Genomic DNA, 72,089 nt, shown 5'->3' with positions numbered 1-72,089 from the left:
AACAGGTCTGCAAGGGCATTCACTGGCTTGTCTTTCAAGAAAAGTATGTCAGAGTGTTTTTCACCATTTTAGGATGTTAGCAGTGCATCATAATAAAGTGAGGAAATTAGTGAGAAGGTTGTATTATGCAAAAAGTCCAGCACTTAAACTAAAACAGTTAAACAGTGCTCTTTTGCATGGAACTGAATTAGATGTCAAAAACATTTGTGATGAAATTGAGTTTAGTTACTTTGGTGAAAAAGAGGTCAGTGCAGAAATTGATACAGTAACAGAAGGTAATGTAGAAGAGAATGTAGAGATTTTAAGTACAGAAAAATTTGAAAATTTAATTACAAAGTTTAAGGTCAATTCAAGTGAAAGGCCTAATTTTTCTTGTGCTTGTTGTCGACGAACTCATTATAAGCATCAGACTAGATTAGTTGAGTTATATGTAAAAAGCGAAAAGATAAATAATAATGAGTGGAAGGATTTTGCAACTTATTTGTTGGTTGAAAATTGTTTTGATTTGGGCTCTGATCAACACATTTGTAAATTTTGCTATAATAAATTAAATGAAAACAGAATGCCTGCTAGAGCTGTTCATAATATTCTGGAGTTGGTAGACATTCCTTCTGAATTGATGGATTTAAATACCTATGAGTCTATTCTGATTCAATGTGTACATCCTTTTCAGGCTATTGTTCGCATGGAGCCTAAGACAGGGAAATTGCCTCCTTCAGATTTACAGAGAGGATTAAAAGGAAGAGTTGTTTATTTGCCTATAGATTTTAAGAAAAATATTGATACAATTGGTGTCGAAAAAGTAGAAGAGGAACCTCTGGTTATTCTAGTTAATGGTGTTCCGACAAAAAGTAAGAAAATCTGGCAAGAATTAGTGGATGTTAGGAAAGTCAAGAAGGCAACGTTGTATTTGGTAAAAAAATAATCAGTACTATAGAAATGTGTATGTGGGAGAAGAAGAAACAACTGTAGAAGAGGACACTGATGTCTCTGCTGGGCAAATAGAAAAAGTTGATGTCTCTAGAAGTAAAGAAATTTATGAACATTATAGTGTTCATCCATTGCATTCCAAAGAAGTAATGGGGAATGCTATTGACTTATTTCAGATGAAAAAAGCCGAAGGAAGTCCCATTAGTGTATGGGAAGAAAGTTTGGAAGCTCGTTGTTTTCCACAGGTATTTCGAACAGGTGAAGGTGGACGATATGACGACGACCTGTTCAAATTCCTGCATCTGAATACCGGACTTCAAGATTATATGCAGAAGATCCAAGGTTTCGTCAATGCATTCCATATTTGTTCCATCTACTGTTTGAGAGTGACTTGTCTGGACTTTCCTATGCAGTAAACCATATACTGAAAAGGGGAACACTCTTACAAAATGTTTCGGCAAGGGATTTTATGGATAAAGTGAAACTGCAAGACAGTGTTTTGGAATCTCAGCTAATTAATCTCATGGCATGTCGGCGTGGTACTAACAAGTATTGGTACCGTCGTCATGGGGAATTGAAATGTATGCTAAGAAACTTAGGAACTCCTACATGGTTCCTCACTCTTAGCTGTGCTGAGTATGCTTGGGAAGACTTACTTGAATTTCTACGAGAGGCAAATAAAAACATTGAAAATATTGAATACAAGACACCTGTAGAACTGTGCTCTTTGGATCCAGTTAATGTATGCAGGTATTTTAATCATAGGTTTGAAGCTATGATGTCTTTTATTACAAACAAACAAAATCCTCCGCTTGGAGCAGTGTTGGATTTCTTTTGGAGAAAGGAGTATCAAGCAAGAGGTGCTCCTCATATACATATGCTGCTATGGATAAAAGATGCACCAAAATTTGGAACAGATTCCGATGAGAAAGTGATGAGTTTCATTGAGCTGTATTCTACATGTGCTGTTCCGAAAAGTACAGAAGAAAACAATTTAAGACATCAAGTTTTACGCTTTCAAAGCCATCGTTGTAGGAAATACTGTCGTCGAAAATACAAATCTAAGGACAAGTTGTACACGAAATGACGTGTTGCATTTCCACATCCAGTAACATCGAAAGGAAGAGTCAACAATTTTATGTCTTCTCTGCGACATACTGTGACAAGAAAATCACCCAAAAATACATACAACCTAAGAAGAAATGAGGAATCCAAATTCATAAATGACTACAACCCAGTCATTTTGTCCATGTGGAATGCTAACATGGATATTCAATATGGCTGACAACTCTATTGCTGTGGCTCGATATGTGACGTCTTACATCACAAAGTCAGAAAAGACGGAACTGAAGGAAATGTGGGAGGAAATTTCACATGAAAAGAGTCTAAGCAAGAAATTATACAGTTACAGTCTAAAGATGTTGTCGCATCGAGAAATTGGAGCATATGAATGTTCTGATCGGTCTGGCTTTTTTTCTTTTCTGGTGCAACCAATGCAGGTGACTTCTTGACGTTGTTAGGCTCAACACTCAAAGATATAGGAGGTTCCCCTGTTGTATCTATCAGGGAAGGGGATCTTACATCAGAGAAAGATTTTAAGTCCCTGTAAGAGACGTAGCAGGCTAGGATCGCTGGAAAAAAGATTATTGGGGAGGTCTTAGTACGATGGTGGAATTATTACATAAACCCATCAGTGATTTAATTGCAGAAAAGAGCAGGCAGCTAAAGTAAAACAACTAGTAGATACAAAGAGAGAATATCAGTAGAAAATGTCTTATTTTCCTCCTTATAGGGTTACAATCTAAAACATGATAAAAAAACTATTTTAAAAATCACCAACAGTGGTAATGCAGTAAATATAGGTACAGTCACAAAACAGTCGACGCGGCGTTTCGGTGCTATTCAGTCTTGACACCTTCTTCAGGACATTAAAAACATTTGACTTCGTATCTACAAATTAAATAACAGTATTTTAGTATTTATTTTTGTACATTATTCATGCTTATTTCCAAAAACCTTGCTCTTTTCTATGTTGCCTAAAACTTTATCGATAGTATTTTGCCTCTTGAGTTAAATTCATTCTAAAGAAATGCTTTAGTAGCGAACTCATTAAGAAAACATCATTTAGTTACAACCAACAATGTCCAGGATTACTCATTACATCATATCCCAGTTCTACAATTTTTCTGTAATCAATTGATTCTACCCAGCATCTTTTCAGATCAACTCTCGTTTTTGTATGCGCTCTAACTGAATGTACCTGTATTTTGCATAGGAGAGCCTTTCAATTGCTTTCCAGGTATCTGTACACTTCTTTGGTCAGTACAGTATTTTTTTGAGCTATATCAAAAAACAACGGAACATTCTTGTTTCCGTCTTATGTTCTTACTGTCTCCCTAGTGGTGCTTATCATCGAGTAAATCTTTATTTACCTTAAGAATTGAATATATTCTCCTCTCAGTGCACGGAGGGGCCACCGTTTGATAATGGAAGAGGCTTCTTTAAATAAAATGACCTATATGTATAAAAATCACATCCATCCGATAGTTAGTCCGTGATGTTTTGTTGAAACTCACGGTTTTGTAAATATTGCTGTCTTTACACATTACTCACCCAACTTTTCAGGTGGGTCTCTAGGTATGGTACATTGATGATAAATAGTCATTCGGTTCTTTTCATGCTTTAGAACAGGATATCTATAGGTGTAAATGAAAAAGCGGGGAGCTAGTTTCACAATCTATCTTTGATATAAATTAAAAGCACTAGTATACTCTCCTATGCGGTCTCTATCTGCAATGTCGTCTAATAGATAGATATGGATTCTATTTCTATCATTTTCAACAACCGTTGGGTTTAGATGATGGTTACTTTATATATCTCTCTATATTTGGCTAAGTGCCTTTAACAGGGTAATCTACTGCAATACATAACAAGGCTCAGCATACGGGATATCATATTGCTATTTTCCTTGGGTGGTAGTCACTCGTTTTAAAACTTCCTCCTACACGTTAGTTTCTTTCCCGGTAATCTAGGTTGAAGTGTCTTACTTCAACTTGATATCTATACAAAGGTCAAAGCCCCATCTTATCGACTAAGTGCTTAACGGTTATCTAGGGGATACAAATACCCTCCCTGCGTAATGCCGTCTTGGCAGATGGCCCCTCGCTTACCTTTGGGTTAGATTTCGGCCTCCCTGCTCCTCCGTGCTCCCGGTTTTGGAAATATTTTGCCGTATGTGATAGCCTCGCGAGGTCGGCGTTTTTATGCTGCCTCTTCCCCTAGTGACCCGGAAGTGATCGGTCACGGTGGTTCAATAATCAGCGGGGGGAATATTTTTAATCCTAATCCCCACTTGTATTCGTGATTTACATATCTTAGTCAATAGCGGGAATGTAAATGGGAATTTTTTCTTCCGACACGTCTGAACATAGACGACGTGTGAATGTACCCGGAAGTGAAAATACCGCGATCTGCAGTCACGATGAATTTGATAGGATTAAATCGCAACATGGCTGTATATGGAATACTATGTTTTATATTAACAGCGTGCTGTTCATATTTATGCATGGAAATAACTCAAACCTATGTGAATCAATTCTTTCACCATCGTTGATTTTTCGCGGTGGCCATCTTTGATTGGGAGAATTCGTATATGTATTCGTTCGGGGTAGGGGATATATCTCTATATTTACATAAGTATATATTACGGTTGATGTAGTGGTAACAACTACGCCATAAACCTCCTTTAACAATTTTTCAGTGATTATCAATCAGTTTAGACATTGTTAATACAACATTGTTTTCAATTCGTATTATACAGATAATAGTTCAAGATACAATCTCACCACGATCTATATACATTAATTCTCTGTTAACAATAAATCATAACCTTTACTTTTACCCTATCCAAAGATGAAATTCATCTAATATCATTTTTTTGGGGTTATATTTTCTATATCCTGTTGCAGCGATGGGTCCTATATCTAATTCTCACCATTACATCTGTAGATTATTCATGGGCTCATGATGTCTAGTGAGATTTTTATAGGATTAATCTTTCCCATTCCTCTCTATTGTTCAAACCAGTGCGAAAGGTGTTAGATAAAGACATGTAATATTGCTCTCTTTTCTTTCTCTTGCTGTTCATGTTACCGCCTCTCATACTATGGGACATTGCCTCAACACCGCACCATTTTAAATCGTCCAGTTTATGATTATGTGCTAGCCAGTGTTCCACTAATGGAGCAGTTTTTTTCTGAGTCCTAATAGCAGACTTATGCTCTGTGATTCTTGTTTTTAGTTCTCTTGAGGTTTCACCTATGTAGGCTTTATTGCAAGGGCACTTAATCATATAGATCAGATCTTTGGTTTTGCAATTTATAAAGCTTTTTATCTTGTGTGTTACACCATTATAGGAGATTGTATTACCCTTTATCTGTGAGGCGCAGTTCCGGCACATATTACAGGCAAAGTTCCCCGTAGGGAGGGGTGTTTTGTTGATTGTACCTTGCGTGTTTCGGGTATTCTCCTTGAAGGTATGAACCAAGCAATTTTTTATAGTTCTATTCCTCCGGAAACTGAACATTGGTTTTGGAATATTCATTCCTTCCCTGTCATTGAGTAACGACCAATTGCGATTTATAATATTTTTTATTTTGTTACTCGCAGCACTGAAGTTAGTTACAAAAATCTATTTATCCTTCGTTGTGTCATTTTTTTCTTAATTTTTGTCAAAGAGTGCATCTCTATTGTAATATTTTGCGCGCTTATACGCTTTTCTCAGTAAATTTTTAGGATATCCGCGGTGTCTAAGTTTGTCGGAAAGCACGTTTGCATGTTTATTAAAATCTTTCATATTAGAGCAGTTACGTCTAATCCGTAAGTATTGGCCAAAAGGTATATTATCTTTTTGGCTTTTCGGGTGGTTGCTCTTATAGTGTAACAAAGTGTTACGATCAGTTGGTTTAGTATAGAGGTCTACACCTAGGACTGCGTTATCTACTCTAATTTTGATATCTAAAAATTCAATTGTTTCCTTGTTGTAATTCGAGGTGAATTTCAGGTTTTTATCACCTAAATTTAACCAAAGTATAAATTCTGTTAATAGATCAAGGGTGCCAGTCCAAATAAAGAAAATGTCGTCGATATACCTCGACCAACATGTAATGTTTTCACTGAATGGTGCTATATCGTTAAATATGTGCTTCTCCTCGAAAGCTGCAACATTTAAACACGCCAGACTTGGGGCACATGTTGCCCCCATGCTGGTCCCTTTTATCTGTTTAAAAAAACTATTCTTGAATAAAAAAATGTTGTTTTTTAAAATAATCTCTGCGCAATCCACAATGAACGTTGCATGTTGGCTTAGATCTTCCTCTCCTGTTCTGAGGAGGCCCTCTAACATCTTTATAGTATCATCCTGTGGGATGTTTGTATAGAGGGCCTCTATATCCAGGGTCACTAACCATTGTTTGGTGATATCATACGGTAAACCCTCTATGTTTTCAATCATGCATGTAGTGTCCTTTATGTACGCTTTCTGACTAATTACAATAGGTTGCAGGAACTTGTCTATGTATTTACTCAGCGGTTCAGTGATGGAATCAATAGATGACACAATCGGCCGCATGGGAGGGTCAACAATACTCTTGTGGACTTTCGGAAGCCCATATAGGGCAGGGATAATAGGTGTCTCATTTTTTAAAAATGTATATTCGTCTGGACATATTATCTCATCTTCTTTGGCGAAGTTGAGAAGCGTGTTTACTTTCAAGATCAAAGCACTCCACTCTCGTCTACTGGATGGACGATAATGCTCATCATTGTTTAGAAGAAGCATCATTCGTTTATCATAATCTTCAGTTTTCATTAAGACAATACTGCCTCCTTTGTCTCCAGGTTTGATGGTAAGCTGATCATTGTTTTCTAAATTTTTTAGTGCGGCTCTTTCATCAGAACTTAGGTTGTTAGTGCATATCATAGGGTGCGTTAATAGTGCTGCAATGTTGCTTTCTACCACCTTTTCAAATAGATCTACTTGTTTATTGACCATACCAACATTAGGGGTCCATACAGATTTAGGTTTTAGGCCTGATTTATTTGTGGGTCCTTCTCTTGGGGGTGTATCCCTAAAAAAATCTTGCAATCTTATTTTTCTAAAAAATCCCTGTAGGTCTCTTTCTAGGTTGTATTTGTTTACTCTGGTGCTAATGGCAAACCCTAAGCCTTTTTCTAGAACATCTTTCTCTGTTTTATTGATAGTAATATCAGAGAGATTTATAATTGCCGCTTTGAGGTTCAATCCCACTTGGGTTGACTCCTCGTATAATATCTCCTCTGTTGTTGAGGTTGAGGGTAGAATTTCCCTCTCCCATTGCCTCGGTTGCCACGGTTCCCTCTCCCCCGCTGTCCTAAAAAAGATAACGATTCTCTATTTGGGGTTGAGGTTGATTCTCCTACTTTATCTTTCTCTCCTGAATTTTCCTGTTCTGAATCAGTGCTTGTATAGGAAGAGTCTGTGAAGGTCACTCGTTTTTTGGGGTATGTACGCCTGGGTTGTTGCCATTGATTTCTATTGGAGAAAGTCTCTCTGGGGCGATCAAAGAAATCTTTCTGCGTGTAGGGATAAATTACCTCAGTGTTATAATTAGAAACGTCCTTATTGAATTTGTTCGTTTTTTTACCAAACAGATAGTCCCTGTATCCAGAGACGTCTTTTTGAATTTCCTCTAATTTCTTCTTTGCGTCATCGTATACTGAACTATCTAGTTTGGCTTCAAGTTCTGCTATTTCCTTTCTCTCTATTATTAAGATGGAGTTGGACGTTTCTATTATTAACAACATCCAATCCCTGCTGCACCTATTTGCAATCAGGGTCCAATTTTCAATAAATTTTTCATGTCGTATAAAGACACCAGGTTCGTTTTTAATCTGTAGGCCACTGGGGATTATACCTTTCTTTAGATAATCAATTAAAAAGTCTGCATGCAATTCTGTGCGGACTAATTTCTTTTTATTGTTCCATAATTCACGCCATTTATCTTCATCATTATTGGCACTTACAATGGAAGTAAAACATTTTGAAGTGCCATTTACAATTTTAATAAACTCTTCCTCAGAGAAACCATAAGTTTTTAAAGTGTCCATTTTTAATTAGGTCCACTATAGAGGTCAATGCCTTGAATGAATTTATTAGGTCAAATACCTCCCAGCTAACAAGCTGTACAATTAAGACTCAAAGATATAGGAGGTTCCCCTGTTGTATCTATCAGGGAAGGGGATCTTACATCAGAGAAAGATTTTAAGTCCCTGTAAGAGACGTAGCAGGCTAGGATCGCTGGAAAAAAGATTATTGGGAAGGTCTTAGTACAATGGTTGAATTATTACATAAACCCATCAGTGATTTAATTGCAGAAAAGAGCAGGCAGCTAAAGTAAAACAACTAGTAGATACAAAGAGAGAATATCAGTAGAAAATGTATTATTTTCCTCCCTATAGGGTTACAATCTAAAACATGATAAAAAAACAATTTTAAAAACCACCAACAGTGGTAATGCAGTAAATATAGGTACAGTCACAAAACAGTCGACGCCGCGTTTCGGTGCTATTCAGTCTTGACACCTTCTTCAGGACATTAAAAACATTTGACTTTGTATCTACAAATTAAATAACAGTATTTTAGTATTTATTTTTGTACATTATTCATGCTTATTTCGAAAAACCTTGCTCTTTTCTATGTTGCCTAAAACTTTATCGATAGTATTTTGCCTCTTGAGTTAAATTCATTCTAAAGAAATGCTTTAGTAGCGAACTCATTAAGAAAACATCATTTAGTTACAACCAACAATGTCCAGGATTACTCATTACATCATATCCCAGTTCTAAAATTTTTCTGTAATCAATTGATTCTACCCAGCATCTTTTCAGATCAACTCTCATTTTTGTATGCGCCCTAACTGAATGTACCTGTATTTTGCGTAGGAGAGCCTTTCAATTGCTTTCCAGGTATCTGTACACTTCTTTGGTCAGTACAGTATTTTTTTGAGCTATATCAAAAAACAACGGAACATTCTTGTTTCAGTCTTATGTTCTTACTGGCTCCCTAGTGGTGCTTATCATCGAGTAAATCTTTATTTACCTTAAGAATTGAATATATTCTACTCTCAGTGCACAGAGGGGCCACCGTTTGATAATGGAAGAGGCTTCTTTAAATAAAATGACCTATATGTATAAAAATCACATGCATCCGATAGTTAGTCCGTGATGTTTTGTTGACACTCACGGTTTTGTAAATATTGCTGTCTTTACACATTACTCACCCAACTTTTCAGGTGGGTCTCTAGGTATGGTACATTGATGATAAATAGTCATTCGGTTCTTTTCATGCTTTAGAACAGGATATCTATAGGTGTAAATGAAAAAGCGGGGAGCTAGTTTCACAATCTATCTTTGATATAAATTAAAAGCACTAGTATACTCTCCCATGCGGTCTCTATCTGCAATGTCGTCTAATAGATAGATATGGATTCTATTTCTATCATTTTCAACAACCGTTGGGTTTAGATGATGGTTACTTTATATATCTCTCTATATTTGGCTAAGTGCCTTTAACAGGGTAATCTACTGCAATACATAACAAAGCCTCAGCATACGGGATATCATATTGCTATTTTCCTTGGGTGGTAGTCACTCGTTTTAAAACTTCCTCCTACACGTTAGTTTCTTTCCCGGTAATCTAGGTTGAAGTGTCTTACTTCAACTTGATATCTATACAAAGGTCAAAGCCCCATCTTATCGACTAAGTGCTTAACGGTTATCTAGGGGATACAAATACCCTCCCTGTGTAAAGCCGTCTTGGCAGATGGCCCCTCGCTTACCTTTGGGTTAGATTTCGGCCTCCCTGCTCCTCCGTGCTCCCGGTTTTGGAAATATTTTGCCGTATGTGATAGCCTCGCGGGGTCGGCGTTTTTATGCTGCCTCTTCCCCTAGTGACCCGGAAGTGATCGGTCACGGTGGTTCAATAATCAGCGGGGGGAATATTTTTAATCCTAATCCCCACTTGTATTCGTGATTTACATATCTTAGTCAATAGCGGGAATGTAAATGGGAATTTTTTCTTCCGACACGTCTGAACATAGACGACGTGTGAATGTACCCGGAAGTGAAAATACCGCGATCTGCGGTCACGATGAATTTGATAGGATTAAATCGCAACATGGCTGTATATGGAATACTATGTTTTATATTAACAGCGTGCTGTTCATATTTATGCATGGAAATAACTCAAACCTATGTGAATCAATTCTTTCACCATCGTTGATTTTTCGCGGTGGCCATCTTTGATTGGGAGAATTCGTATATGTATTCGTTCGGGGTAGGGGATATATCTCTATATTTACATAAGTATATATTACGGTTGATGTAGTGGTATCAACTACGCCATAAACCTCCTTTAACAATTTTTCAGTGATTATCAATCAGTTTAGACATTGTTAATACAACATTGTTTTCAATTCGTATTATACAGATAATAGTTCAAGATACAATCTCACCACGATCTATATACATTAATTCTCTGTTAACAATAAATCATAACCTTTACTTTTACCCTATCCAAAGATGAAATTCATCTAATATCATTTTTTTGGGGTTATATTTTCTATATCCTGTTGCAGCGATGGGTCCTATATCTAATTCTCACCATTACATCTGTAGATTATTCATGGGCTCATGATGTCTAGTGAGATTTTTATAGGATTAATCTTTCCCATTCCTCTCTATTGTTCAAACCAGTGCGAAAGGTGTTAGATAAAGACATGTAATATTGCTCTCTTTTCTTTCTCTTGCTGTTCATGTTACCGCCTCTCATACTATGGGACATTGCCTCAACACCGCACCATTTTAAATCGTCCAGTTTATGATTATGTGCTAGCCAGTGTTCCACTAATGGAGCAGTTTTTTTCTGAGTCCTAATAGCAGACTTATGCTCTGTGATTCTTGTTTTTAGTTCTCTTGAGGTTTCACCTATGTAGGCTTTATTGCAAGGGCACTTAATCATATAGATCAGATCTTTGGTTTTGCAATTTATAAAGCTTTTTATCTTGTGTGTTACACCATTATAGGAGATTGTATTACCCTTTATCTGTGAGGCGCAGTTCCGGCACATATTACAGGCAAAGTTCCCCGTAGGGAGGGGTGTTTTGTTGATTGTACCTTGCGTGTTTCGGGTATTCTCCTTGAAGGTATGAACCAAGCAATTTTTTATAGTTCTATTCCTCCGGAAACTGAACATTGGTTTTGGAATATTCATTCCTTCCCTGTCATTGAGTAACGACCAATTGCGATTTATAATATTTTTTATTTTGTTACTCGCAGCACTGAAGTTAGTTACAAAAATCTATTTATCCTTCGTTCTGTCATTTTTTTCTTTATTTTTGTCAAAGAGTGCATCTCTATTGTAATATTTTGCGCGCTTATACGCTTTTCTCAGTAAATTTTTAGGATATCCGCGGTGTCTAAGTTTGTCGGAAAGCACGTTTGCATGTTTATTAAAATCTTTCATATTAGAGCAGTTACGTCTAATCCGTAAGTATTGGCCAAAAGGTATATTATCTTTTTGGCTTTTCGGGTGGTTGCTCTTATAGTGTAACAAAGTGTTACGATCAGTTGGTTTAGTATAGAGGTCTACACCTAGGACTGCGTTATCTACTCTAATTTTGATATCTAAAAATTCAATTGTTTCCTTGTTGTAATTCGAGGTGAATTTCAGGTTTTTATCACCTAAATTTAACCAAAGTATAAATTCTGTTAATAGATCAAGGGTGCCAGTCCAAATAAAGAAAATGTCGTCGATATACCTCGACCAACATGTAATGTTTTCACTGAATGGTGCTATATCGTTAAATATGTGCTTCTCCTCGAAAGCTGCAACATTTAAACACGCCAGACTTGGGGCACATGTTGCCCCCATGCTGGTCCCTTTTATCTGTTTAAAAAAACTATTCTTGAATAAAAAAATGTTGTTTTTTAAAATAATCTCTGCGCAATCCACAATGAACGTTGCATGTTGGCTTAGATCTTCCTCTCCTGTTCTGAGGAGGCCCTCTAACATCTTTATAGTATCATCCTGTGGGATGTTTGTATAGAGGGCCTCTATATCCAGGGTCACTAACCATTGTTTGGTGATATCATACGGTAAACCCTCTATGTTTTCAATCATGCATGTAGTGTCCTTTATGTACGCTTTCTGACTAATTACAATAGGTTGCAGGAACTTGTCTATGTATTTACTCAGCGGTTCAGTGATGGAATCAATAGATGACACAATCGGCCGCATGGGAGGGTCAACAATACTCTTGTGGACTTTCGGAAGCCCATATAGGGCAGGGATAATAGGTGTCTAATTTTTTTTAAATGTATATTCGTCTGGACATATTATCTCATCTTCTTTGGCGAAGTTGAGAAGCGTGTTTACTTTCAAGATCAAAGCACTCCACTCTCGTCTACTGGATGGACGATAATGCTCATCATTGTTTAGAAGAAGCATCATTCGTTTATCATAATCTTCAGTTTTCATTAAGACAATACTGCCTCCTTTGTCTCCAGGTTTGATGGTAAGCTGATCATTGTTTTCTAAATTTTTTAGTGCGGCTCTTTCATCAGAACTTAGGTTGTTAGTGCATATCATAGGGTGCGTTAATAGTGCTGCAATGTTGCTTTCTACCACCTTTTCAAATAGATCTACTTGTTTATTGACCATACCAACATTAGGGGTCTATACAGATTTAGGTTTTAGGCCTGATTTATTTGTGGGTCCTTCTCTTGGGGGTTTATCCCTAAAAAAATCTTGCAATCTTATTTTTCTAAAAAATCGCTGTAGGTCTCTTTCTAGGTTGTATTTGTTTACTCTGGTGCTAATGGCAAACCCTAAGCCTTTTTCTAGAACATCTTTCTCTGTTTTATTGATAGTAATATCAGAGAGATTTATAATTGCCGCTTTGAGGTTCAATCCCACTTGGGTTGACTCCTCGTATAATATCTCCTCTGTTGTTGAGGTTGAGGGTAGAATTTCCCTCTCCCATTGCCTCGGTTGCCACAGTTCCCACTCCCCCGCTGTCCTAAAAAAGATAACCATTCTCTATTTGGGGTTGAGGTTGATACTCCTACTTTATCTTTCTCTCCTGAATTTTCCTGTTCTGAATCAGTGCTTGTATAGGAAGAGTCTGTGAAGGTCACTCGTTTTTTGGGGTATGTACGCCTGGGTTGTTGCCATTGATTTCTATTGGAGAAAGTCTCTCTGGGGCGATCAAAGAAATCTTTCTGCGTGTAGGGATAAATTACCTCAGTGTTATAATTAGAAACGTCCTTATTGAATTTGTTCGTTTTTTTACCAAACAGATAGTCCCTGTATCCAGAGACGTCTTTTTGAATTTCCTCTAATTTCTTCTTTGCGTCATCGTATACTGAACTATCTAGTTTGGCTTCAAGTTCTGCTATTTCCTTTCTCTCTATTATTAAGATGGAGTTGGCCGTTTCTATTATTAACAACATCCAGTCCCTGCTGCACCTATTTGCAATCAGGGTCCAATTTTCAATAAATTTTTCATGTCGTATAAAGACACCAGGTTCGTTTTTAATCTGTAGGCCACTGGGGATTATACCTTTCTTTAGATAATCAATTAAAAAGTCCGCATGCAATTCTGTGCGGACTAATTTCTTTTTATTGTTCCATAATTCACGCCATTTATCTTCATCATTATTGGCACTTACAATGGAAGTAAAAAATTTTGAAGTGCCATTTACAATTTTAATAAACTCTTCCTCAGAGAAACCATAAGTTTTTAAAGTGTCCATTTTTAATTAGGTCCACTATAGAGGTCAATGCCTTGAATGAATTTATTAGGTCAAATACCTCCCAGCTAACAAGCTGTACAATTAAGACTCAAAGATATAGGAGGTTCCCCTGTTGTATCTATCAGGGAAGGGGATCTTACATCAGAGAAAGATTTTAAGTCCCTGTAAGAGACGTAGCAGGCTAGGATCGCTGGAAAAAAGATTACTGGGAAGGTCTTAGTACAATGGTGGAATTATTACATAAACCCATCAGTGATTTAATTGCAGAAAAGAGCAGGCAGCTAAAGTAAAACAACTAGTAGATACAAAGAGAGAATATCAGTAGAAAATTTATTATTTTCCTCCCTATAGGGTTACAATCTAAAACATGATAAAAAAACAATTTTAAAAACCACCAACAGTGGTAATGCAGTAAATATAGGTACAGTCACAAAACAGTCGACGCGGCGTTTCGGTGCTATTCAGTCTTGACACCTTCTTCAGGACATTAAAAACATTTGACTTTGTATCTACAAATTAAATAACAGTATTTTAGTATTTATTTTTGTACATTATTCATGCTTATTTCCAAAAACCTTGCTCTTTTCTATGTTGCCTAAAACTTTATCGATAGTATTTTGCCTCTTGAGTTAAATTCATTCTAAAGAAATGCTTTAGTAGCGAACTCATTAAGAAAACATCATTTAGTTACAACCAACAATGTCCAGGATTACTCATTACATCATATCCCAGTTCTACAATTTTTCTGTAATCAATTGATTCTACCCAGCATCTTTTCAGATCAACTCTCATTTTTGTATGCGCTCTAACTGAATGTACCTGTATTTTGCGTAGGAGAGCCTTTCAATTGCTTTCCAGGTATCTGTACACTTCTTTGGTCAGTACAGTATTTTTTTGAGCTATATCAAAAAACAACGGAACATTCTTGTTTCAGTCTTATGTTCTTACTGGCTCCCTAGTGGTGCTTATCATCGAGTAAATCTTTATTTACCTTAAGAATTGAATATATTCTCCTCTCAGTGCACGGAGGGGCCACCGTTTGATAATGGAAGAGGCTTCTTTAAATAAAATGACCTATATGTATAAAAATCACATACATCCGATAGTTAGTCCGTGATGTTTTGTTGAAACTCACGGTTTTGTAAATATTGCTGTCTTTACACATTACTCACCCAACTTTTCAGGTGGGTCTCTAGGTATGGTACATTGATGATAAATAGTCATTCGGTTCTTTTCATGCTTTAGAACAGGATATCTATAGGTGTAAATGAAAAAGCGGGGAGCTAGTTTCACAATATATCTTTGATATAAATTAAAAGCACTAGTATACTCTCCTATGCGGTCTCTATCTGCAATGTCGTCTAATAGATAGATATGGATTCTATTTCTATCATTTTCAACAACCGTTGGGTTTAGATGATGGTTACTTTATATATCTCTCTATATTTGGCTAAGTGCCTTTAACAGGGTAATCTACTGTAATACATATGAAAGCCTCAGCATACGGGATATCATATTGCTATTTTCCTTGGGTGGTAGTCACTCGTTTTAAAACTTCCTCCTACACGTTAGTTTCTTTCCCGGTAATCTAGGTTGAAGTGTCTTACTTCAACTTGATATCTATACAAAGGTCAAAGCCCCATCTTATCGACTAAGTGCTTAACGGTTATCTAGGGGATACAAATACCCTCCCTGCGTAATGCCGTCTTGGCAGATGGCCCCTCGCTTACCTTTGGGTTAGATTTCGGCCTCCCTGCTCCTCCGTGCTCCCGGTTTTGGAAATATTTTGCCGTATGTGATAGCCTCGCGGGGTCGGCGTTTTTATGCTGCCTCTTCCCCTAGTGACCCGGAAGTGATCGGTCACGGTGGTTCAATAATCAGCGGGGGGAATATTTTTAATCCTAATCTCCACTTGTATTCGTGATTTACATATCTTAGTCAATAGCGGGAATGTAAATGGGAATTTTTTCTTCCGACACGTCTGAACATAGACGACGTGTGAATGTACCCGGAAGTGAAAATACCGCGATCTGCAGTCACGATGAATTTGATAGGATTAAATCGCAACATGGCTGTATATGGAATACTATGTTTTATATTAACAGCGTGCTGTTCATATTTATGCATGGAAATAACTCAAACCTATGTGAATCAATTCTTTCACCATCGTTGATTTTTCGCGGTGGCCATCTTTGATTGGGAGAATTCGTATATGTATTCGTTCCGGGTAGGGGATATATCTCTATATTTACATAAGTATATATTACGGTTGATGTAGTGGTAACAACTACGCCATAAACCTCCTTTAACAATTTTTCAGTGATTATCAATCAGTTTAGACATTGTTAATACAACATTGTTTTCAATTCGTATTATACAGATAATAGTTCAAGATACAATCTCACCACGATCTATATACATTAATTCTCTGTTAACAATAAATCATAACCTTTACTTTTACCCTATCCAACGATGAAATTCATCTAATATCATTTTTTTGGGGTTATATTTTCTATATCCTGTTGCAGCGATGGGTCCTATATCTAATTCTCACCATTACATCTGTAAATTATTCATGGGCTCATGATGTCTAGTGAGATTTTTATAGGATTAATCTTTCCCATTCCTCTCTATTGTTCAAACCAGTGCGAAAGGTGTTAGATAAAGACATGTAAAATTGCTCTCTTTTCTTTCTCTTGCTGTTCATGTTACCGCCTCTCATACTATGGGACATTGCCTCAACACCGCACCATTTTAAATCGTCCAGTTTATGATTATGTGCTAGCCAGTGTTCCACTAATGGAGCAGTTTTTTTCTGAGTCCTAATAGCAGACTTATGCTCTGTGATTCTTGTTTTTAGTTCTCTTGAGGTTTCACCTATGTAGGCTTTATTGCAAGGGCACTTAATCATATAGATCAGATCTTTGGTTTTGCAATTTATAAAGCTTTTTATCTTGTGTGTTACACCATTATAGGAGATTGTATTACCCTTTATCTGTGAGGCGCAGTTCCGGCACATATTACAGGCAAAGTTCCCCGTAGGGAGGGGTGTTTTGTTGATTGTACCTTGCGTGTTTCGGGTATTCTCCTTGAAGGTATGAACCAAGCAATTTTTTATAGTTCTATTCCTCCGGAAACTGAACATTGGTTTTGGAATATTCATTCCTTCCCTGTCATTGAGTAACGACCAATTGCGATTTATAATATTTTTTATTTTGTTACTCGCAGCACTGAAGTTAGTTACAAAAATCTATTTATCCTTCGTTCTGTCGTTTTTTTCTTTATTTTTGTCAAAGAGTGCATCTCTATTGTAATATTTTGCGCGCTTATACGCTTTTCTCAGTAAATTTTTAGGATATCCGCGGTGTCTAAGTTTGTCGGAAAGCACGTCTGCATGTTTATTAAAATCTTTCATATTAGAGCAGTTACGTCTAATCCGTAAGTATTGGCCAAAAGGTACATTATCTTTTTGGCTTTTCGGGTGGTTGCTCTTATAGTGTAACAAAGTGTTACTATCAGTTGGTTTAGTATAGAGGTCTACACCTAGGACTGCGTTATCTACTCTAATTTTGATATCTAAAAATTCAATTGTTTCCTTGTTGTAATTCGAGGTGAATTTCAGGTTTTTATCACCTAAATTTAACCAAAGTATAAATTCTGTTAATAGATCAAGGGTGCCAGTCCAAATAAAGAAAATGTCGTCGATATACCTCGACCAACATGTAATGTTTTCACTGAATGGTGCTATATCGTTAAATATGTGCTTCTCCTCGAAAGCTGCAACATTTAAACACGCCAGACTTGGGGCACATGTTGCCCCCATGCTGGTCCCTTTTATCTGTTTAAAAAAAACTATTCTTGAATAAAAAAATGTTGTTTTTTAAAATAATCTCTGCGCAATCCACAATGAACGTTGCATGTTGGCTTAGATCTTCCTCTCCTGTTCTGAGGAGGCCCTCTAACATCTTTATAGTATCATCCTGTGGGATGTTTGTATAGAGGGCCTCTATATCCAGGGTCACTAACCATTGTTTGGTGATATCATACGGTAAACCCTCTATGTTTTCAATCATGCATGTAGTGTCCTTTATGTACGCTTTCTGACTGATTACAATAGGTTGCAGGAACTTGTCTATGTATTTACTCAGCGGTTCAGTGATGGAATCAATAGATGACACAATCGGCCGCATGGGAGGGTCAACAATACTCTTGTGGACTTTCGGAAGCCCATATAGGGCAGGGATAATAGGTGTCTCATGTATTCGTCTGGACATATTATCTCATCTTCTTTGGCGAAGTTGAGAAGCGTGTTTACTTTCAAGATCAAAGCACTCCACTCTCGTCTACTGGATGGACGATAATGCTCATCATTGTTTAGAAGAAGCATCATTCGTTTATCATAATCTTCAGTTTTCATTAAGACAATACTGTCTCCTTTGTCTCCAGGTTTGATGGTAAGCTGATCATTGTTTTCTAAATTTTTTAGTGCGGCTCTTTCATCAGAACTTAGGTTGTTAGTGCATATCATAGGGTGCGTTAATAGTGCTGCAATGTTGCTTTCTACCACCTTTTCAAATAGATCTACTTGTTTATTGACCATACCAACATTAGGGGTCCATACAGATTTAGGTTTTAGGCCTGATTTATTTGTGGGTCCTTCTCTTGGGGGTTTATCCCTAAAAAAATCTTGCAATCTTATTTTTCTAAAAAATCCCTGTAGGTCTCTTTCTAGGTTGTATTTGTTTACTCTGCTGCTAATGGCAAACCCTAAGCCTTTTTCTAGAACATCTTTCTCTGTTTTATTGATAGTAATATCAGAGAGATTTATAATTGCCGCTTTGAGGTTCAATCCCACTTGGGTTGACTCCTCGTATAATATCTCCTCTGTTGTTGAGGTTGAGGGTAGAATTTCCCTCTCCCATTGCCTCGGTTGCCACGGTTCCCTCTCCCCCGCTGTCCTAAAAAAGATAACGATTCTCTATTTGGGGTTGAGGTTGATTCTCCTACTTTATCTTTCTCTCCTGAATTTTCCTGTTCTGAATCAGTGCTTGTATAGGAAGAGTCTGTGAAGGTCACTCGTTTTTTGGGGTATGTACGCCTGGGTTGTTGCCATTGATTTCTATTGGAGAAAGTCTCTCTGGGGCGATCAAAGAAATCTTTCTGCGTGTAGGGATAAATTACCTCAGTGTTATAATTAGAAACGTCCTTATTGAATTTGTTCATTTTTTTACCAAACAGATAGTCCCTGTATCCAGAGACGTCTTTTTGAATTTCCTCTAATTTCTTCTTTGCGTCATCGTATACTGAACTATCTAGTTTGGCTTCAAGTTCTGCTATTTCCTTTCTCTCTATTATTAAGATGGAGTTGGCCGTTTCTATTATTAACAACATCCAATCCCTGCTGCACCTATTTGCAATCAGGGTCCAATTTTCAATACATTTTTCATGTCGTATAAAGACACCAGGTTCGTTTTTAATCTGTAGGCCACTGGGGATTATACCTTTCTTTAGATAATCAATTAAAAAGTCCGCATGCAATTCTGTGCGGACTAATTTCTTTTTATTGTTCCATAATTCACGCCATTTATCTTCATCATTATTGGCACTTACAATGGAAGTAAAAAAATTTGAAGTGCCATTTACAATTTTAATAAACTCTTCCTCAGAGAAACCATAAGTTTTTAAAGTGTCCATTTTTAATTAGGTCCACTATAGAGGTCAATGCCTTGAATGAATTTATTAGGTCAAATACCTCCCAGCTAACAAGCTGTACAATTAAGACTCAAAGATATAGGAGGTTCCCCTGTTGTATCTATCAGGGAAGGGGATCTTACATCAGAGAAAGATTTTAAGTCCCTGTAAGAGACGTAGCAGGCTAGGATCGCTGGAAAAAAGATTATTGGGAAGGTCTTAGTACAATGGTGGAATTATTACATAAACCCATCAGTGATTTAATTGCAGAAAAGAGCAGGCAGCTAAAGTAAAACAACTGGTAGATACAAAGAGAGAATATCAGTAGAAAATTTATTATTTTCCTCCCTATAGGGTTACAATCTAAAACATGATAAAAAAACAATTTTAAAAACCACCAACAGTGGTAATGCAGTAAATATAGGTACAGTCACAAAACAGTCGATGCGGCGTTTCGGTGCTATTCAGTCTTGACACCTTCTTCAGGACATTAAAAACATTTGACTTCGTATCTACAAATTAAATAACAGTATTTTAGTATTTATTTTTGTACATTATTCATGCTTATTTCCAAAAACCTTGCTCTTTTCTATGTTGCCTAAAACTTTATCGATAGTATTTTGCCTCTTGAGTTAAATTCATTCTAAAGAAATGCTTTAGTAGCGAACTCATTAAGAAAACATCATTTAGTTACAACCAACAATGTCCAGGATTACTCATTACATCATATCCCAGTTCTACAATTTTTCTGTAATCAATTGATTCTACCCAGCATCTTTTCAGATCAACTCTCATTTTTGAATGTACCTGTATTTTGCGTAGGAGAGCCTTTCAATTGCTTTCCAGGTATCTGTACACTTCTTTGGTCAGTACAGTATTTTTTTGAGCTATATCAAAAAACAACGGAACATTCTTGTTTCAGTCTTATGTTCTTACTGGCTCCCTAGTGGTGCTTATCATCGAGTAAATCTTTATTTACCTTAAGAATTGAATATATTCTCCTCTCAGTGCACGGAGGGGCCACCGTTTGATAATGGAAGAGGCTTCTTTAAATAAAGGCTCTCCTACGCAAAATACAGGTACATTCAGTTAGAGCGCATACAAAAATGAGAGTTGATCTGAAAAGATGCTGGGTAGAATCAATTGATTACAGAAAAATTGTAGAACTGGGATATGATGTAATGAGTAATCCTGGACATTGTTGGTTGTAACTAAATGATGTTTTCTTAATGAGTTCGCTACTAAAGCATTTCTTTAGAATGAATGAATTTAACTCAAGAGGCAAAATACTATCGATAAAGTTTTAGGCAACATAGAAAAGAGCAAGGTTTTTGGAAATAAGCATGAATAATGTACAAAAATAAATACTAAAATACTGTTATTTAATTTGTAGATACGAAGTCAAATGTTTTTAATGTCCTGAAGAAGGTGTCAAGACGGAATAGCACCGAAACGCCGCGTCGACTGTTTTGTGACTGTACCTATATTTACTGCATTACCACTGTTGGTGGTTTTTAAAATAGTTTTTTTATCATGTTTCAGATTGTAACCCTATAGGGAGGAAAATAATAAATTTTCTACTGATATTCTCTCTTTGTATCTACTAGTTGTTTTACTTTAGCTGCCTGCTCTTTTCTGCAATTAAATCACTGATGGGTTTATGTAATAATTCCACCATTGTACTAAGACCTCCCCAATAATCTTTTTTCCAGCGATCCTAGCCTGCTACGTCTCTTACAGGGACTTAAAATCTTTCTCTGATGTTAGGCTCAACAATGCACGTTTTTTCAATGATGTTCTCTCTTGCCTTAGTATCTCAGCCTGACTCTAACTCTTGTGCCACTGAGATGTTACTGATGCTGATGAGGATGTAGGCGGTACCACTGCAATGCTGGGGACAGGGCTATTTTGTGTACTAGAGAAAATGTCTCCCTCTTGTTCACCTTCCACCACAATCCTATCTTCCACTTCTTCATCACCACCAACAGCAATGGGTTCAGTTTTTTGGCCGCTAAGGGGCGCCTCCCACTGGATCAAGTGGTGTTTTTTCAGATGGGTTGTTTGGCCTCTGGTACCATAGTTTGTACCAAGCTTATCCCGACTAACACCTTGTCCGTATAGCAACTTTCTCCTCCTTTCTGCTAGCCGAAAAGAAGTCCCAAACTGGGAATGTGATCTGTCTGGCACTTTTGGAGGTGGCACTAGCAATGTCGGATGAACTGGAAGGTGGGCATGGAGTTTGACTCTCTGCAGTACCTACTTCTACCGAGTTGGTTGGGCTGGATGTACGTCACTGCCGGGCCTTTCGCAAATGCAAATATGGAAGCTGCTGGTGGTGTTGGTGTTATCTGTGTTTGTGGTATACATGCCACATCCCTCCCAGCAATTTGGGATGGAGTAATTTCGGTCTCCAAGTGGGCGGGACTAATGTCCATAAAGACTAGCTCGTCGTCATCCTCCTCTTCTACATCTACCTCTATAATGCTAGGGCTTTCTGGAACCTTCCTTTTCCCTAGCCTTATCTAGTGGCATATCTAACTCTTAGACAGAGGTGGTGGCTTCCTAGTGGAATCTAGATCATCAGAAAGGATGCTTGCAGGAGAACTCGATGGACTAACCATCCTTTTCCTTGCCGGGGATCTGAAAGACAATGAATCTTCTGAAAGAGTGGATTGCTCTTCTTCCTATGCAGGAAGCTCTATCTCCTGAGCTGCCCCTACTTCAGGAGGAACAACTACTATTGGGGGCGGTGGTTGCGGCTGTTGTTGCGGCTGTTGTTGTCCACTTATCTGACTTTCCTGCGTTGATTGGGTACTACTTTGCGATAACGATGAGTCAATTTCAACATCACTGCTCATCGGCGTTGTCGTGATTAGACAGGCTGCCTCTGCGACAGACTTGGGCTTGGGCCCAGGTTTAAGGGATGGGTCCCCTGATGCGGGGGTGCTGTTCCCAGCTTTCTCCCCAACACCTCTGCTGCAGGCACAGATTTTTAGTTTCCCAAAAAACATCTTGGGCGGCTCACCAGTCTAAGTAAGTGGCAGTTCCTTCTTCTCACTGGCAACTTTCTTGGTACTGGGGGACCTGGTACCTTTCTTTGGGGACATCTTCTTCAGCAGCATGCAATGGCACAAGTTGAAGAGATTTCTGTCTGTGGTCACGCAGCAGGACTTCTGTCTGGCACTTCAATGGGTGATGATGACACCTCCTCCTCAGTCTTTTGTGCACCTAAAAGAAAAGAAGTCAGAAGAACATCAGTGAAACGTTTCATTTGTTGTGGTTCAATTACTACTAGTACAAACAAACAAATATAATATATAACTTAGTGCGTGATCACACTGGTTAGTGTTATTATAAATAATATTACATTTTATTAACTCAGTTATTAAAAAACACAACAACAGTGTATCTATTTGTGAGACTTTGGCAACAAGGGCTTCCATGGTGTACTGTGTACACTCAGAAAGGATAGGAAAGAAAAACAAAAACTAAAATACAAATGTAATGGAACCTGTTTGGCATTGTGCATCACGTGGGATGCAGCATTCAGGGAGCTGCAGCTGGCAATGGGGATGGAACCAGTAAGCCAAGAGGAACAAAGGAAAGACATGCAGGCCTATGGCAGAAGCAGCACACTAACTACCACCACAAAATGGCCACCAGTCCCTCACAGTCACAACAAGCAGGTTTCCTGGAAAACAATAAACTCAAGCAGGCCTATATGGCCAGACAAAGTAGGCAGGCTAAACAACATAGCTTTAATGCAACAATGCAAACATGAAAATCCACAGGGCTAGAAAAAAGTTTGCAAGTTACACAACAACCACACCACACACATCCAACAAAGGCCTTTATTTAACACACAGAGAAAAGTTAAATACCCCCAAAAAACACATTTCACAATTCAATCCAATGCCATCCATGACCTAAATTATGCTTAAATTTGACAGACAGCACAAAAACAGTTGCTTCATGTACCCATAATGAGTAGCTCCGGGCCTATTGGTTGGAACAAGCATTGGCTGACTAGGCCACTGTTGTATGGCGTTTTAGATTCCGAATGGAGGATACTGAAATTCCACTAACTTACCAGGAGCATGCGCTCTGGTTTAAAGGTGCCCTAAAACATATAAATCACATTACCAGGCTCGGACCACTAGGTAGACCAGGAGCAACATGGCCGGTTTAGCGAGCTATACTCCACATCCTGAAATAAATGAAATGACAGATGTGGAACTACGAGCTCAACTCAAAGAGCTAATCAAAATCTATAGACAATTGGTTCACTATGTCATGCAGACTTTCACAGTCCAACTAGCAATACTGATTCCACAACATCCCCCCACCAGGGGAACACAAATAAAATTACACCACAGACTCTACATTCGGTTGTTGGTAAATTACCCGCAAAACAGGAACAAATTCCATTCTGGATAGCTCAAAATATTACTCACATTGAGGCAGTATTTCCTAATACTACACCTCATGAGAAACACAGAATGTTAACAATCTGTTTACCAATGGGGATCGCACCACATCTGGAGGACTACGACACTTGGGGTACTGTCTTTGCTGCAATTTACACTAAAACACATTGTGTTCCGTCTATGGCGGTAATACCAGACCTCTTGAAACAAATTCAAAATGAATACGGGGCAGAGCCTGCTTTAAATCCAGGTATAAAATTACTGAAAGATTTCAAACAGGTCTCAACAATAATATTAGCTAATATTGAAGGTGAAGTAGCATCTGTGGCGATCCGCTAAGAATTAAGGTTGTGATGTATTCCTATAGGTTCTGTATCGATCCCCCTATTCCTGACCCTATTCTGGTTAACAAGTTAACTAGCAGCCATCCCATGATGCAGAAACCGTTACCTGATTACGCCAGACCACGGCACAGGAGCGCGTTATCTGATTAGGTCATAACGCTTGCCATCTAATTAGGCAAAAGCAATATTCCTCCAGCCCCTGATAAGGCATACGGAGTTCTCAAAACAAATCAAACCTATGACAACCTGGGAAAAACCCTGCGGCCATTGTTTTGATTTCACCGAGAACTTCAGTAAAAGAATGTGCTAACGACCAGCTCGTATGACATCCTTATTGACGTATCTATGCCCATCCTTACGTCAATCTCGGCACCTTACAGGTATAAATATTACCGATATTGCCTTAAGCAAACACACGCGGTGGTGACGAGATCGGAGCAGTGAGACTTGCCGAAGCCCAGCAGAGAGCGAAGCCCACTGGCGCTGCCCCGCTGAGAACGAGACGCTGCTTTCTCCTGCCGAGAAATCCAGCTCCGGCGCTTCCGAGCAGCCCTCGCAGGCAGCTTGGAATATCGAGACCTCAGACGAGAGATACTATCCCTCAACCATCCTAGATCTCAGGTACAGAGCTGAATAACCCCTTGCAGAGAATTCTTGAGTCAGTCACTTGGCACAACAAACTTAACTTAAACTGCTACTTTCTATCCCCGCCCACGTATTAGGCTTAGGTCAGGTACACTGGGGTAGGCGTAGTTAGAAGCACCAGTTGAGTACTATTAGTTAAATGTATATGTGTATGTATATATTCTGTCCATTTTAAATAACGTATGGCTTAGAAACCATATCAATGTTTTTACAGTATTATTTTATAATTCTGCTTTTATTGTATGCACTTTACTTAACCATAAGTATTGCGATAATATCGATCCATTTCTCTTGTACGAGAAAAGAGACTGATCAATAAACAACATCTTTTATTGAACACGCCCGTCTCTTCCTTTTCTCTACAAACTGGTGAAACTAAGAATGCACGTACTGACTGAGTAAAATAAGTTGTCTTTTGTTTTCACACGACTCTAGAGATACACTCTTGATTAGGGGAGAGCAAAGTTGTCATGTTCTATGGTTGTCAGAAACTAAATCCCTTCTTGTCTATCCAGGGAGGTTCAACTCCTCCTTGCCTATTCGAGAAAGTTTCTAGTGAACTCTGAGCTAGCTGGCAAACCCAAAACTTTAAGTCTAATATCGACAGTAGAAGACCTAGTTAACGTCTGGTCTAGGTCTATACTATTGGAGGTATTATTCCAATGCGCAGAGCCTATTGGGATAATAGGAACTACACTACAAGGTAATTTGATGTAACTGAACAACCACAAGAACTGGTCAGAATAATTAAAAAATCCTATGAAGAATTAGGCAGAGACAGTTGGGGTGGGAAACCAGTGAAACCCCAACTGTCTGAAAGTCCTGGAAAGGTCTTTACTAAAACTACTCCTACTCCTATTAAAAAGAAATGGGAGAACACTAAACAAACTTCTAAAGAGAAGCATTCTCAATCCAGAGGAAGGTCTCCTCAAAAGGAGACCTCTGAAAGGAGGTATAACCTCAGGAATAGGTATAATTTGAGAAAACCTGATAGATAGCAAGATACTGATACACGTTCCTCTTTCAGACTTCGCCACAGAAATCCAAAAGAAGAGGACGGTCAGAACACAAGGAAGAACTCCTGAAGTCCAAAGACGATCAACACGTTCAGAAAAATAAGAAACCTCAATTCATCCAAAAAGAAAGTAGTAGGTCTAAAGATCAGACAACTCGAGGAACTTGAGGACATAACTCAAGAATGGGGTATGGGCTAAGACAATGTTGGACATCGCAGCAGAATTCACAATCGTTTGCAAGAAATTGAAGAATCATCTGGAGACAGTGGAAACTGCAGATACCAGGGTTAGTTGTCCACGTAAGTTATATGAAAAAAAACTCCGGATGGAGGGGGACATACCAAGAAAAGTGAGACTACTCTTTTGGGAGTTACTCTCTAAGGGTTATGACATTCTTCTAGCTGAACAAGACTGGCCACCAGAATTTGTCAGGGAGTGCCCACATGGCGAAGACGTCATTATGCCAGCCTTCTCCAACCACATTCCAATTCATTTAAAATATACCTATGCCAGGAAATGGGCAGTCGCCCAAGCTCCTGCATTATATAAAAATCATGTAGGATGGTATGAGGACTCTCCTCACCATAAAATCCAGTTAAAAATGTAACCAACTGCTCAAAGGCAGTATCCAGTTAAGCAAGAAGCTAAAAAACAGGTCAGGGAGATCTAAGATCATCTTGAATACCAAGGGGTGATTGAAACATGCATCTCATCAATGAACAATCATTTGTTTCCTTTCTCCAAACCAGACAATATGTATCATCTAGTATTGGATTACAGAAATCTAAACTCTTGTTGCAAAACTTTTGCAGTGCAAAATGCACACAGTGCAGCATTAATGGATAACATTGTGCGAAACAAATATAAAACAACTTTAGATATTTCTAACGGTTTCTTCTGTCAAAACATTGCACCAGAAAGTAGGTATTTGACAGCTTTCTCAATTATGGGGACACAGCGTCTCTTCTGTCGTCTCCCTCAGCGATACAAGAATAGTCCTGGGTTATATTCAGCGAGGGTAACAGAGTTACTACAAATGTATGATGACGAAGCCTTGTCATATGTGGATGACATCTATCTGACAGATTGGATAGGCACTAGGACAGAGTGGATACAATTATACTTGGATTCCCTTCTGAGGGTTACAAATTCAATTTTAAGAATTCAAGAATTGCAGAATTGCATGCAAAAACCTGGCAGCAAACATTTTAGAAAAGTGTGCTCTGCTCCAACCTCCAAAAACGCTGAAAAACTTACAGTCAATTCTAGGTTTCCTAAATTTTGGAAGAACTTACATTCTAAATTACGCAGAAAGGGTTAAACCTCTCTAGGAATTAATCAAACCTAATTTTAAAACAGTAAATTGGACACAAAAACACACAGAAATTTTGCATTCATTGCAAACAGACATGTTAGCAACTAAACATTTGCAAACAGGCGTAAACATACGCAACTTAGTGATCAGAATCATTCCAGGACAATACAGATTCACGTACTTAACTTTTAACGAAGGTGAAAAAGTACCAATAGCTTACAAATCACACTTGAACACACAAGCAGAAATGAAATTCACTTCAACAGAAAAAATTCTGACAGAGGTTCAGACTGCAGTAGCAAAAGAGAGAGCCCTCGCACAAGGTAAACAGATCATGGTTGTTACACCTGTACCTGCCTTAGAGGCAGTAACAAAAGCGAGCATTCCAGATGCTAAGGCTTAACATTCAAGATGGATACAATGGGTTAATTCTCTTGCTGCAACAGACGTTGAATACGTTTTTGATCCATACGTGAAAACACAAGCATTTCTACAATATGAACAAGAATGTCCTCTGCCTATTGAAAGTCTGCTTCTAGAGCAGTATGAATGTTTAATTTATACTGACGGATCAGCTCAACCTGCTACTAACGGTAAAGAAGCCTATAGTGCGGCGTGCGTGATCGTTAAAGGTCGTTGGCGCATTGGTAAATTCCAACCAATGGTCACTAAAACTCAATCTCTAGGAGATTGTACAGCTCAGCGAGCTGAACTACAAGCATTCAAGATGGTGCTTGAAAATACGGACCGCGAATTACCCACACTCATAGTGTGGGATTAGTATTATTGTGTTCAATCTTACAATGAATACTTGCAAAACTGGATTCAAAACGATTACAAAGATGCAAAAGGTGGCACAATAAAGCATAAATTGCTTTGGGAACAAGTAGTTCAGTTACGACAAGGACTACAAAATACTCACTTGATACATACGCTGAGTCATCAACGTGATGGCGTTCACGTTGAAGGGAATTCATTGGCTGATGAAGCCGCAAAGGCAGCTGTGCAAACGGCTTCCGTAGCTGCAATCACTCATTCAAAAACAAAAATAGACGGCGAAATAATGCTAGCTGTCAATGCCTCATGCAAAGACAGTGGTAAAACATTACCAAAAGGGTTTCCACTCAAATACTCATATATAATTGATGCAAACTCCGTTCCTTTTGCTCAAATCCCTGGAGTGGGGGATAGGGTAATTCCAAACAGGAAACATAGAGTAGCTTCCATACATGAAGCACATTTGGGAGAGGGTCTGATGCATCAGGGGATCTCTACATCCATGTTAGAATTAAAAGAGATGTACTGGTGGCCAGGGATGAATGCTCACATTCACACATTTGCAATTAACTGCCATGACTGCACTAGAGATCGCAGCAGAGAACGCTGCCAGATACCTGACTATAGTGTAGCCAGCCCAGTACAGACACCATTGTTAGACAGCATTAGACTTTTTACACGCAGACGTCCCTATGGACAAATGCGGTCCCACAAATATTAAGACACGGTTCATTTGGATGTGGCCTCAGCTCTCGGCTGACGCTCGAACTGTTATAAAAGATTTGCGAGTCTTTATCAGCACATACGCAGTCGGCACGCTACATTCCGACCAGGGTCCTGCGTTTAGCTCTCAAGCTTACAAGGAGGCCATGGCCAGTTTGGGCGTTGCATTGCGGTACTCTAGTCCATTCCATCCTGAGGGAAATTTGGTAGTGGAGAGAAAAAAACGGTACATAAAGCAATCTATAACAGCTGGGGTATTAGGCTCAGGTGACGGGGGGTGAAACATCTAAAAAGTGTCCAACGGAGTCTTAATAATCTGCCAAGAAGTTCGGAGGTATCACTCCATATGAAGTCCTTTTTGGTACCAGAATGATAGTGTCGGACCTCGATTGTCAGACTTCAGTGGTAGACCAAAAACCTTTGATATCAAAGACCGTTTGGCTGTTTTACAGTACTTAAATGAAATAAGAACTAAACAAAGTAACATGTTCCTGAAGCCAAGCGCCACTGAAAAGAAACCGACCATCCCAGCAAGGCCTGTCTGCATTCCTAAGCTTGGGGATCTAGTCAGAGAGATCGTGGACAAGAAGGAATTTGGGCCTTCTTACAGACAACCAGTACCTGTCCTAGAAATCCACGGATCAAGAACAGTATTATTGCCGCCCCTTGCTAGTAAAAAGGAGAACAGGTTCATGTTCATCGACCTGGTCAAACCACATCATGTGGCCGTTCATAAGTAGTAGGCCAAGTGGACTCCACTAATGTAGAAGACGCCCTAATCTGGCTACCATCCAAGAGGTTCAAACTGAGAAATTCATCACCTTTGAAGAATCTGCAGTGCAAAAAGAAGGACTATGCAACAAAGCTATAGAACTTGTACCTCTTGAGACCCAAATAACAGTTTGTCAAGAAACGCCAGTCTACAATGAAGTGTCATCTGAATACAGAAATGTAACAAGTGATCAAGTGGTTCCAGCGATTTCAATGAATCATGATGCAATCCCTACAAGTGACAGAACTGCCTATGGGTATTTCATTAACTTTTATATGTTTTCGGAGGATCCAAGCAAACCTGAAACAACGTCAGTAAAAAGAACTTCGAAAGAACAAGCAACAGATCTTTTTCATCACTTGAAAAAGACTTATCTGGTTACACCATGGATTGAATTTTGGATAGTGGTTTGGCTGTGCTTTTTCTTCTACTTTGGTTGACTCTGGTAATAACTTTGGGAATGCTGATAAATGGAATATATGTTAAAAAGGACACAGCAAGTAAGAACATCAACTTACTACTCAAGCCACACAAATCATCTCAACGTGAAGAAAGAGACTTTTCATGAGTGAACATCACAGCCGTTCCTATACCTGGTGGTATAGCTTGGGACAGAACTGATTATGACATGTTTGGCCCGGCAGAGCTGTTGAAGATTCCACACCAGTTCAAGATCTCCGTGAATGACTTGGTTTCATCTAGTACATTTTCTGATGATTGGGACTTCGAGACTGTTAATAATATGATGTCAGACTTAGAAATGTCTGCTGTATTTACAAATCATGAACACTTAGAAGGTTCATCAGATTATGAACAAATGTATTGTTATAATCACTATGGTCATCATTTCTTGCACAAATCTGCAAACCGTAGAAATGTATTAATGTATAACCAATAGGAACATTCTCCTATGCCACTAAAGGGTAGCTCAAAAAAATGTTGGGGAACATTTCCATACTTTTCAGGTTTTAATACTTCCAATCCAGAATCATTTTACTTTAGAAATGTTAATAAGACAGGAATGAAAAGTATGTTGACAAATACCAAGCAAATTTATCCTGCACCTTTTATGCTCAGCTGTCTTCACTAGGTTTCGAGTTTTGGAAAGACAACATTGAGACAAAAACTGTCTGGGGCACAAAAGATTGGCAAGTGCAGGGGATAGAAGCTTTATTTAGAGCCTGTATCATCCCTGAGCAAATTAGGTTTTTGAATGACACTGATCAACAGACGTCTTGTCTTGGGTTAGCCAAAATAAAAGCCGTGAAGAAACCGTCCATACGTGCATTACACAACTTAGTGACAACACTTCAGAGGGGGAGGTCGACATACATACTATTTTGCTTCACAGCAGAACAGATCTAGATTGGAAAACATGGTTAATCTAGCCCACAGACACAAACAACTGTGAATATAGATTCCTGAATAAGACACAAGGGTTCACATTCACTAGGCCAGACCCAAGATATGTTCAGAGACAGCACCCAGGAATAGTAACAACATACCGTGTAGGGAAGCTGTGCCTTGAATGGCTATATAGATCTACACTAAAAGATGTAAAGCAACACTTATCTTTACTTAAAGATGGCGCTGATCTTTTACTAGGATCAAGAAAACCGTATCATAAATGTTTTTTGTATGCCGGTATCTATGCTGCTTATAATGACGCATGGAAGATTACGCAAGCAGAAACTGCAGAAAGAATACGGAAAATGTAATGTATTCATTTAGAGAAAACTCTCTCTGTAGTTGACAATGGGTTAACAACTCTGTTGTCCAGGATATATTCTTTGGACAGCATAGTATCCTGTGCCATAGACATCATGGAACAGGACTTGGTCATGTTGCAACATGGTCAGTCGCAAATACGTTCTATCATGCTAATTGGCTGGACGTTACAAAACCTTTGTTCAGGCTCTGTGCCTTGGGGTTTAATCAATACTATGTCACTGTTTTCAGAAATCAATCTCACTGATAAACAGATCAAACTGGCACAGAGGGTAGCAGACTATACGGTGCTGATCATTGAAAAACTGGACAGATTGCCATTTACAGTCGCTGAAAAAACAGCTATTGAATGGATAATACACGGAACAATCACTCTGTCTGTTACAATTTTCCATTTTCAATATTGCCTAAAACACATACCAGCAGGCACATATGAAAAGTTGGGTATAGAATACATCAAGACATCCTGGGAATTACCTTACACAAACAGATGTTGGAGTGGGGGAAAAGAAGTATTTCTTAGTGGTAAAAATTGTGAAAACGCACTAAGCGGTTCTCTCCTTTGTCAGGGTATTCATTTACACGGGGCATGCGATGGTTCCTCTGACAACTTATCCTGCCACCTGCAAGGTTCACCAGCTGCAGTGATTGATCTAATTTTTGGACAGCTTTCTAACGGAGTTACCTCATGTTGAACGATCACAGCTGCTGTGGCATGTTGCCAGGTTTACCCTATCTCGTAACTGTGTCAGCCAGGGTCACTTTCTGTATGCAAGTATTGTTTCCAAAAACCAAGACAGACCAGGAGTTGCCTTTATGGCCTTTACTGAACATCTCTTCTATACGAACTGATACTTTAAGCAGAAGGAAAGCCATTCTTTTACAAAAAACGGTGCCACTGACCTCGGCCAAAGAAACCTATGATCTGCAAGTCGCAAGGACGTCTGCAAAGATACATGCCCTCTTAACTACAAATTGCCCTATACATTTCTCTGAAATTTTAAGTTGTATCTTAAACATGTCTGATACGAGTGCTATTGTACATGTATTTAATACAGTTTTTTCAGGACTGTTAGCACCTTTTGAAGCAGTCCTAGGAATATTTGCAAAGTTCGTGCCCTCTGTGTTTGGCGGTTTGCCTATCATTTTGGGACTCGCTGCAGAAATATTATTTTTGCTCCTACTGCTTCGATATGGCAAGGCAATCCACAAGCGACACCCAGTTCACCATGGAGACAACTTTACCGGCTATGATGTGTCGTGAGCACATCGTCCAAATTTTAGGACAACCTTGTCTAAGAGAATTAAATACCACATGGTTTCTGTCATTCAGACCAATTTGGCAAGATTGCATCTTATCTGTTCTACGATGCCTGCTATGCAGGGAAGAATGCGTGTTAGACACCTGTCTCACACTCCCATCAGTCATGCCAACAGATGTTGATACTTTGATGGACCCGGTAAAGGCCCATGCACAGTGTTGTCCCCAGTTGCTACCAATTCTGATGACGGAATTCATTGAGATCTCACAGACGCAAAATGCTGACAGTGAGGTACGAGAGGAAACAGGCACACAGGTGTCATCCACTACGAACATTGCTAATGCGACCAATGCTGACGGCAATGCTTCACATCTATGTGCGGTTGATCTTCTTAACGAGGTAATACAACTTTCACCTACAATGGTAGACAAATTCTTTACAGACTTAGAAGTTTTTATGTTTTCTCCAAACAATAACACTGACTTTGATTTGGCACACAATTTTCTGAGAGACTCTGAATTCGACCTTCATTTTTTCAAAACAAAGTTCTAACTTTGGAACTCTTTTTTTCCATGATTATTAATTTTTCCAAATTTGTAATTTTTCCGTCTTTGGCACAAAGTAATCTGCTTAAAGTAGAACAATTCATAGAGAACTTGAATTCTTTGAAAATTTCTAGAGACAATATTTGACCTTGTCCTCATACCAACAGTTACATGTAATATGACTTGAAATGGTTTTGGCACCTTTTCTTTTCTGTATTTACGAGCCATTTCATAAATGTATTTTTGTGATTCATTCAGATAGCATTTTTGAAAATGTCGCCTATATGCTTGGAATGAGACATTGCTTTGAATGCGTACAGCACAAATTCTTTTTCGTGTACAACCAGTATCAATGCATTTTTATGTATTTTGGGTGGGTTTTTAACACATTATGTTTAGATATGTTTAACGTGTTTAGAACTTAGTAATGCCGTACATAAGAAAGTGGAGTAGGTGTTGTATGGCGTTTCCAAATGGATTTTCCCAATTCATGCCCTTATATAGGTACAATTCATGTTGCCCTTATATATACATAGAAATCAAGCCCTTATTTAGGCATCGCCCATGCAACCCAAATACAGGCATGACTACTTCCATCCGTTCACCAAACGTCAGAACAATTTCTTGGAAAACCAGCTTAAGCCGTTAGGGACTTCCCCTTGCTTGAATATTGATTTCTCCAAGAACTCAGTTAGTTTTACAATGAACATTTATTCCTTAGGGGTTCATTCATGGCATTCATATGCCTGACTTTACGTCAAACATGGCATTCCTAATCACCTTCAAGGTATAAATGTACCTTCACTTGCTATGGCAAAGCACGGTGGTTCGGAGCAATTCGATGACCTACTTGCCTGACGCAGCTCGCTACAGCAAGTGCCGAAGGAAGCCGACTCTCCAGTTGACACACTGATCATGAAGCTGCCCTCTTCTGCTGAGAATCCAGCTCCAGTGTTTCTGACTCCCCTTGCGGGGTGTAGGGAAATCGAGTCCCGAGACCGAGATACCAGACCTCCTTCATTCTAAAAAGGTATGGAGCTGATTGGAACCCAGAGAAACCTTTGGTAGATTCTTGGCAAAACCTAAACCTATGCTAAAGACCATACTTACTTCTTCCCCCGTACTAGACTTAGGATATGTACATTGGGGTAGACGTATTTTAGAAGCACCGGTTGAGTATTTTAGTCTATGTTATTTATGTATGTATTTTTATATGTCTTAGAAACCATACAATGCTCTTACAGTATTATTTCATATTACTGTTTACACAGTACGCATTATACTTTGCATTCTGCCTAACCATTATAGCAGTTCACCTCTCTTGCATGAGAAAGAAGACTGTTCTATAAACCTTTTATTGAAAATGCCCATCTCACTATTTCTCTGCAACTCTGTAGAAACGAAGCATGCATTATTGACTAAGTAAAATAGTTATCTATTGTTTCCATGACTCTGAGAGATATGTTCTTATTCTTGGGGAAACAAAGTTGTCATGTTTATGCGGTTGTCAGAAACGAATCCCTTCTTGTGAATTAGACAAAGTTTCTAGTGACCTCTGAGCTAGCTGGCACTCACTATTAAGTTTAGTATATTCGATAGGGACCTATTGACTTAAGTCCTCGTCAAATCTATAGGATATATTATTCCAATGCGCAGAGCCTATTGGGAATATAAGAACTACACTATATCACATAGTGAATCAATTCAAATCAATAATATAGCAAATGTATTGGAAAATGTAGTGAACTGTGCTGCATTTTTTGCTGGATAAAAGAAAATTGTACGCAAAACAACAACAAGGCATGGCCACTACTAAGAAATCTTGCAGGGCTATGGCAAAAGCACACTGACTGCCTTCACAAAATGGCCACCAGCCACATGACCAGACCACCACAACAACAAGAAAGGGAAGATAGACAATGCAGGCCTATGGGAAAAGCATACTGGCTGCCTTCAGAAAATGGCCGCCAGCCACATGGCTAGGCCACAACAACAAGAAGCAGTAAGCCAAGAGGAACAAAGGAAAGACATGCATGCCTATGGCAAAAGCAGCACACTAACTAACTACCACCACAAAATGGCCACAAGCCACATGGTTACTCACAGTCACAAAAAGCAGGAGTCCTGGAAAACAATGAACTCAAGCAGGCTTCTATGGCCAGACAAAGGAGGCATGCTAAACAACACAGCTTTAATGCAATAAGGCAAAAACGAAAATCAGATAAGAGAAGGGTTAAGCTCTCCACCAACTCATATGCTTCTTTTCCTCCACACCTGGGTACATTGCAGACACCCCCTTCAGCTTTTCCTGTAGCATGTGCAACAATGGGATAGCTTGGCCCATAGTACAGTCCTCCTTCCTGACTTCACATGTGAAGAGCTCGAAAGGAAGTAGAATTGCTGTCAGGCATTTAACTAGGCCCCATTGGTCCATCTCAATGGCCATGCCTTTCACAGGAGCATCCCCTCTTTCATTGACATATTCATTGATTGGTCTGTACTGCTCAAACAGACGTTCAAGCATGTAATAAGTTGAGTTCCACTGTGTTGTCACCTCCTGGATGAGTGCTTTAACTGGCACCCCATGCTCATGTTGAATGATCCTCAGCTGCTTCTGGGCTTTAAAAGAAAGGCAGAAATGTGTGCAGATTCTTCTGCAGGTGGTCAATAATGTTAACGCAGTGCACCAAACACAGAACCCTGAAAGAGCCACCATCATACATGGACCTAACTATATTACTGCCATTGTCCGTGGCAACAACACCAATTTTAAGCCCTCTTGGGTGCAGCCATTCAGACAAGACCTTGCTGTTAAACTTCCCAAAAATATTTGCAGCAGTGTGAGATTTCTCCATGGCGAACATGGCTGCAGTTGCATGTTTCTGAGTCACATAAAAAATCTCAGCAGTGTCAACACCTGCAGATATATTTTCTCTAAACCCCTCAACAGAGATCCAGTGTGCAGTGATGCACATGTAATCAGTGGCTTGGCAACTGGATACTATGAACAGCACTCTGCTGCAACGCTTGTCCAAGCAATTCCAACACATCGTGATGTAGTGCTGTAAGAGCAACTCTGGCGAAATAGGACCGGCTAGGAACCTTCCTTTTTGGGCGGATGGTTGTCACAAATTCAAGAAAACCCACCCCTTCCACAAAAGAAAAAGGGAGGAGGTCCAGCGCTAACATTTAGCCAGCTTTGCATTGTACAAACGTGCTGTTGGGTGGTTGCGTTCATACTGCCCCTCCAACCAAAACATGCTGAGAATGGTAGGCTGGATTTTTTTCTTTTCTGGTGCCACTGATGCAGGTGACTTCTTGACGCCAGTAGTCTCAACGCCGCAAGTTTTTTCATTGCGGTTCTCTCTTGCCTTAGTGTCTCCTGACTCTAACTCTTATGCCACTGAGATGTTAGGCGGTACCACTGCAATGCTGGGGACAGGGCTACTTTGTGAACTAGAGAAAATGTCTCCCTCTTGTTCACCTTACCCCACAATCGTATCTTCTACTTCTTCATCACCACCAACAGCAATGGGTTCAGTTTTTTGGCCACTAAGGCATGCCTCTCACTGGATCAAGTGGTGTTTTTAGATGGGTGTTTGGCCTCCGGCACCATAGTTAGTACCAAGCTTACCCGACTATCATCTTGTCCACAAATGGAGCATATAGCAACGTTCTCCTCCTTTCTGCTAGCCAAAAAGAAGTCCCAAACTGGGGAGGTGATCTGTCTGGCACTTCTGGAGGTGGCACTAGCAATGTCGGACGAACTGGAAGGTGGGCATGGAGTTTGACTCTCTGCAGTACCTACTTCTACCGAGGTGGTTGTGATGGATGTAGGTCGCTGCCCGGCCTTTCGCAAATGCAAATATGGAAGCTGCAGGTGGTGTTGGGGTTATCTGTGTTGGTGGTATACATGCCACATCCCTCACAGCAATTTGGGATGGAGTAATTTCGGTCTCCACTTGGGTGGGACTAATGTCCATGACGACTGGCTTGTCGTCATCCTCCTCGTCTACATCTACCTCTATAATGCTCTCTGGAACCTTCGTTTTCCCTAGCCTTGTCTAGTGGCATATCTAACTCTTAGACTGAGGTGGTGGCTTCCAAGTGGCATCTAGATCATCAGAAGGGAGGCTTGCAGAACTCGATGGACTAACCCTCCTTTTCCTTGCCGGGGATCTGAAAGACAATGAATTTTCTGAAAGAGTGACTTGCTCTTCTTTCTCTGCAGGAAGCTCTATCTCCTGAACTGCCCCTACTTCAGGAGGAACAATTACCATTGTGGGCGGTGGTTGCGGCTGTTGTTGCGGCTGTTGTTGTCCACTAATCTGTGTTTCCTGCGTTGATTGGGTACTACTTTGCGATATTGATGAGTCAATTTCAACATCACTGCTCATCTGCATTGTTGTGATTAGACTGGCTGCCTCTGCAGCAGACATTGGCTTGGCCTAGGTTTAAGGAATGGATCCACTGATGCGGAGCTGCTGCTCCCAGCTTGCCCCCCGGACACCTTTGCTGTAGGCACAGTTTTTTGTTTCCCAAAAAAATCTTGGCCGGCACACCAGTCTTAGTAAGTGGCAGTTCCTTCTTCTCACTGGCAACTTTCTTGGTATTGGAGGACCTGGTACCTTTCTTTGGGGCCATCTTCTTCAGCAGCACGCAGTGGCACATGTTGAAGAGATTTCTGCCTGTGGTAACGCAGCAGGACTTCTGGCTGGCACTTCAATGGGTGATGATGCAACCTCTTCCTCAGTCTTTTGTGCACCTAAAAGCAAAGAAGCCAGAAGAACATCAGTGAAACGTGGCATTTGTTGTTGTGATTCAATTGCTACTAGTACAAACAAACACATATATTATATAACTTAGTGTGTGGTCACACTTGTTAGTGTTAATATTAATATTATTACATTTTATTAACCCAGTTATTAAAAAAACACAACAGTGTAGCTATTTGTGAGACTTTGACAACAAGGGTTTTCATGATGTACTGTGTATACTCAGGAAGGATAGGAAAGAAGAAGAACAAAAACTAAAATACAAATGTAAAGGAACCTGTTTGGCATTGCGCATCATGTGGGATGCAGCATTCAGGGAGCTGCAGCTGGCAATGGGGATGGAACCAGTAAGCCAAGAGGAACAAAGGAAAGACATGCAGGCCTATGGCAAAAGCAGCACACTAACTACCACCACAAAATGGCCACCTGCCACGTAGTCACTCACAGTCACAACAAGCAGGATTCCTGGAAAACAATAACCTCAAGCAGGCCTATATGGGCAGACAAAGGAGGCATGCTAAACAACACAGCTTTAATACAACAATGCAAACATGAAAATCCACAGGGCTAGAAAAAGGTTTGCAAGTTACACAACAACCACACCACACACATCCAACAAAGGCATTTATTTAACACACAGAAAAAAGTGAAATACCCCCCAAAAACACATTTCACAATTCAATCCAATGTCATCCATGACCTAAATGATGTTTAAATTCGACAGACAGCACAAAAACAGTTGCTTCATGCACCCATAATAAGTAGCTCCGGACCTATTGGTTGGAAAAGGCATTGGTAGACTAGGCCACATAGTGAATCAATTCAAATCAATAATATAGCAAATGTATTAGAAAATGTAGTGAACTGTGCTGCATTTTTTTGCTGGATAAAAGAAAATTGAACGCAAAACAACAACAAGGCATGGCCACTACAAAGAAATCTTCCAGGCCTATGGCAAAAGCGCACTGACAGCCTTCACAAAATGGCCACCAGCCACGTTCCCAGCCCACCACAACAACAAGAAAGGGAAGATAGACAATGCAGGCCTATGGGAAAAGTATACTGGCTGCCTTCACAAAATGGCCGCCAGCCACATGGCTAGGTCACAACAACAAGAAGCAGTAAGCCAAGAGGAATAAAGGAAAGACATGCAGGCCTATGGCAAAAGCAGCACACTAACTAACTACCTCCACAACATGGCCACCAGCCACATGGTTACTCACAGTCACAAAAAGCTGCAGGCCTGGAAAACAATGAACTCAAGCAGGCCTAATTGGCCAGACAAAGGAGGCATGCTAAACAACACAGCTTTAATGCAATAATGCAAAAACGAAAGTCCACAGGGCGAAAAAAAGGTTTGCCTGTTACCCAACAATCACACCACACACACACATCCAACAAAGGCTTTTATTTAACACACACCAAAAAAGTGAAATGCCCCAAAAACACATTTTGCAATTTAATCCAGTGCCATCCATGCCCAAAATGATGTTTAACCCCTCCGCCGCGGCCGGAATTCTGCACCTGTGTGGCCGTTTTGAAGAGTGGGCGGGATCATGACGGCCCCCAGCTGTCATCAGCACACGCCCACCGTGATGCATGGAAGGGGTTAAATTCAACAGACAGCACAGAAACAGTTGTTTAATGCACACATGAGTAGGTTTGGACCTACTGGCCGAAAGGCCTATCGGCAGCCTACTGGGCAAGTGAACTAAATAAATATTGCAAATTGATTGCAAAAGATGGAGAAAATATAGTGAACTTTGTAACATGTTTCCTTTATAAAAGAAAACTCGTAGAAAAATTACATACAAAGAAACAACAAACTAGGTCCCTACTTAAACTACAGTCACCCACAACAATACATTTAAAAAAAAGTATAAAATGTACAAAAAATGTAGGTGCAATGCCCCAATCAAACAACGACAATTTTCCAACTTACTTGTGAAACCTCAAATCCAAAAGTCCTCAAATCAAATGATATATGATGCAGCAGACACAAAGAGGGATCCTTCCAGCTCCAAATCCAAATGAAAAGTGAACAGGAGATGGATAAAGCACTTGGAGGAGCCTGCTGAACAGGAACAGGAAGTTGGCGCCTCAGGGGCACTTTCTTCCTCTTCAGAAAAAAGTAAAAAAAGGACTCCTTGCACCAAAAAGTACAGCCAAATGTCAATCTGAGGAGTTTTTTAGTCCAAATCTTCATTTCCGAGAAAAAGTGTTATGCTGCTCGATAGATATTCTCCTCCAGATTGCAAACTCTGCATGTTCGGCATCGCGATCTTCACAAAACTTCTGCCAAAAGTCCAATGACATGTTCGTGTTCGTACACTCTCGCGGGATCATGCGACTGGCTACCAAACCTTGTGGCGCTCGCGAACGGATAGGAAATCTCATCGATAAACGCAGGCATCAACGTAAATCACTCCAGTTTTAACCCTGGGCGTAGTTTGCATAGTAGTGCTACGCGTAGCTACGCGAAGTGCACTTCACACTATGCTAGCTATGCGTAGCTACGCAAACTGCGTAGTGCACTGTGCAAAATGCTGTCCGCACTGATTGCACAGTGCCGGATGCTTGTCAGCACTGTGCAATCAGTGCAAACCGCATCTTGCACAGTGCAAGTGGTTGTTTTCTGCCACTCGAGTAGATTGCTACTCGAGTGGCAGCTTTCTCAAAGCGAACTGGTAGTGTCTCACCGCAAGTGGTTGTGAGCATACGCGACCACTCACAATGAGAAACCTGACCTCCCTGTGTTGAGAATCTCGCCGGAAGGTTTATTTTCTACGCTCGCGATCGGCAACTTGATGTTGCTGATTGCGAACGAGGAAAAAGTCTCTCTGGGATGTCATTTTCTAGTTCCCGGTCGCCAACTTGATGTTGAGGACCGCAAGCAAACAAAAAATGATCGCTGCACTACGCTATGCTACGCATGTTTGCACTGTGCTATGTGCCATTCGCGTAGTGCGAAGTAGCGCAAACGTCAGAAACTATGCCAGTGTAGCGTAGTACGTCGCCCAGGGTTTTACTGTTGAGAAAGTCCTGACAGTCACTTCTGACGTTTCCTCTTGAAGCTGCAAACTCCCAACTCCCTCAAGGATCAATAGACACAATCAGGAATTCAACTCTGACTGAATCAACTTTTCCCTAAGGGAAAGGGGAAGTGGACAGAGAAACTAACAACACATAAATAAACACTGGCTTCTGCTGTTGTTTCTCTAAATAGTGTTCCAGGCCGTTGACCTTTTCCTAAGATGCGCTTCACAGGTTCCACGCAATTCTGTAGTTCAAAGTTTACAGTAAATAATTCTTCTTGCAAACTTCTTAAACTCAGAAAATTATTAATCACACCAGTTACTGACCATAGGTTTTTGTGGCCCTTGTTCGCACTCAATTTGTATCAGAAATTGCTCAGCCTCAATCTCAAGACTCCTTTAAATGAAAGTTATAAATCAGTAAAGACTTCACCAAATAAAGCGTTAACTTGTTAATTAGGTTAGTGAACTGAATTGATTTCTCTCATGCAAGAATCATACCTGAGGACTTCAGCAATTCTTCCATTCAATGAAAATCTGCAGTAGGATGAAAGAAGAAATACAACAACCTATTCCTAATAACCGTTGTTAATTTAGTTGAATTAACCAGAAAGCTTCGGGAATTACACTAACCCTTCTTTCCAGAATCTTTCACTAATTTCCTATTTACACATTAATTCAATCGTTTCTGGTTTAGAGCAATTGTTCCTTGCCTTTGCCAAGGCTTGTTTCTTTCACAGGAGTCTAGTCTCTTGCCTAAAGAGTACTTAGTAGACTCCTTTAAGACCCTTCTGTTGTTTAACGATGAAATCTTGACCTTGCCAAGGTTTGTTTTTTCTGTCTGCAAATAATAATATAACCTCTTAACTTAAAAACTGCGTAGGTCTTCTAATTCAATAAATACACATTTGTACTTGGGCAGCGCTATTAATCTTCAATTCTTTTCAGCTGAAATATTAAATCTTACTGTCCCTTTGAACTTTAACTCGATGACTGATGACTCGAACTGCCTTCCGATGAGAAGAAAACGAAACTCGATATCCCAGCTGACTCGAAGGAGTTTACACGGAGCTTCGGCTTCAGCGAAGCCGCGAAAACAACAGGAAACTGACAGCTTGATTTAAAGCTCGTCTAAGGACTGGGAATTAAGTGGTTTGACTTTAGGGCCTCAGAAGTGGGTTTGGAAATGGAGAAACGATCGTATTAACGATCCAGCAACACATGAACAGAAGCGCTCGTCAGGGAAGCAACGAGAGACGAAGCGCCGAACCGTTGGGGAAGATGTCTATTTATAAACAAAGCACAGTCACGAGAGCAGCGCGAGCCCTCTCACATTAAGATTCCAGTCACGAGAGCCAGCGCGAGCCTCTCTCGTTATGAGCGCACAATCTAGCAGGTAAAACTCAAGGACTAAACACATTGACTAGAAATCAACAAGCATTGTCTAATGCAAATTCCTAAACAGCTAATTACATTGACAGAAAAAAAGGTTACATACATAAAACTACTCCTGTGTTTCATTCTAACAAATAATTGAACTGATAGTTTTATTTGAACATGAACTGAACTTAAATCACACTGGATTAAGTAAGACGACCAGTAGCACCCCTAACATTTACAGCATGCTCAAAAACACATTTTGAGCGCATACAAACAATAAACTCTTTGTTGCTGAGTGCAGAGTTTTTCAGTAACTCCGCGTTCTATGCGGAATGCATAGTTACCAAAAATCTGCAAACTCCTCGATCGGAACGGATCTTATGCCAAGGGTTAGGTCACTTCTGCTCCCATTTACACCCTCAGGCTTACTAGGAAGATTTTACTGTTTATTTGAGCTAACCTACAGAAAATTGTAGTCACTTTGTTGGTGCTTTCGAAGACAATTACTGTAATGGGCTCTATTTGAATACCCGTCAACATGTTTTAAGCAAACTTCAAACTCTACAAAATGAGGCTGCACGGGAGCTCCTGAAAAGTCCAAAGTGCCAGTCCATTTCCAAATCTCTTAAGAAGCTTCACTGGTTGCATGCAAGGCAAAGGACATGGTCTAAAGTGTTTTGTACTATATACAAAGCTCTGCTTGATCAAGGTCCGTACTTTTTAAAGAAGAGCTTCACTTGATATGTGCATGCCAGATCTCTACAATCGATATCCGCCAAATTTGTGGTAGTGTCCAGTTTCAATTTTCTTATCTTGGGTGGCAAAGGTTTCATGCTTAATGCTACTAAAGTGTGGAACAACCTTCCTCTCTTCATCCAAGCTATTCCAAACCTTTTGCCATTTAGGAAATCTTTGAAACGTGGTTGTTTTCCGTTAAGTAGCTTCCTTTCTGGTTCCTTTGTCTGGTGCTCAGCTAGTGCCAAGATGTCTCCGGGCATTTGAATGATCTACAAGAATAAATAACATAACAAGCAGCCACTCCAACATTCCCTCATCCATATAGCTCCTAAGGTAGCCACTTACTCACCCATACAGCCAATCACACTCAATCACCAATGCAGCCACTCACACAGTCATTTGCACACCCATATAGCTGCTCCGACCAAACTTATTCACCTATACAATCACTCACACACATACAGCACTCAAACACCCACTCCCACCCTGATACAGCCATACACCCACTCAGAGGGCATATCTTAGGAATAGTATCACTCATTGTTAGTTTAGAAAGAATATTAATTTAACTTATGCAGTAGATTACTATATATCCTTAAGTCTCAGAAACATTTATCAAACACTTTAACTCACTTGATGATATCATCAGTGATGTCATTTGAGATGTCATCAGTGATGTTATCAGTGATGTCACTTACCATGAGTGATGTAATATGTGAGGTCATGAGCAGTGCATTCTCGGGCGTTAGTTATAGATACCTCAGGTTACTATAACTATTAATTTCACTGGCTTGTATGAGTGAAATCTAAGTCTAAATATAATGTCCTTTTAACCTTTGATATTTCCAATGAATGTCAAAGTTTTTTAAATTCTATTTCCTAACTATAACATCCCTGTAACCTTTGGGTTTTTTTTCATTGAAAATAGATATAGCTATAGATTACGTGTCTCCAGCCAGTCCATCATGAGCTACCAGTAGCGAATAGCTCTGAGCCTTGAGTTAATTTTTAACTAAGAACTGCAGTACATAAGTTCTGTGTTTTTCTATTAAAGTTAAGGAAAGGTTGTGTTTATTTCACATTATTATCAGGCTGCAGATGGCAGAGCCTGATAATGAGCAGTGGTCAACTCAGATTTATGACCCATGTTGGTCACAGAGGTTCAGAACTGAAATACTGAGGTATTTAACTCTTAAATAAAAGTTGTTCTCAACTCAATATTGGAGCATGAGAAAAAAATGATATTTCTGAATGTTTTTGAATGAGTGAAAATTAAAATGAAGAGTTAACTTAATGATTAAGTTAACTCTTCATTGTTTTCCCTTTTTAAAGTTTCACATTTACAAACACAAGGAATCTTGCTGCCGGTGGCTGGTAGACCCAGTAGCATATTTATAACTAAAACATACAGTCATTTTCTTTTATATGAGAGAAATTTAAAGTGAAGAATTTTTTTTCTATTAAGCGTCTTCATGTTTTTCCTACTTTAAATTAAGCCAATCAAGTCCTATTATTTTATGAAGCATGTTTCATCACTTTAAATTTCTCACATTTAAACAAATGGCTCTATTTTCCTATTCTAAATATATCACCATTTCTACAGGCCACTGGTAGTAATATGCCTGCTGTTTGTAAAGACACTTTGGCAGGAGAACAAATTATAATGATCAGTTTTGTGTGATGCATTTGAACATAAAGTTAACTCTTCAGTTGAATTTTTCTCCCATTTCAAATTGACATATCTACACATAGGAGGCATCTTGTTCCCAGTGGCTGGTAGACATGCTGCTAAATGTATAACTACAAAATACAGCATTTCTTTAAAATGTGAGAAATTTAAACTGCAGAAAAATATCAATCAAGTCCAGAAACATTTTGATCTTAACAAACGTATTTGCAGAACATTTTTCTGCACTATAAGTATCTCCCATTATAAACAAAATGATTGTATGTTTGTGTTGTACATTTAACGGTGCCACATATGGTGAAAGGTACGTCCTGTGCCATAAGTACATACGGCACAGGTTCTCAGTCACCCATGCACATATATCCAATCCATTCACACTTCACCACAGACCATGCACTCCCTGATGCACATGGTAGCCCTATCGTAGTACCTTTAGTTATGGTATTTTGTTCAAACTATGGTATCGAAATTCATTGACATTAGGTTTAAAATCAATTAAGCTGGGCAAGGGGGTATCTGATAACAATGCACAAGCCTTCAGTAACTCTTGATGATTTTCACAGATCAAAAGTAGCTCTCATTACAGAAAGGGTTAGAGACCTGTGCTATAGATAGATTTAAACATGTTGGTAGCGGTCCCTATTGAGTAAAAAAAAAATCAAAAGTCTTTCACAGCGCTGCAGTTCCTCAAGGCATTAGTAGATGTCTGGGTGCGCCTCTCACATCCTATACAAAAACATTACAATTCTTTCAATATTGTGCAGTTCTTCTTGTTTTACTACTTGTCCCTCTCAAGTCAGATTGAAAATCTTCACATTTCTTGAATGAGTCAGCCATACATTATACATTATGCAGTAATGCATGTCTCAGAATTTTCAGTGAACTTTTGGGATAAATATCTCTAGTTTGTAATCTCCAAAGTACCAATACTCCCAGTGGTTTGTATTGAAGCCCACTGCCATATGCTGTAAACTGTGGCAGGAAGAAGCAAACAAATCAATGACAGTGGAACAACACACTACATAAAGATGTCTGAGTTTCCAAAAAAGATTGCTATTCACTAGTTATAGTTTTCTGAGCATATATGCAACCTTTTAAATAATACCAGTTGAGATATTGTAGTTTCTTAATAGAATATGCAGGGCATGGCAGGGGCAAAAGTTATGGTTAGCTCAATAATTTATAGGTATAATGTTACTTTAACCTACAGCCAGGCCCTGCACCTAAGCCCCTAGGGGATACCAAACCTCTGCTATGTACGCCTTTTGTCCGTGTGTGATGAGGAGCTTAGCCACAAGGCCTGGATTGTGGACAGGCCTTGTGCCCAACCTCTCACAACTGGCAATCCACCTGCCACTCACAGCTGTTAGTCATGCACAGCATTGGGCCATCCCTCTGTGAGCACCCAATTATTTCTATTGAACAGCATGGATACCCTTTTTTTATAAGCTTTTTGTGTTTTTTCCACACTTGTTTTTCAGGTTTGTTTTGCATTTTTCAACTACTGCTAATGTTTATTTTGATATCAAGTCATTTTTTGTTTTTCACATTTTTTAAATAATTTGTATAAAATGTTTTTGTATTGATTTATGTTCTTGTTATCTTCTTAACATATGTTTAGGCCTTCTTTTATTTTTCAGATAAGTCTTTGCACTCTGCTTGCAAGTCCTGTTCCATGGTACTTGGATATATTAGTCTTTTAACTTCACCACAGATCACAACTATATGACAGTGTCTGTACAATATAGAGAAATACCACATGCTGTCATTATTTAGCACTACCTCCACAGCAGTTGGTTGTCTTTCTATTGCTTGTTTCTTTTCTGCCTTTGCACGCTCTATAGTGTTTGGCTGTTTTCACATTCCAGTAGTTCCCATTGAATACTGGCTAGATTTTTCTCTGTAGAGCACCTTCTGGCACAAAGTACACATCATCTCCTGCATCATCTTTAGACGGTGTACCTTATATAAGCATACTGCATGACGCACTTGGTGTTTGCAGGTCTCCAGTTTTGTCTGTGGCCATGATGGTTTGGATTGCATTTGCTGCAAACTGTCTCTGTTAAATTCAAATCCAATAATGGTAGTTAGTTAATTCTTTTGGGTTTTTTCAAAAGGGAGTGTGCTTTTTTGATTAGCGTCTCCTAACTGGCCAATCAAATCGCAGATCTCATTTTTTTCATTTGTATTTTTTTATTTTTATGTCCCATAGGTACTGCAGTACCCCAGCAGGACCCATGGAACCCATAAGAGCATCCTTTGGGAATCCCATGTGGGTTTACTTCCACTTCTGTGTCTTGCAGGAGTACCACAGACCAGGAACTTAAACAAAATAGAAGTGTTTACTATTATGGGTCAGCTCTATTTAAATTATGAGTCCAGAAATATCCTCGCAGGCCACAATAAGAAAGGTAAGAAAGGTGTCTTGACAGTTTTAGGGAAACTTTGCATGCAGTTGTTACAGCACTATGGTACCTGACAAAAAGTACAGCTGTACTTGCGACTCAGAGTAAAACACCACTTTGCCTACTGTAATTAGTTTGATATACTCCCAAGGATTTCCCACCATTTGTCTTTTATTAGGGAGTGGCAGTAGAGCTGATTCACAACCTCTGCAGCACCTCCTCTATTTTTATTTTCTCCAAATTGTTTTTAGATTGAAATAAAATGTTATCTCTAGGTGTGGGCAGGGAAGAGCAGTCTCATGAAGGGGGGTAGCAGGAGAATCATCCAGAGATCACACATAACTTCCTCATGTGTGAATTGGTTACCATTCTCAAGAGGCTGGCAGAAGAGAATATCTGCCCAAATTGCTGCATGCAAAATAAACGCTGGGGATATTTCAAGCCGTACTTCAAAGAAGTACCCTTTTCAATGCCTGGAATGTGGAAACACTGCAAAGTGAAAGCAGAATGAACAAGAGAGTGCTTCAACATCTATAGCTCCTCTTCCTACAGTCAAGGTTGAGGACACTGCTCCACTTTGACCCATGACCTGAACTCACTCTACCAGTGCATTGCACTATATTGCATGGACTGTGGGAAATGTGTTTACAGGGGTATAGAGTACAGAATGCAGGGACTGGTTAGCTGTCCTTATAAAAAAATATGCAAAAAAATTATTATTTTTGTATCCAAATTTTTATATCGCTTTTTTCTCCCTTTTTACTTCAAGCCAAATTAACAATTATATAAAAAAAGGTTCTGGTTGTAACCAACTTTTTCTGTTTAAAAATGGAATAAAAAGTATTTCATGCTTGTCTATTAACCGCTAGTATATACATATATTCTGCCATGCCATAGTAGGTTAAAGATAACAATAAATGGTCAGTCTGCTGTTATAGATCCAACCTAAAGGTGAACACTATGACAATAGACTTGGATTCTAATGGTTCCAATAGTCTGGGACAACCGTCTATTAGTTTAGATTGAAAGGGAAGGCATGCAGTGCAGGGCAGCAAGTAAAGTTGCGGGGCTGCTTTTCGTCAATGAGAGAAAGAAAAAGAGCCCCTTATCTGCTAAGATATAGGACTGGTTTCTGCCTGTGCTGTCATAATTTAGTCAGCCACACACCAATTCAGATACCCCTGTGTCATAGTGCAAAGGTGTCTCTAAAGCCCAACTCAGACCCCACTAAACCGGAGAATTTTCGCCAAATTTCCCTCTTGCCTTGGGTAGCAAAAATCGCTGAAGCCCACATTAATAACGTACGAACCCGGTTTGTGAATGACAATAACATCTTGGATCCCTCCCAGAATGGGTTCCGACCGGGTCATAGTACGGAGACTGCTCTGTTGGCCACGACCGAGCAAATGTGATCTCTCATGGACAAAGGTCAAAGTGCAGCGCTGATCTTGCTTGATCTCAGCGCTGCCTTTGATACGGTGTCTCATGAGATTCTACTCCGGAGGCTTGAGGAGGCAGGGATTAAGGGCTCAGCATTAGACTGACTTCGCTCATTCCTGACAAATAGATCTTTTCAAGTATCAGTACCCCCTTATTCCTCTCAGACTCACGCTATTGATCAGGGAGTGCCTCAGGGCTCAGCTCTGAGCCCACTGCTCTTTCATTTATACGTCCAGTCTCTAGCTGCGGTCGCCAAGCTATGGGACTTTACGATAGTCTCTTATGCTGACGACACGCAGCATGTAGTCACCTTGGCGGACGGTTCTTCCCCCTCGGCCTCCAGATTCAAAAACGGCATGACGGCAGTGGCCGATTGGATGGCAGCCAATCGTCTACAGTTAAATGCCGGAAAAACGGAGGTTCTGTTGGTGGGTAGGAACGTCAACCTATGGACAGAGCAGTGGTGGCCATCAGCCCTAGGAGCAATTCCATCCCCAAAAAATGTAGTTAAGAACCTTGGGGTCATGATGGACTCTTCTCTCTCCTTTCAGGTTCACACTAAACAGTTAGCCGCCTCGTGCTTTGGCACTTTGCGTGGTCTGTGACCCATTTTAAAATACTTTGCTCACTCTGTTCGCTAACTTATTGTGCAAGCTACCATCCTCTCACGCCTCGATTACGCGAGCTCTCTTCTCCTATGGGCGAACAAGGCAGAAATACTGAGAATGCAGCACATTCAAAATGCTGCTGCCAGAGCACTGGTGGGCTTGCCGCGTTTCTGCTCAGTTTCTAGTACCATCCGTAAGCTACATTGGCTTCCCATTGATAGGCGCATCCTTTTTAAAACACTCTGTCTCTCTTTTAAAATCCTTAAGTGCACGAGTCCCGCCCTGTTGGGCGACCTGACCTCCCTTTATGTTCCTTCCAGCCCTCTCCGTTCGGCAGAGTCTCATTTGGCGGTGGTGCCTAGAATTAGACTCTCCAGGACAGGCGGCCGTGCCTTCCGGTACCTCGCACCCAAACTATGGAACTCCCTTCCCGTGCATATCCGCGCCATTGACTCTCTGTCATCGTTCAGGAAGGCTATTAAAACCTTCCTGTTTCCTCTACCTTAGGTTATTTCCTTGCTGTCTCTCTTGTTAGCCCGGTCCACATAGTTGTTGTGTCCTCCCGTGGTCAGCGCCGGGACGCCCCTTTGCTGGGGCAGCTGCACGCTTTACAAAAAGGATAACATAACATAACATAGCATTGTGTAAAGCACAGCTCCTGTACTGGAAGGTATCCCTTCCAGGTAAAATCTATTCTTTAAGGCTTTTCCCACTTTGTATGGGTGTGATACAATGCAAAACACATGCAATATGGAGAGATGAGGAGAAATGAAAACCTTTCTCTTTGTTAACCTGGTTTGATCACCAAAGGGGGCTAGGGTGTCTGGAGGGGGTGAGACCAAAGACCAGCCACAGCTTGGGCTAGCCAATGTGCGTGTTGATGGTTGCTCCGGGGTGGCTGTATGTCAGCAAAGGATTCAGGACCAGGCAAAAACTGTAGGTTTTGGCCACCTAATATGAGCTTAGGTGTCTGGAGGGACTGGACTGAACATGAGGGCTGTGCAAAGGGCAAAAACCATGTGAAACAGTGTGCATGCAGTTGCTTACCCAGGAGGTGGACTGTGAGTTAAGGGTTCAGCCCAGGGTGAAAGCCATGCACTCTAGGGGTTTGTCTACCTAAGGGCGGGCATGGGTGTCTGAGAGGACTTGACATTCTGTGAGAAAATGCTCACAGGGTGAAGACACTGTGCAAAAGTGTATTGCCTACATATGTGCAGTTTGTTGCTCACAGGGAGGATCGGTGTCTGCATTAGGGGTTTACATAAGCTGAGGATGTTCGTAGCATGGTATTTGACACCTTAGAGAGGTTTGGGGTTCTATAGAGAGTAGGCTATCTGGGACAGGTTGTGCACAGGGTGAAGACCATGTGCAGCAGTAGCTTGGCCACCTTGGCGCTGTTGGTTGCCCATGGTTGATAGGCAGTCTGCAAAGGATTCATCACAGGGTGAAGATCATACATAGTGGGGTTTGCCACCTAAGGGGGGGGGGCTTGGATATCTGAAAGGAGCAAGCTGAAAACTAAAGGATACTTTTAGGGTGAAGAATGTGCACAGTAAAGTTTTGCCCACCAGTGTTAGGTCAGTTGCCCACAGGGATTTAACTGTCCATGAGTGGGTTAACACAGGGTGAAGGCTGTGCACACTGTGGGTGTGGACACCCTAGGGGTCCTTTGGAGTGTGGTTGTCTGTGGAAACTATTTACAAGGCAAACTCCATGGACAGCTGGGGCTTGCCCACCCATATGTGGTTGGTAGCCTATGGCTGGTTGGTTTCAGCGAAGGGTTTGGCACAGTCTGAAGGACATTTTCTCTAGGATATTAGCCACCTCAAGGAGGACAGACATTCCTTATTTAACCATATTGCCCACTGCAGCATAATATTTCAGCCATAAAAGGTCCTGCAACCAACCCCCACCACCAGTGGCCAACCCTACCACCACTCACGTTCTTCAGCCTGCATCCAGGCCCTGTGCCTAAAGGCTTGTGGGCAGCCAACCCCCACGTACTCCAACAAACTTCTTTTGCATTTTTAAAAATGTTGTTTTGTATTGTGAAACGCAAGAGGTACCGCCGTCAAGTGTCAAACATCCAGGAACAGCAAAACCATCCAAGCTCCAGTTTATGAAGCTTGCTTTGGTCTTGCAATAGCATATCTCCTGTGGTACCAAACATGGGTACCCTGGGTCCTGTAGGAGTACCCACAACAGAAGACCATTTTTTTAATATAGCCATTGGAGGGGTCCCTATAGATCTCACCAGATTTGCAGTTATACATTATGGGGCCCATTAGGATGGCGGGTGGATTGCCCCCACCGGGCCGGCGGTAGATACCGCTGGCCCGGTGGGGGCAATCTGTCCGCCATCCCCAACAAAATGACCCCCCGCCACATTAGGATGGCTGGGGGGTCAGTGGCGGACAGAAAGTCTGTCCACCGCATGTCCACCGGTCGCGAAGTCGACCAGTGGAAAAAGTGCTTTCCTATGGTGGCGGTGTCTGCGAGACACCGCCAACCATATTACAATACCTGCGGTCATATGCCTTTCCACGGCGGCATTGCCACTGTGGAAAGGCATACGGTCTTTGCAATGGGCCCCCAGGGTGAAGGGGGGTGGGGGGTGCACATGGGGGGTACCTATGGTACCCCTCTGCATTTCAAAGTACAACATGGCAGGCACCGCGCGGCACCTGTCATGTTGTGCTTTGAAACGTACAACATGCATTTTTAGAATCAGAATGCCTTTTTTATCTTTACGAAACTGTGAGCATTCCACAGTTCTCGTGCAGGACCAATCATCAACATCAAACCTCCCGGAGGGGCGGCGGGGGGGGGGGCAGAAAGACTTTTTCCTTTTTTGAGGGAAATGCTACACTTTCAGAAAGCAAAATAATTTTCACTGCTCTTGCTGAAAGCAGAGTGTTTGCTGTGTCTTTGCGGAAGCGGCTAAAGATCCTGCCAAGCCACAGCAAACAGGTATTTCCCAGGGGTGGCACCGCAGGACATAGCACAAGTTGGCCCCTGGAGGTGGTAGTCCCCAGGTCCATCTATGGTTTCAGGAGGTGGGAAGTATGGCCTCTCCTTCATTGCAGTATATAGTCCTGGGGAAGTCGTGGTCCCTGGGGTCCACAGGGAGCTCTGCTGCCATCAATTAATGTGAAAGAACTGACTAGGGAAAGTGGCAGTCCCCGAGGCTGCAGGGTCCCCTACCTTAAATTTATATTAAGCCCCAAGGAGGTGGAGGTCCTTGAGGTGTGGGCAGACCCAGCCTGCATACATTTTGTAAAGTACCCTAGGGAGGTGGCGGTCCCTGAGGCTGTGGGGGGGAGCTACACAGGCCCTATGCATTACTTAATAAACATCTGCCCCAGGGAGGTAGCTGGGAGTGAGAGTGGGTGTGTCAGAGATTCTGTGTATGATGCCATCATGTCATTTGAGATGCACAAGTAAAATATCAGCCTAACTATAACGTCCCTGTAACGTTTGGTTTTTTTCAGTGAATTTAATTGTTTTTTTAAATGCTAATTCCTAACTATAACTTACCTGTAAACTTTTATTTTTTCAGTGAATTTCCCTTTTTTTTTTATAACAATGATCTTTGCACAATGGTGTGGAAAGGGGGCAGGGCCTCTGACCAGCTGTCAGAAATCCCACTGAGTAGGACTTATGGAAAGTACCAGGAGGGCTTTTTGGTCCCCAAGGTCCTTTAGCATCCAAGACAACTTTATTCCCTAATCACTAGTATGCCAAGAGACGTGTTTGCAGAGTTGTGCAGAAAAGGTGTGTGACCTCTGAAGACATCTTAGCAAACTGACTGTGTGGAACTTGCTGGAAATAACAAGAGGGATACTTGGTCCCCAGATACCCTCAATAGCCAAGCAGACTTCATCCCCCAAGTAGTACTATGCCAAGAGGCGCATTTAGAGAGAGATGGAGAAAGGACGTCCTTGATGATTGCACAGATAGTGCCTGTATGATTCAATGACTGCCATTGCCAAAGTCAGACTGCGAATACCGGGTGTTTTTAACAAAGTGTAAAACACATATATAGACATATTTTACCTAAGGTTTCAGTTTAGCTATTTAGTAAGATACTCATTTAACTTTCCACTTTGTATTCATTTGTCAAAATAACTACATTAAAAATGCATTTTACTTCTTCACAGCAACAACATCAGTAGTCATAAATACAAATGAAAAAGTATAACATGGATATACAGACATGTTTTGCACAAAGTTTCTGTCTAGCTGTTTAATAGCATGTTGCTTTAACTTTATTTTAACAACATATTTGTAAAAAAAAAACAACAGTTTAAAAAATGTACTTTCAACATCTGAACTCTTGAATACAACATAACTTTCAAACAAACATCAAACTATCCATTGTTACCCATACTCATGGGGAATCAAAAAACTGCTGCAAAACTATTGCAATCCACAATGTGTGACAGGACCCTCTGTAGAGGGATGAACAAAAAATATTTATGTGGGACGACGTCCTTCTCATATTATCATAATATCTATCATAGAAAACGTCCCCAACTGGCGATCTACAAGAGGGAAGCTGGAGGACTATTTACATCAGTGGCAGCAGCAACAATAACCGGCCAGAAAGCCCCTTTAGAGGTACAGACTGCTACAATAGATATCGCAAAAAGAGGAACTGATTCTAACTGGACTCGTTGCATTTCGACCCTGCCCATCTGAGGGAAGCCAGCAGTGGAGAGAGGAATGGCGATTGCGGCTGAACGCAGAATGCCGATCGAAAAACCTCTTTGTAGCGCCGTAAAGTTAATGAGCCCGATAGAGGAGCTGATAACAAGCACTGACTGACACCCTGAGGGGGCTGATTTGGCAGATGAATGCAGACGAATTCAGCGCCCTAATGGAGGCATAAGGCTGCGGCGAAAGGCGATGAGACGTTGTGGGGAAGCAATTTCAGGCAAATGCTGAAAGCGGACGGCTGAGGGCTAAGGACTAAGGAGCAAACCAGCAGTTAACAACACATCCGGTAAGAGGCTGCAAAACGTGAGAGGTGCGCGGCTCCATATTTTTGTGCTTCGTGAAATCCTGCTAGTCTTTTCAAATTGGGGTTACTAAACAGCTAAGTGGATTTGAAGTAGAGACTGTAGCTGGACAATGTCAATTTGAAACCTTACAAAAGGGGAGGTGAAGAGTGGAAAAAGTAAAAGAAAAAGGGAGGAGAAAATTGATAAAATTACAACTGCACAGCCGCTCGCAGGAGGGACTTTGTTTTTGGCCGCAATCTGTTTCTGGCAGGGACTACCAAGACCAGGAGCCCTGGAACCAAGCACACATGTGCCTCTAAGTCCACGCTGATAAAACTCCTCGCGGCCCCCACTCCACGGGAGCCGCCCGCAGGAGGGACTTTGTTTTTGGCCGCAATCTGTTTCTGGCAGGGAGTACCAGGACCAGGAGCCCCGGAACCCAGCACACCTGTGCCTCTACGCCTCCACACCTATAAACTAACTCGCAGCTCCACGGGACACGCGCGGGCGCGGGCCGGGGGAAGCCCAGGCCAGGGGCGGGCCCGTTGGATCCCGTTGTAGACCGGTGGAGGCCGGGCTGGGCCCCACCCCTCCAAGGCCTGGAGTAGCAACGCTTGAGCTGCCTGTTAGTAAGTGAGCATAAAGACCAGTAAGTGACTTAACTTACTTCTGTTTTACTCGTCGGAACCGTACACATTTATTATGGCAGCGCGTGAGGGCAGAGGGGGTAAAGGGGCGGGAATTGGGTATGCTGCAGGAACCCTTGACCAGTTTATAACCAGGGCCACATCCGTGCTCGCACATGAGATTGCTATCACGGAGTGACGTTTGTCCCTTGATCCCGTGTTTGCAAAGCGATCATCCTTGGTGGACATCACGATTGTGCGCTCGCCGGAAAGACATTGTCAGCTTGTATCTGTAATGGGCCCACAGTCTGGACTTGCAAACTTGCAGCAAATCCCGATAGCTCTTAACCAAGATGGAGATCCTTCAAACTCTTTCCCATTGCCAGGCAGTATATTGCCTGGGCCTCCGAATAGCACGACCACGTGCATGGCTGAAATTTATAATGAGCCATCTCAATCTACGGATCATACGAAGGGGGTTGCCACCAAAAGAAAAAAAGTAGGTACACGAGGAGGTGTACAGCAAAAAGGAAAGAAGCCCAAGATCCCTAATCCACAGAGAGAGCAGCCCACACAGACTTACCAACTATTGAAGTCTCAAAAGAAACTGTGCCCATAGCAAACGCCACAAGTACGGTGGAAATTGCAACTGGCTTACCATTGCCGGAGGAAATATATTGACAGAAAATAGGGGCCCTTATATCAACTTCTTTGGAGCCACTATTGAATAGACTTACAATAATTGAAAACAGACTGGAGAAAACGGAGGAAATGATAAAGTCAACTTTGGGAGGTATCAAAAATAAAGTAGCAGGCTGGGGCCATGCAAAGGAACCAATGAGGGAGGGAGGAAGGGTGTCTGTTGCATGCCCTAGTCTCATAGCCCTCTCGACCGTGGGGCTGGTTGCGCACCCAACGGGCCCAGATAATGCAAGGGGAGGGAAAATGAGCGGTGGACAGGTGGTTCCCACAGAGACACATGGGGCAAGCGGTAGTAATGACAGGGACAAGAACAAGAAGGTAGTAAAGACCTTGTGCCCTCAACTAGACCTACCCCCAGACTGCACACCTTATGTGGCTGTTTTGACAGGCGTTTCTGAATTAGAAGAGGGTAAAGTCGAACGGTACGATCAATTAAAAAATAAGGCAATACATTGGTTAAATAACAACAGACCTCTGCCCCGAGATGCAAAGTGTAAGATTCTCATTGTAAGGAGAGTGAGCTGGGTAGGACGCAGGCCAACAAATTTAGCAGGAGACTGTATTGTCATCAATTTTAATGACCCTAAGATGGTGGATATTGTCTGTTGGGAAGCCCGGACACACCCACGATCTTCTATTGAGGTACGAAATCTAAGTTGTTTTTACATGCCATTAGACTATATACCACTCTGACGGCCACAATGGCAGGATTGGGCAGTTTAGAAGGGTAGGAGCAGGGGGGGTGGGGCCGAGGAGTGAGCCTCTGACTGTAGTATCGGGGGAGGAAACATACACGGCCAGCAGGTAGCATCAATGAGGGAGGGGATGTGATGTATTCCTATAGGTTCTGTATCGATCCCCCTATTCCTGACCCTATTCTGGTTAACAAACTAACAAGTTAACTAGCAGCCATCCCATGAGGCAGAAAACCCCCATGATGCAGGAACCGTTATCTGATAAAGCCACACTACGGCACAGGAACGTGTTATCTGATTAGGTCATAACGCTTGCCATCTAATTAGACAAGCGATATTCCTCCAGCCCCTGATAAGGCATACGGAGTTCTCAAAACAAATCAAACCTATGACACCTTGGGAAAAACCCTGCGGCCATTGTTTTGATTTCACCGAGAACTTCAGCAAAAGAATGTGCTAACGACCTGGTCGTATGACAACCTTATTGACGTATCTATGTCCATCCTTACGTCAATCTCGGCACCTTAAAGGTATAAATATTACCGATATTGCCCTATGCAAACACACGCGGTGGTGACGAGGACGGAGCAGCCAGACTTGCCGAAGCCCAGAGCAGAGCAGACCCCGCTGGCGCAGCCCCGCCTTCCTGACGCGCTGAGAACGAGAAGCCGTTTTTCTCCTGCTGAGAAATCCAGCTCCGGCGCTTCCGGGTAGCCCTCGCAGGCAGCCTGGAATATCGAGACCAGAGACGAGAGATACCATCCCTCATCCATCCTAGATTCCAGGTACAGAACTGAATAACCCCTCGCAGAGAATTCTTTAGTCAGTCACTTGGCAAAACAAACTTAACTTAAACTGTAACTTTCTATTCCCGCCCACGCATTAGACTTAGGTCAGGTACACGGGGTAGGCGTAGTTAGAAACACCAGTTGAGTACGATTAGTCAAATGTATATGTGTATGTAATATATCTTATTCATTTTAAACCTTCATATGGCCTAGAAACCATATCAATGTTTTTACAGTATTATTTTATACTTCTGCTTTTAATGTATGCACTTTACTTAACCATAAGTATTGCAATAATATCGATCCATTTCTCTTGTACGAGAAAAGAGACTGATCAATAAATAACATCTTTTATTGAACACGCCCGTCTCTTCCTTTTCTCTACAATCTGATGAGACTAAGAATGCACGTACTGACTGAGTAAAATAAATTGCCTTTTGTTTTCACACGACTCTCGAGATACACTCTTGATTAGGGGAGAGCAAAGTTGTCATGTTCTATGGTTGTCAGAAACTAAATCCCTTCTTGTCTATCCAGGGAGGTTCAACTCCTCCTTGCCTACTCGAGAAAGTTTCTAGTGAACTCTGAGCTAGCTGGCAAACCCAAAACTTTAAGTCTAATATCGACAGTAGTAGACCTAGTTAACGTCTGGTCTAGGCCTATACTATTGAAGGTATTATTCCAATGCGCAGAGCCTATTGGGATAATAGGAACTACACTACATGGCGCCCAACGCGTTTGGAAGGGCGATAAAATTAACGTAAGACATTTAGAGTAACTCAGTCGTGCTTTCTCACTCAGACCCCTTTTCCCATAATACTCCAAAGACGTCTGGAGTGGGTGAAAGGTAATATCCGCCAAACCTCGCAGGAGGAAACTCCTATGTATGGTACTTGGTCTAGTCAACGTTGAAGGATAAACCGTTCCAAAATATTGTGCATCTAATCTTTGTTTCCACAAGAAACCTGATCTGCAAACAAACAAAATAACCTTCTGGACAGTACAATGTCAGACAGTGAAGGAGAAAGAGAGGCAGTTAGATTAGCAACTGAACTCGCAGCAGCTGATGCTGCACTGCTAGACGCAGACCAGGATATTATACTCATCCCGGTCATTAAGAGGAAATCTATAACTTTAAAACTTATAGAAAATGGACTGACACCTAGAGGTGGTACAGTCATATTCGTAATTGAGGCACACGAATATCGGCAGACAGAGGTATACTATTCATGGATACATTTTCCAGCAGCAAATGCTGTAACAAAGTACTTCCACTATTACAAAGTAGAGGAACCTCCTGGAGAGTACACTCCTTTCGAGGAGGTGGAAGTACCACTTAAATTTCAAGAGCATTTGCTCTTATTTAATGGCGCCCTAAAACACAATAATCACATCACCAGGCTCGGTCCTTTAGGTAGACCAGGAGCAACGTGGCCGGTCCTAGCCGGATACACACCACATCCAGACATCAATGGGATGTCTGCAGCAGAGCTGTTAACACAGTTGAAACAATTAATAAAATTACATAGACAATTAGTCCAATATGTGATGCGGACTTCAACAATTCAACCAGCAATTAAAATTCCACAGCTGACCCCTCACCAGGGGAACACAAATAAAATTACACCACAGAACATACAATCCTGCCTAGGTAAAGTACCAGCTAAAAGGGAACAAATACCATTCTGGTTAGCACAAAAAATCACCCAAATAGAGGCGGTGTTTCCAGACACCACCCCGTTAGAAAAACACAGGATTCTGACTATCTGTCTTCCAATGGGAATCGCACCACACATTGAGGACTGTGACACTTGGGGTACAGTCTTTGCTTCCATCTACACAAAAACGCACGGTGTTCCATCCATTTCGGTAATACCAGATGTGCTAAAACAAATTCAAGACGAATATGGTCCAGAGCCCGCTTTAACTCTTGGTATGAAATTACTAAAAGACTTCAAGCAGGTCTCGGCTATATTATTAGCCAACATAAAGGGAGAAGCAGCAAACGTGGCGATCCGCCAGAGGTTAAAGGAGACAGATATAGCAGACCAACCAGCTGAAATAGCCAGAATCATAGAAAAATCCTATGAGGAACTAGGTAGAGATAGTTTAGTTGGAATACCAGTAAAACCACAACTGATTGAAAGTCCTGAAAAAATATTTTTTAATAATAATTCAACATCACAAAAAAAGAGCTGGGATGGAAACAAACAATCCAATCCTAAAGAAAAGAAATTCCAGTCCAGAGGAAGGTCTCCTCGGCGGAGAGAAAAATCTCCAACCAAAGACACAGGTCACCCCAAAGTGACCCCTCTGGGAAAAGATATAACCTTAGAAATAGGGATAATATAAAGAAGCCTGATAGATATCAAGACATTGATACACGTCCCTCTCAATCTTTTCAGACTTCCTCGCAGAAATCGGAAAGAAGAGGACGATCAAAACAAAGAGAAGAGCACACCAAGTCCAAAGACAAGGAACCTGCTCAGCTAAAAAAGAAATTACAATTTCCAAAAAAGAAGGTAGCTAGTATCAAGGTAGTCAACAATGCCGAGAATACTGAGGACACAACTGAAAAACAGAGAATGGGCTCAGACAATGCTAGACAGCGCAGCAGAAGTGAGCATAGCTCGCAAAGTCCTTATGAATCATCTGGAGACAGTAGACACGAATGAATATCTTCAAGTGGAAACTGCAGACACCAGAGTTAGCAAACCTCACAAAATATATGAAATAACTTTACGTATAGAGGGGGATAAGACTAGAAAAATAAGGGGACTATTTTGGGATAATCTCTCCAAGGGCTATGACATCCTTCTAGCTGAAAAAGACTGGCCACCAGAGTTTGTCAGGGAGTGCCCTCATGGCGAAGAAATAATTATGCCTGCCTTCTCCAATCACATCCCAATTCATAAAAAATACACACTTGCTAGAAAGTGGGCAGTAGCCCTAGCTCCTGCTTTATATAAAAATCACGTAGGATGGGATGAGGACTCTCCTCCTCACAAAATCCAGTTAAAATCACAACCTACTGCACAAAGGCAGTACCCAATTAAGCAAGAAGCTAAAAAACAGGTAAAAGAAATCCTAGATCAGCTAGAATACCAGGGGGTGATTGAAACTTGCACCTCACAAATGAACAACCCTTTGTTTCCGGTCTCCAAACCAGACAATTCATATCGTCTAGTTTTGGATTACCGACACCTTAACTCATGTTGCAAAACTTTTGCAGTGCAAAACTCGCATAGTGCTGCACTAATGAATAACATAGTGCGCAAAAAATACAAAACAACATTAGACATCTCAAATGGATTCTTTTGTCAAAACATAGCACCAGAGAGCAGATATTTGTCTGCATTCTCAATAAATGGCACTCAAAAACAATTCTGTCGGTTAGCCCAGGGGTACAAGAACAGCCCGGGAGTATTCTCAGCGAGAGTAACAGAATTACTACAAACATATGACGACGAAGCATTATCATATGTCGACGACATATACTTAACAGATGATGACTTGGAGACTCACTTGAAGAGAGTGAACACCATAATACTTGGGTTCGCAGCAGAGGGTTACAAATTCAACTTTAAAAAATCCAGAATTGCCCATCTGACAGTCCTGTTCTTAGGATATGAATTATCAAGTGAAGGCAAAAGCCTGGCTGACAATTTCCTAGAGAAATGTGCCGTACTCCAAGCACCTAGAACACTAAAAAACCTACAGTCAATTCTAGGCTTCCTAAATTTCGGAAGAACATACATTGCAAATTACGCAGAAAGGGTCAAACCCCTTTATGATCTAATAAAACCAGATTTTAAAAGAACCAATTGGACTCAAATACACACAGAAATTCTGAGATCCTTACAAACAGACATGTTAATTAAAACAAAATTAGAAACACGTGATAACACACGCAATATTGTGATTCGAGTCATCCCAGGAAGATGCGGATTCACATACCTGACCTCTAATGAGGGAGAAAAGGTACCAATTGCATTCAAATCACACTTGTACACTAAGGCTGAAATGAAATTCAGCCCAACGGAAAAAATTCTAACTGCAACACAGACAGCTATAGCAAAAGAACGAGCCCTGGCACAAAGTAAACGAATAATAATCGTGACACCGATACCAGCCCTAGAGGCGGTAACTAAGGCAAGCATTCCAAATGCTAAAGCGCTCCATCCGAGATGGATACAACGGGCTAATTCTCTTGCTGCAACAGACGTGGCATACAAATTTGATCCTAACTTAAAAACACAAGAATTTCTCCAATATGAATTTGAATGTCCTCCGCCGACCGAAATTCTGCCTCTAGACCATTACGGCTGTATAATATACACAGACGGATCAGCACAACCCGCAGTAGGGGGTAAACAAGCCTACAGTGCTGCGTGCGCGATCGTTAAAGGTCGCTGGCACGAAGGGAAATTTAAACCAGCTATCACTAAAACACAATCTTTAGGAGATTGTACAGCTCAGCGAGCTGAATTACTGGCGTTCAAGATGGCGCTTGAAAATACCGATCGAGAATTCCTCACACTCATAGTGTGCGATTCGTATTATTGCGTTCAATCTTACAATGAATACTTGCAGATCTGGCTTCAGAATGGTTTCAAGGATGCGAAAGGTGGCACAATCAAGCATAAAATGCTCTGGGAACAAGTAGTTCTTTTACAGAAAGAACTACCAAAAACTCACGTGATACATACACTGAGTCATCAACGTGATGGCGTTCACGTTGCAGGGAATTCATTGGCTGATGAGGCCGCGAAAGCAGCTGTGCAAACAGCTTCCGTAGCTGCCATCACACGGTCAAAAACAAAAATAGACAGCGAAATATTACAGGCTGTCAGCGCTACAGAAAAGGATTCGATAGAAACACTCCCGAAAGGCTTTCCAGTAAAATACTCATACATAACTGATGCAAACAATGTTCCTTTTGCTCGAATCCCTGGAGTGGGGGATAGGGCAATTCCAAACATGGAACATAGGTTAGGACTAATAATAGCGGCACACGAAGGGCTTGCTTCTATACATGCTGGCGTCTCAGCCACAGTATCATTATTAAAACAGAGATACTGGTGGCCACAAATGAGAAGACAAACAAGGAACTATGTTTTAGAATGTGAAATATGTCAAAAAATGAAAGTATCAACGGTGAGACGTCCAGCACAGACGCCCCTTCTAATCTCGGATAAACCATTAGCCTGTGTTTACCTAGACCACTATGGTCCCTTACAAAGGGATGGTAACTATAAATATATCTTGGTTGCAGTGGACTCATGCACGAGATTCATATGGATGTGGCCCCAGCGAACGGCTGACGCCAGAACTGTTATAAAAGATTTGCGAGTCTTTATCGGCACATACGCAATTGGCATGCTGCATTCGGACCACCGTCCTGCTTTTAGCTCTAGAGCTTATAAGGAGGCCATGGTCAGCATGGGCGTGACATTGCGGTACTCTTGTCCATTTCACCCTGAGGGGAACGGAATTGTTGAAAGAAAAAACCGTGACATAAAGCAATCTATAACGGCAAAGGTATTAGGTTCGGGAGCTGGGTGGGTCAAACATCTAATAAGTGTCCAACGTAGTCTAAATAACCTGCCAAGAAATTCTCAGAAGGGATTCAGTCCGTACGAATTATTATTTGGAACTAGGATGTTAATCTCTGACCTTGACAGTCGGACTTCAGTGGTAAAGGAAAAAAGCATTGATATCAAAGATCGTTTGGCTATTTTACAGGACTTAAACGAAACAAGAAAAGACCTGAGCAACATAAAGTTGAAACAACAGCCAACAACCACTGAAGAACCACCACCTGTCCCAGCAAGACCTGTCTGGATTCCAAAAGTCGGGGATCTAGTCAGAGAAAAGATCGCGGTAAAGAAGGAATTTGGGCCTTCTTACAGAAAAGCAGTTCCTGTCTTGTCTATCAACGGGACAAGATCAGTTGTACTACCGCCGCTTGCTGGTAAAAAGGAGAACCGAGTTGTATCCATCGACCTGGTAAAACCACAATCATGTGGCCGATAACAAACAGTAGGCCAAGTGGACTCCCCATGAGTAGCAGAACACCAAGGTTTGCTACCAGTACAGAGGTCCTAACAAAGAGGCTAATCACATTCGAAACGCCTATAGAAGAACAACAAGGACTATGCAACAATGCAATGGAACTTAGACCTCTGAACACCCAAATAAAAACATTTAGCAGAGACACACCAACCTATAATGAAGTAACAAATGACTATGCAAGAAACAGTAATCCTGAAACAATTGGAACAATAGACAGAACTGCATCCGGCTACTTCATAAACTTCGATGATTCCTCTGAAGGCTTCACTGAATCAAAGACACAGCCATCAACAAAAACCTTTAAAGATAAAGTTAAAGTACTTTTGAAACAACTGAAAGAAACATATCTGATTTCTCCATGGATTGAATTTTGGGTGGGTTTTGGTGCATTTATCCTCATACTGTGGCTCATCATGATACTAACATTGGGACGCTTCATTGAGGGAAAATATGCTAAAATGGACACAGCAAGTCAGAAAATCAACTTGATCCTCAAACCACACACATCTTCACACGTCGAGAAAAGAGAACTTTCTTCAGTCAACTTCACAGCCAATCCTATACCGGGTGGGGTAGCATGGGACAACACTGACTACGAAATCTATGGTCCGGTTGAAATCCTGAAATATCCACACCAAATTAAAATCTCATTGAGTGACTTCGTAAAACCAAGCACATTTGCTGATGATTGGGACTTTGAAAGTATAAACAATATGATGTCTGACTTAGTGATGTCTGCTAAATTTACCAAACATGATTATTTGCAGGGTTCGACAAATTATGATAGTATGTACTGTTATAACCACTATGGTAACCATTTTCTACATAGATCTGCACAACCTAGAAATGTTTTAAATTATAATCAATGGGAACATTGTGCAACCCCTCCAAAAGGAAGCTCAAGAACCGTTTACGACAAATATTCATACTTTTCAGGTTTTAACATAAGTAATGCTGAAACATTTTATTTCAAATTGTCAAATAAGACAGGGACAAAGACCATGATAACCAACACAAAATTTATATATTCAGACTCTTTCTTTGAACAAATGAATACTTTTGGTTTTGATTATTGGGACAAAAATGTTGAATTGAAAAGTGTTTGGGGCACAAAAGAATGGCAAGTACAGGGTATAGAATCTTTGTTTAGAGCCTGCATGATCCCAGAACAAATTATATTTTTAAATGACACTGTTCAACAAACTACCTGTCTTGGCTTAGCCAAAATCAAAGATTTAAACAAACCGTCTATTCCAAAACCAACATTGAACAGCAATAGCTCCACAGACGAAGAGATAGACGTAAATTATGTATTAAACCAAAACAGAACACATCCTGATTGGAAACAGTGGTTGATCTGGCCCACAGATACTAATAACTGTCAAGACAGATTCCTGAACAAAACACAGGGGTTCAAAATGACCAGGACAGACCCTAGATATTCCCAAAGACAACACCCAGGAATAATAACCACCTACAGTGTGGGCAAATTATGCCTTCAATGGCTACAGACTTCCACACTGGCAGAAATTAAGCAACACCTAACTTTACTTACTGATGGTGCTGACTTGCGTGATTTCATTATGGGACCGCGCAAACAGCGTCAGAAACGTTTCATAGCAGCCTCTGTATATGCAGCATACAACGAGGCCTGGAAGGTTACTCAAATTGAGACAGCAGAAAGAATACGGGAAATTGACCGTATTAATTTGGAAAAATCACTTTCTGTAGTGGACAATGGGTTAATGACTCTGTCCTCCAGAATTTTTTCTCTGGACAGCATTGTGTCTTCAGCAATCGACATAATATCGCAAGACTTACTGTTGTTACAACACGGTCAGTCTCAATTGCGTTCTATTGTACAGCTTGGCCGGACGTTACAAAATCTGCGTTCAGGCTATGTGCCTTGGCGTTTAATCAACACAACGTCACTTTTCAATATCTTTAACCTTACTGATAAACAAATCAGTATGGCCCAGAAGGGTGCTGATTATACAATCCTGAGCATTGAAAAACTCGAAAGATTACCAGTGACAATTTCAGAACGACCTGTCAGTGAATGGATAATACATGGGATAATTAATATTCCAATCTCAACCTTCAGGTTTCAATACTGCCAGAAATATATACAGGCTGGCATGTACGAAAAATTGGGAAAAGGGTACATTAAAACAACATGGAACCTGCCCTATTCACATGCATGTGTCAGTAATAAAGGACAGAAAGTGTTTCTTAGTGGCGATAATTGTGCGATGTCACTAAGCGGTACACTTCTGTGTAACGGAATTAGTTTGCATGGAGCCTGTGAAGGGAACTCAAATAACCTTTCATGTCTCCAGCTAGGCACACCTGCTACAGAGATAGAACCATTCTTTCAAAGACTCTATAATGGGAGTTACATTCTAATTGTAGACCGCAGATGCTGTAGTCTTACGCCCGGGACTCCTTATCTCGTAACTACGACTGCGAAGGTCAAGTGCTGTGGACGCTTATTGTTCCCCAGCTCCTTTCCAGACAGGGAGGCAAGGGCATGGCCCAACTTGAAAATTACTTCTATTCGAATAGATACTTTAACCAGAATGAAAACAGTGCTTCTTCAGACGCCGACAAGGCTCACGTCATCAAAAGAAACGTATGATCTCCTAGTCGCAAGGACGACTGCAGAGATACATTCATTGTTATCGACTAATTCCCCCATACATTTCGCAGAAATCCTGAATGAAATCTTAAATATTTCTGATACCAGTGGAGTCTCAAAAGTATTTATGACAGTATTTTCGATGGCATTAACACCATTCAAAGCCATACTGGGTATTTTTCCAGATTTCGTCCATTCGATTTTTGGCGGACTTCCCCTCATTTTAGGACTAATTGCAGGAATCCTATTCTTAGTCCTTATATTTCGTTATGGCAAACCATGTCACAGACAAAACACCTGCGACAAGGGAAGAAACAATCCTAGCCATTGGATACCGGGACCGGATATCAAAAATCCTGGGACTATCCCGGCTTAGAGACCTGAACATGACTTGGTTTCTATCATTTCGACCAATGTGGCAACGATGTGTTTTACCTGTATTAAGGTGCCTGCTATGCGGAGAAGAATGCGTGTTAGACACCTGTCTGACGCTACAATCGGATGCGCCAATGGATGCAGAAACATTGTTGAGTCCAACAAAGGCTCATGCTTTGTGCTGCCCTCAACGGCTACCAATCCTGATGACGGCATTCGTGGAAGCTTCACCACTACGATTAAGGGGTAGTGAGGTTCAAAATGAAAGCAGCATCGATCAGGTACGACCTTCTGTCAGCAATCCAAATCGGAATGTCAATGGAGACAATCATGCGCACGAATGCATGGTTACACCTATTTCCGAGTTAGTGGAACTCTCCCAGGAAGCTGTTGACAACTTTTTCGAGAGTCTAAATGATATGATGTTCTCACCAGAGCAGAAATAGAGACTTTTGAGCAAGCTCGTACACGGCGTTCCCTGAATTTGACCTTCAACTAGAAAAGCAAAATACCATGAACAATTTTCCCTCCAGTTCACGGACAGCAATTTTTTTTCAACAGCCCCAAAATATTTTTGCATATTTTTCGGGACACTATCTTCTGCTTAAAGTAAGAACTATTCTTAGAGAACTAAGATTTCTACTTTTAGATAGCTTATAGACATTAGCTGCCCGCTGGTATGTTCATAATTATTTTATTCTGTGATGGAATGGTCTCAAAACTTTTTTCTGTATTAAGAGCCATTTCATGTGTAAATTCTCATATACCATTTAGCAATAATTTATACAAATGCGTGATTACTTTAGCATTATTTCACAGCTTGAGTGCATACAATACATGTAAATGCTTTTTTTTTCCGTATATTTGATAATTTCAAAATGCACTTATGTATTTTGGGGTGGTACGGTATACACGATACTCTACAGTATGTTTTACTATGCATAGATTAGTAAATATGTCCATAGTTAGCGTGGAGTGGGTGTGATGTATTCCTATAGGTTCTGTATCGATCCCCCTATTCCTGACCCTATTCTGGTTAACAAACTAACAAGTTAACTAGCAGCCATCCCATGAGGCAGAAAACCCCCATGATGCAGGAACCGTTATCTGATAAAGCCACACTACGGCACAGGAGCGTGTTATCTGATTAGGTCATAACGCTTGCCATCTAATTAGACAAGCGATATTCCTCCAGCCCCTGATAAGGCATACAGAGTTCTCAAAACAAATCAAACCTATGACACCTTGGGAAAAACCCTGCGGCCATTGTTTTGATTTCACCGAGAACTTCAGCAAAAGAATGTGCTAACGACCTGGTCGTATGACATCCTTATTGACGTATCTATGTCCATCCTTACGTCAATCTCGGCACCTTAAAGGTATAAATATTACCGATATTGCCCTATGCAAACACACGCGGTGGTGACGAGGACGGAGCAGCCAGACTTGCCGAAGCCCAGAGCAGAGCAGACCCCGCTGGCGCAGCCCCGCCTTCCTGATGCGCTGAGAATGAGAAGCCGTTTTTCTCCTGCCGAGAAATCCAGCTCCGGCGCTTCCGGGTAGCCCTCGAAGGCACCCTCCCTCAAAGGCCCTATGCTGTGGAACTCTCTTCCACCCCAACTGAGGCTGATCACTAACCTCTTTTCCTTTAGGAAAAAACTAAAGACTCACTTGTTCGCACAATAATAATCCGGCCATTCTCTCTATCTCACCATTACTACAATTTGGCCCACTCTTGCAGAAGCTACGCGCAGAGATACCCCTTCGGGGCTGATTCAGGCGCGAAAAAAAAAAAAAAAGAAAGCCTGGAATATCGAGACCAGAGACGAGAGATACCATCCCTCATCCATCCTAGATTCCAGGTACAGAACTGAATAACCCCTCGCAGAGAATTCTTTAGTCAGTCACTTGGCAAAACAAACTTAACTTAAACTGTAACTTTCTATTCCCGCCCACGCATTAGACTTAGGTCAGGTACACGGGGTAGGCGTAGTTAGAAACACCAGTTGAGTACGATTAGTCAAATGTATATGTGTATGTAATATATCTTATTAATTTTAAACCTTCATATGGCCTAGAAACCATATCAATGTTTTTACAGTATTATTTTATACTTCTGCTTTTAATGTAGCACTTTACTTAACCATAAGTATTGCAATAATATCGATCCATTTCTCTTGTACGAGAAAAGAGACTGATCAATAAATAACATCTTTTATTGAACACGCCCGTCTCTTCCTTTTCTCTACAATCTGATGAGACTAAGAATGCACGTACTGACTGAGTAAAATAAATTGCCTTTTGTTTTCACACGACTCTCGAGATACACTCTTGATTAGGGGAGAGCAAAGTTGTCATGTTCTATGGTTGTCAGAAACTAAATCCCTTCTTGTCTATCCAGGGAGGTTCAACTCCTCCTTGCCTACTCGAGAAAGTTTCTAGTGAACTCTGAGCTAGCTGGCAAACCCAAAACTTTAAGTCTAATATCGACAGTAGTAGACCTAGTTAACGTCTGGTCTAGGCCTATACTATTGAAGGTATTATTCCAATGCGCAGAGCCTATTGGGATAATAGGAACTACACTACAGGGGGAGGTCTAGCACTCCCACATGCACAACAGATATGCACCACTCCACTGGGGAAGACACCTTAGCGAAGTTGATTGACTACAGGGAAAGAGGGTAGGCCAAGAAAATGTGCCAGCTGTGGCTTCTCCAAATTTAAGTTCGCAGGTTGAGGAGCAGGAAAGGGGAGGCATTCTGAACATATATCAGTTTGCTCTGGATAAAATAAAGACCCATAGAACTGAGGTACCCCAGGGTATTGGCAGGCCAACTACAGGCATTTGCTCTTATGCAAGTACACCAGTGAGTGCAATAGAACTAGTATCCTGGAACGTAGCAGGACTGTCAGCCAAGTTTCGGAACCAGGAATGGTTGGAATACATTAACCAATTTAAAATCATTTGTATGCAGGAAGGGGATTGTAAATCCACCCCTAAGACATACAAATTCACCCAGGCACTTTCACCAGCAGCGGAAATTGAAACATAGACTTGTAACATATTTATGTACATATGATACATTCAAGTGCTTCGGACATACTAGAGTATACTATAGATAAACACCTTATAGATTTATGCTGTAGCAGTTCCTTATAGTTCTGCACTTTCATATTCTCCATGCACTTGTAACATATTCATTCATTCATTTATGACACACATTCATTCTGACAAACTTTTACACACTAACATACAAAAATAGTTCTTTCTTTGACCAGTGAAGGTAGTTCTAAAAAGAACTGTGTTTTTTGTTTTGTATTTGTTTTGTGTTTTTTCAACAAATTCCAAGCGGAACAAAAGAATGAACAAAAGAAAAACTAATGTTGAGGACAGCAATGATCCTGCATCCTGCGTTTCATCAAGTCTATAGACTGTTCCCCATAACACAAAAGTTTATCGCAATAAATGCATAGAATTTTAACTTTAGCAAAGTCAGAATCAATATGTGAGTGTGGACTGCTTGCTGAAAATGCTGCTGCCGCAGTTGATGTGCTAGGTGTAGCAGCAGGTGGGTTCTCGTGCAACCTCCGTCTTGCAGCTCGAGCAAAGTTCTTGGGGTGAAAATTCTTCACGTGTCCCACCATATTTGCTGTGCCAAAGGAGTATTTTTTACATGGATCACCCCTTGAAAGAGTTGTTTCGCAAATTTTACAAGTTGCTTTTGAAGCATTAACCTTTTTTTGACCTTCTGGAAAAGTAAAAAACTTCCAAATTAGAGCTTCTTTCCTCTTCTTTGGAGGTTCTTCAGGAATGAAATCTCCCTCTGAGGAACTGCTGGAAGATGACTCCATTGCTCTTATTATCGTGATCTTCCTTCTATTTGAGAAGATTCTCAGAACAAATACTTCTTCTTAGAAAGTCAAAGTCGAATAATTATAATGGGACGGAACTTTCAACAGTCGCAATAGGAAAAGTTATGAACCAATCAAATCTCTACTTTCTAAGTCACATGGCTTCGTGTACGCTTATGATGCGCTTGCGCAACTCTTTCAATACGAGTACGCATGATGTTCTACCGCGATTTGTGTAATTCTTTTTAAAAGTAATATATGATTATTACAAGTATTAAAAAAAATCATAGTTATCCCAAATGTCTACCCATATTATGTACATTAAATACATACATAGTTTAAACCAAGTAGAAACATTGCCCCCTTTCGCATACAGAACTCCGAAGCTTTAATGCGACGCGTAACGTCAAAGCATATTCGTACTGTATGCGCGGGTACACGCTTAGTATAATAAGCAGTACAAACTATGGTGTGATCACCCTCTCAGTGACAAATCAGAGCTCAGGGGGCGCTAAGGAGAATGATTAGAAGTGCTGACTCATTGCAGATCCGATTCTGGTCCTGCGTCTGCGCACATGATAACACCGCCCCCATCTCTCTCTGTTGTTCATTGTTGGTGCACACACTCACACTTGTACATGCGCGGTGCAAGCCCGCCCACACTACACACATGCCACCACCAAGCATGCTTGCTATCATTTAGCCTGGAAACCAATACATTAGCCAATGGGATGTCCCACAGGGCCGTCATTCTTGCAGAACGCAAAAACGCTTCCAATGACGGCCCTGGGCTTGGTTTGGTCAGCCCCCACGGTTCCCATATAATGCGGGCACTTACATGAGCACGCTCTCTTTTGCCTGTCTCCACTGCGATGACACACAGACTGTCGAAAACACGCCAGACTCAGCGAAACCACAGCCTTTCAAGGCATGACAAAAGACGACAAAAACAAAGGTAAGAGAAGACGTCACAACATCAGCCTCCAATGTAAATTGTATATGCATAATACTATTTTTTTATCCTTCATATGGCTTTCCTTCCCCTCAATGGTTTTAAATTGTACTTACATAATTGAAATATTTCTTTATAAGTCACGAGGTCCTATACACCTCTAATCTTAAAATTGTGCGGACATAAATTTCTGTGTCGTATTTCTATACTACGCCACGTGCTTAGGCCTCTATCATTATTAATTGTGCGTCCATGATAGTATCTTTTTTTTCTGTGTCACGAGGCCGTCCCAGACCTCTATTAACTTATTGATCTTCCTTTGTTTGCTGGAGCTGCAACAGTCTTAACTACGGAATATTAAGAACTCACATTAAAATTCACTTTTGATAGTAGTTACGCAACTCCGTTTACGCTGACTAATCAAAATGTTTTTTTGTTTCCTTCAGCAAACATCGTTCAGAAGCAACTATGGCCTATCGAGCAACAGCAATGGAATTCTCTGCAACTTATTGAATATACTTTGACGTATAGAAGCAGCGTTTAAGTGGAGTGGTGAACTCCGGTGGCCGCACTGTTTATACAATGTAAGCACAGCAGCCTAGATCTACAAAGTCTTCACAGGAATGCATTAGAAATAATTCGGCATAACGGGTGTTAGTAACGCAGTAGGCACTTCCATATAGACACCACTTAAATGCGGCACTATAACAAGTAAAATGTACCTGGTACACTGCACTCGTAAAACTGTAGTGTAACTTTTATTTGCGAAAGGAGAGACGACCATATTATCAAACCTTGGCAACAAAATTATGGCCACTTTATCGGCACCAAACTACTGCTAAAGTGGCCATATTAGGTTTGATACTATGCTCTATAGAATTCCAATCGAAGCTCATGTTAGATGTGAAGGACATCTAACATGAGCTTCGATTGGAATTCCATAGAGTATATTATCAAACCCATTATCGCCACTTTAGCGACACTTTCCTGCCGATAAAGTGGCGATAATTGTGTCGCCCAGGCTTGATATTATGGCCCAGAGTTTTAATGTTTTCTCTCTCTCTCACTCTCTGTGACATAATTTCTCTTTCTCTCTTAAACTTAGACACTGCTGTCTGCTTGGACGTGTAGAAGACTTGTTGAACTTAAGTTGGGAACTCTACTTTCTAATGTGTTTGGCCACAAGGTTTATACAACGGTAAGCACAGAAGCCTAGATCTACAAATCCTTCATAGGAATGCATTAGAAATAATTCGGCATAACGGGCGTTAGTAACGCAGTAGGCACC

Source organism: Lissotriton helveticus, chromosome 6, assembly GCF_964261635.1.
Source record: "Lissotriton helveticus chromosome 6, aLisHel1.1, whole genome shotgun sequence".
In the NCBI taxonomy this organism is placed as follows: Eukaryota; Metazoa; Chordata; class Amphibia; order Caudata; family Salamandridae; genus Lissotriton; species Lissotriton helveticus.
Note: the sequence above shows the minus strand (reverse complement) of the source record.